Consider the following 72,089-nt stretch of genomic DNA (forward strand, 5'->3'; position numbering starts at 1 on the left):
ACGACCTACTCAGGCTACTTATATATTTTCTCCTCATGGAAAGCAACATCATGGCCATGGATGACCTTTTGAGCCTATGGATCCCATAGGAAATAGCCCATTTCACTTGCATTCCCATAACCAAGAAAGATGCATTTCATGGACATAGGATCTAGCTTATTGCGCTTGTCCTTGGAAACATGGCAAAAAGCCTCACAACCAAAGACACACAAATAAGCATATGATGGAGGTTTTCCAGAACATACCTCCTCTGCAACTTGATAGTCAAGAGCAATAGATGGGGATCAATTAAACAAATGTACGGTGCTAGTAACTACCTCAATCCAAACATGTTTCTGTAAGCCTGCTTGGTTAAGCAAGTGTCCTATTCATATACTTAGCCATACCATTCAAAGATGGGATGTATGGGGTAGTCAATTGATGCTTAATAACCCTCTCATCACATAAAATTTCTCAAGGGCTTTAGATACATACTCGCCCCCATTGTTAGATCATAGGCATTAAGTTGCTTCTCAACAAAAGTAAGCCAACATTGAAATGTAGCCAAGAATTTCGATTTTTGTTTTATGAGGCATGCCCAGACCTTATCTGAGTGATCATCAATGAAATTAATGAAAGAACTTGTGCCACCTAAAGACTTACAGGGCATAGGTCCACAAACATCAAAATGAACAAGAGCTAAAGGCTCACCCATGTGTGTAGTGCCAGACTTCTTATGCAAACTATGAGTCTACCTACCATAAAGACAATGATCATAAGAATTAAAACACTTATAGTCAAGGGACAAAAGATATTGTAAACTGTAAACTGTAAGCATTTTCATTTCCTTTAAGGACATGTGACTAAGTTTATGATACCATAACGATACATATGATACTGCTGAAAATGTTGATAGACCCAAATACAAGTAAGGGATGAAGAGTGCCAGACTTGGTTCCTCATCCCAAGACAAGATTCCCACGTGTAAGCTTCCATGAGGAATCACCAAAATAGATACCATAATGTGCATCATCCAACTATCTAGTTGAAAGTAGGCTTTTAGTCAAAGCCGAAACATGGCATACATCATGCAAAGTAAACATAGTGCCTGAAGGAAACTATAACTGGACATCTCTAATACCAGCAATATCTAATGCCAAGTCATTACCCAATCTAACAAATCATGTCATGCTACAGTAGGAGTGGAACTACTCTCAATGAGGGGGTGACATAAAATGAAGCCACTAAATCAAGCAACCAATGCCAATCATAGGTAGAGGAGACATTAGTCCAACCGCTAAACATCAAGAGAAGAAGTTCCAAGTATGTAGTCATCATTAGAATCAATCTATATGACATTAATCTCTTCAATCTTGGCACTGGACTTACTAGGGATAATATTGTGATCATCATTTTTTTCATGTACTCTATCCTTTCCCTTCTCTTTATACTTGTCATCGTGCATTTTACAACTCTATGACTGAATATGACCCTACTTTCCATAATAGTGACAAGTCATTGCAGACTTACAGTCATAGGACTTGCTACGAGACAGTCCATGTGACTAAGAACAAGACTTCTGAGAGTCTCTCTTACGGCAATCAATACTACTCCTACCATTATTGCCTCTAACTGACAAAGCATGAGGGGTGTGAGAAGCATCAATACTCTTTTTATTAACCTCTTCATTCAAGAGTGCACCCCTCTACATCCTCCAATTTCGGACCATCAGTAGTAGGAATGTTTACACACATAATAGTACAGAATGTGTCCTATGACTTAAGCAATGTAACCAACAAGAAGAAGGGAGGAAGATTGTCCTTAAATTCAATTCCTTGCAAAGACAAGTGGCTACAAATAGAATGAAACTCATTCAAGTGGGTGGACATGGGCGTTCCCTCCAAAGGTTCATGAGTTGCTTCAACCAATACATTTGAGAGACAAGGCTTAGCTTATCATAAATATTGTGAATCTTATCCCATAACTGCCAAGCGGCATACCGTTAGTAGAGACAAAATTATAGTAGACCTACTTAGAGAGTGACAAAATGATTGTATATTTTCATAACTCATCTAGTTCTTCAACCCAATTATCTGCATCAAAGCATTCGGGCTTTGCATGCTCATGTCTCAATGCCTTAATATGCAATTTCTACACTAGAACCTGCAAGACTTTTGCCTTTCAATAGTTGTACTTTTGTGCCATCTAACTTCTCAATGTTAAAGATAGCACTATCATTCGACCCATCAGCCATAATTCAAGATATGAAAGCACAATCCAAGAAAAACAAGTTGTTGTAAATGACAACAATACACCCCTAAAATCATAGCCAAATTAAAGGCTCAGCAAGAGAAACTGCCACAAGGCCAAGCTGTCCCCACTGACTATAATCAAGTAACTATCAAATCCAAGTGACTTCCCTTAGCTAGAATACATAAAACTAAAATGATAGGCTATTGTGATAAATTACAACAATATGCTAACAACCATGTGTGAGCAACCAAGAAAGATAGACCAGGAACAACTGGCACTAAAGGTTGTCACAATTGCAGTATGTCACTAACCATACATGTGGTAGGCATAGACATCATGTACATAGGAGATCTCAAGATAAAGAGAAGAGAGCTACTGAATTCATAATTCACAAAGCTCAATACATAACCTAAAAACGTATAAATATCACTAAAAACACAACTGACAGACATAAGTGCCAAGTCCAAAGTAAGTGGTCAAATCAGCACACTGTAGGGTAACTACATCCAAAACATATCGAGAGTGCATATACATAAATTAAGTGTCCCACAATCTCGGTGAAAAGTAAGCTCAAGCTCAAATGTATAAATCCAAAGCCTTATGGAACGTCCACAATAGCACAGGTAACTTCCACTAGAACAAAATGGAATACCAAATGATCAATACAAGCTCAAAACATCAAGTACATAGCATCTGAGTATCCAAGATACATGAGAGTATAAAACCCAATAGATTCTTCAAGCCTATAACTACCTAAGCCACTAAAATAACCAAGGTATGTAACCAATGTGACAGAGTCCAAATCTCAGCTCAAAAGTATACCATGGTATATTTGGAAGTATACATAACAATCGAAGTAGCAGTACATACATTGAGTATCCCATAAAGCATCAATGAGCATTAGATATAAGCTTTTCTCATTGATAAATCCTTGCTATCTTATTATTACAGCACTGAAATGACAGTGGAACCCTGAGCTATTTCAAGCTCAAATTTGTCCCAAAAGTATAACCATATAGTCCAAGCACCAAAATAGCATTCCCAAGGCATCAAGCATGCATTATGAAATTTACTATTTGTTATCCAAACCAGAACAATTTCTATTCTATGTGAAATAGAGAATAGAAGACTACACCGAATCAACTCTATGAGTGCCCAGATCTATAGTTCTTGACACGCTCTATGTTTCTAGCTATGGGATGCCTAAATCCAATATCGCCAAAATATGACAGTGATTTAAGCTACTTTAGCTGTCGACTTCTACATTATGCTCTGTATATTATGCTCTGTATCCACTCAAAATGGATAAAATGTCTACTCCTCTGTTCAATAAGCACTTAACAAGGCTCAACTAAGCCTTGGGAAGCTCCTCAACAAGTGTGAAGCAAGCTAGGACAAGCTGAAAGAAGGATGGACTCAATGTATGCCTCAAGAGGAAGAAGCAATAGCTACCATAAAACCTTGAGTTGAAGCTTTGAATCTAGAGTAAAGCAAAGAATGAAGAAGCTCCTCGAATAGTTGGCTTTGATACCACTTGAAAGGTAGAGCCCAAGTGAAAGAGCACAAGTGGAAGTAAGAGCAAAGCAAGAGCTATGGTGGATGGAGCAAGAGAGCAAGAGAGAGAGACACCGTATGTGGAAACTCCAATATTCACAATGTGTGACCAGCTTTCCCTTTTCAAAATTCATTGAAAGAATAAAGGATGAAGTCACAATGATTTGCACCTGCCACTTGTAGTATACAGGTGTGTGGGTACTATTAGTATAATGAATACAGAAGCAGCTAGGCACATGCACCTTTCCCAAAAAAAAAGGAGTCATGGATTTTTGAGAAAGAGGGGGACCTTTGGGCTTACGTTCCTCCCCTTGTGTAGAGTCGCCAAAAACCCTCCCGGGCCTCCCCCCAACCCACAAGGAGACCCCTCCACCCATAAGGAGATGATTGCTAAGAGATAAACAAGCAAGAAAATTTACAAATCATCAAGTGGATTTACACAACACCCAAGAGGTGTGTGATATATTGCAAGTTACATTGTGCACAAAAGGGGACTTAGTTTATGAAAAGATAAGGGGGATTGGGATTAATGAAGAGGAGATGTTGTTGCTTTATGAAGAAAGGCTTACCCTACATGTAACACTTATTTTTAGAGCATCCAATAAAATTGCTACCCTGCATATGAATTGTGTGTGTGTGTGTGTGTGTGTGTGTGTGTGTGTGTGTGTGTGTGTGTGTGTGTGTGTGTGTGTGTGTGTGTGTGTGATTATGCTCATGAATAGCTCTTTCTTCTTCTTTTCCTCCCTATCTTTGAATCTTAAAGAGACTAAGTATATTTAATATTTTAAAAAATAAAAGTAAAAGAAAGTAAATTATTTAACAAAAATGATTCATGGATTTTTGAGAGCGGAGAGGAGTGACCTTAGGGCCCCCCCCCCCCCCCCCCCGATAATGGACGTTCATGGGACTTCAAGTCATAATCTATCATGAGATGCAAAAATGGCATAACGGAAAGGTACACAAGATATATCAATAAGGAAACCTTTGTATTCATGATATAGAAAGATACAACATTGAGGCACATCTCAAGACTACACCCTTATGACGCAATACATGTGAGGGTTCACTATTGAGCCTAAGGAACCATATGTAGAAGATCCTAAGTGACTATTGAGCCTAAGGAACCATATGATGCAACACATGTGAGGGTTCACTATTGAGCCTAAGGAACCATATGTAGAAGATCTTAAGTGACTACAACTCCCTATACAAGCATTTCTAGTAGCAATGCCATGGTATACCTTCAAAGCCCTTATACTCACCTACTTAATGGATTGCTATCCTCAACAATCTAAGTGTGGTTTTCTTGACTCATTCTAAGATCTTAACACAACTCATTCTATCAACTGGTCAGTGTTTTCCAAAGTCTAGGACTTGACTCATCAATGGGGTCTTAACATAGTCTTTTCTATCAAGCTAGTCAGTGTTAGCCACATTACGACTTGGGGGTCTTTATACAACTTTTTCTATCAAGCTTTGCACACCTAGACTTGCTTTTCATTCTTTTTCATTCCAGTCCACCCTCGACTCAATTATATTTGAGGAATGGAGGCTTCATGGCTCTAACTTTATCTGGCTTGGTGTTTATGGCTTTGTGTGCCAAGCTTTGTAGGCATGATCCCAAGTTGTCATGCTATTGGGGTTGAGGTGTGGTGGCTCAATTGGTACCATGTTGTGCCACGACTTAAGGGAAGAAATCCATTGGGTTGCTCCTTATGCAATTCCTCCCTTTCTTCTTGCTATTGTCTTGGGCCTTTGGGACTTGAGTCTTTTAGTTCTTTTGCCAAGACACTTTGCCCTCATCTCCAAGTCAAGTACTTAGGTTGTTCACCATGGCCTCTTTGCCGAATCTTTCTTACTTGCCTTGAACTTAGACAAATTGGTTGATTCAACTTACCTTTTTGCATGGAAGGTGCAATCTTAGTGATGGCACCTCTTTGGCTCTTCTTAGCCTCATCTAGAATTGAGGTTCTTTGGGGGGTATGGACTAAGCTGTCACACTTAACCTGGATTTAAGATTGCGGAAGTAGAGGTATCATTGAATTTCTCGGGGTGACACCCATGTTTGGAGTGCTTGGCATATTATAGATCCATAGGATTGAAATGACAACTCTTTCAATGCTTGTGACCCAAATGCCAAGATCTCAATCTTTACTAGCATTGAGTATGGTCCCAAAATAGGTTCATATTCCAAATACATTCACTTAAGAGTGAGTTGGATAGTTCTCCGTGGCTCAACTAGCAAGGTTTCCTTCCATGGCACTAAGTTACCTTGGTCACAAACCATATTACGAGCACTCCCTTATACTTTTCCTTCTTTGAGGCTTCATCCTCTGACTCATTTCGTCCAAGCTCATAAGGGTTTGCCGCTTCGAGCTCAAAGGCATAGCCAATGACTCCATTACTGAAGTACGCTTGGTTCATGCTTTGATCAGATTTGGCTAGGACAGGACATGGGCCTTGGATAGAAAGCTGGGTTTGCTTCATCCTTCGCTAAGAGTTTAGCTTGGGGTTTTTTGGAGGCATCCTCATTCAAATCTCTCAACTTGTCTCTAGTATCCTACCTCTATTTCTTGGCATTTGGTTTCGTCTTCTTCTTCTTCTCATACTCATTCTCTTCTTTCTCTATATTTCCTTCTTCTTTTCGGCCTTCATCACCTAGATCCATCTTTGGTTTCTCTTCTTCCTTATCTTTCTTTTCTAAGTCTAACTCATCTTCTATCTTTTCTTAGTTGGCCTTGATACCTAGGTCTATCTTTTCCTGCTCTTCTTCTAGCCGATTTTCTTCCTTTGGCTTTCTATCTCTCCACACTCTTTCTTCTAGCTTGGCCCCTCCTCCTCTTTTTACTTGCTCATTCTTCTTTCTAACTTTCTTCTTCTAGCTTTCTTCTACTTGCTTCTTCCTATCTACTCTGTCTTTTCTTTCTCTTCTAGCTTCTTCCTAGCTAGCTCTACTTGTTCTTATATCTCTTTACTTATCTTATCTTTCCCTTGATCTTCTCTTTGGCTCCATCTAACAAGTCTTTTTCTTCTTCTTTCCTATCATCTTCTTTTATCTCTTCCCCTATTATCATGATTGTCTCCTTTAACTCTCTTTCTAACCTACACTATTTAACTTTGTGGGATTGGTTAGTTGTTAGGGTTTTCAAGGTTGAGTGTTCCAAGATTTAGGCTAATCTCATCCTTGCCCTTCTCTTCTTCTTCATGTTATTGGGGGTAGAGGTGTTCCAAGATCTAGGTTGAGCTCATCCTCTCTCTTTCCTTCTTCTTTTTCCTCTAACTCTTTCTTTTTCTCTTCTTAACTTCTCTTCTAATATTGAAGTGTTGGCTCCATGGGGTGAATACCTTGCCTAAGAGGTGCTTCCATCCTTCCATTCTCATCTTCTAAGTCTAACTCATTGTCTACTTCCTCATCATCATCATCTTCATCAAAGACATATCATACCTCAAAGGACGGTGCCAACCTGGCCTCACCCTCAATCTAAATGGGTGGAGGTACTCCAAGATCAGGATCAAACTCATCCTCCCCCTTCTCAAACTCTGCTTCTTCTAAGATTGGTTCTTCTTCCAACGGGGCTACAACCTATGGGTGCAAGGGCTCATCCTTTTGATATGTCCACCTATCTTCATCTTATTTCTTATTTCTTGACTCTATCCATACTCCATCCTTCTCCTTTACATAATACTCTATCTTTTCTTCTTCTTCTTATCGACCTCCTTCAGGTTGGTATTCTTTGGGATAGGGATAGTTGACGTAAAGGTAATCTCCTTCTAAGTGGAGCAGTCGATGGGAAAATCTTAGGGGCAACAGCATCCATCTTCTTTAGGAGAGTATTTGTTGTAGAGGTATTGATCTTTGGGGTATCCTTCGTGGTAGTAGTCTTCAAGAGAGTGGTCAAGGTAGTAGCAATTGGCTCCTTCTTATTTGGGATAAGGTGATCCAAGATCGGGGATGATCATCCTCTCCCTTGTCTTTTTCTTTAGCTTCATATGACTAGAACTCTTCTTCTTCTATCACATGTTTCTTCTTTTCTTGGCTCTTTTGTTTTTCTTTGGCTAGCTTCACTCCATTCTTTAGCTCTTGGACTCTTCTGGCTCTCATTTTCTTCAACCTCTAATCTTTGTCTTCTTCAAATCTAGAGGCAATATCCTAGTCCACCTCAACATGATTTCTCCTTGTAGCTCCATGTCAAGGTCTTGGGATATCTTCACTTATCACAACCTGGCTCTCTCTCGTACCATGTTCAACAAGTAATCAACTTCCTCCAGGTCTTTATCTAGCTCTTTAGCCTTCTCTTCGAGATTGCATAGAACATATGTTCCTTTTTGGATCTTCTCCAATGCTTTGATGGTCGTCTTTGTCTACTCAATCAGTTTGAGTTGCAGCTCCTTCTTGTATGTGATTTTGAGCCAATGACATAACTCAACCTCCTCTTCAAAGAAAGTGTCCTTCCATAGCTTCAACTCTCTCCAATGTATTTTTGAATAGTATGTCATGTGTCCTATCACACCACATCCCCCTCTCAACTTTGTTAACACAGTAGGTTTTCTTCTAATTTTCGGTAGGCAACATGCTCGAGGGGGCATTGCCGCAACATGAGACACCATGACGTGTTGTGTCACAGTCATCACCTCACATTGCGTGATGTATTATGGTAGGATCTCCTCTATATCCATGAGGCTATTCCCCTCTCAAGATAGTATACTCCACTTTCTCTAGTATTAAGGGTAACAAACCCTCATGGGACTTTAAGTCATAGTCTATCAAGTCATGAGGCACAAAAATGGCACAACAAAAAGCAACACAAGATACATCAATAAGGAAACCTTTGTATTCAGGACATCGAAAGATGCAAGATTGAGACACGTCTCAGGACTACACCCTCGTGACACCGCACATGTGCTAGAGAATCACATGTAGAAGCACATGCAAGTAGAGCTTGAGTGACTACTACTCCATATATAGGTATTTTTGGTAGCAGCGCCATGGTATACATACAAAGGCCTTACACCACCCCTCTCTCGACTCGAGGAGCTCACTCATGAATATATGCTGCATCACGTGGGTTCAAAATAAGGTATTTTTAAAATACAGTGCATATACATTTTTTTCATACAAAAGGGTGTAATATAAAGGGTTTATTTATAGATTGAATAGAAAAGGGTTTTGTTTTATTCAGGAAAAATTCACAAATAAAGGTATTTATAAATAGGCCTTGAACACATGTGATGTAGAGGATATACATACAATGAAACCCCTGAGTCTCCCGACCACTACAAAATGGGCTACTCATGCCCATAGCAAAATGGGATGCCACATCATCTTGCACTCGATTGAACCCACTACCTAATGCTCATGAACACCGCACAAACACCACCCACTCCTTTAGCCAAATTGTTGCCCCTTTGTCTACCTATGCCACAGTCAACCCTCTACAGCCATCTGTACCAATGTTATTGTGGCACCACCTTTAGCTTGGGCAATGTCATGCACATTGGCAATATGTCAAGTTTTTGGGGAGAGAAAGTGTGCATGTCAAACAAGGATAGCACACAACATCCTCATGCCTATGGGTTAGATTGCTAGAACTTTTGCCATCAAATTTTGCATACCATTATTGTGTGCTTATTGTAACCTACATCACTATTCCAATCCCTATTTTCCATCACCGTTCTTCACAACCAAGTGAGACAAGAACACCTACTATCAATCACCATTAATATTGACTAGACATATCACTTTGAAAGGCTTATTGTAGTAGTATAAATGGCAACTATTTCAAGGCCATGAGTTACATTAAAACTAGAAGGCATATTCTCATCGCATTGCAAGGAATTTTTGTAGGACCAAGCTATGATCTAGGGCTACAAATCTCTCCCTTAGTAGTTCGTCCTATCTCATCTTGTAAAAAGAAACACCTTGTTATGGTCAAAGAAGTCCCTTGATAATGCTTCTCTTTTAAGAGGAGAGAATTGGGCCAAAAGGCTAGAATCTAAAAGGATATGCCTTTCATAACTTCACAAAAGGAACAATTGAGTTATTATAATTAATCAAGGTAGTCATGAACTTAGAGTGCTAATGTGAAATTTCAACTAAGCTTGAAGTATTAGAGATGGTTTGTAAGAGAACCAAGGATCACTAGAAGTGGAAACAGGATCGTGGAACTTAAAGCCAAGGATATTGGTAAAGTAGGAACTTGTGGGTCATAAACTTATATGTATTAACTTGAGGAAGTTATTGTGTGTAACTCTAAGTATTGAGTTTTTATGTTTTTTACCCTTAAGAGGAATTTTATGATCCAAAATAACCCTTGTAGGGATACATAAATGAATTGCTTATCATTGATTGTTTATCATGTTTGAAGGGCTGCTAGATTGCTTGCAAAGGGATGAATTTTTAGATAGGGGTAGGCTTGGTTATCTTGGACTTGTTTTCTATCAAAGACAAGATATATGCTAAAATGCTTGCAAAGGGATGAATTTTTAGATAAGGGTAGGCTTGATTATATTGGACTTGCTTTCTATCAAAGACAAGATCTATCAGAAGGTTGGGGGAGGGGGGGAGATTTTGAGTTTGACTAAGTAGAGAGCATTCTATTGAGACAATGTGCCTCAAAGTAGAGAGCATTCTATTGAGACAATGTGCCTCTCTCTCTCTCTCTCTCTCTCTCTCTCTCTCTCTCTCTCTCTCTCTCTCTCTCTCTCTCTCTCTCTCTCTCTCTCTCTCTCCCTCCCTCCCTCCCTCCCTCCCTCCCTCCCTCCCTCCCTCCCTCCCTCCCTCTCCCTCTCCCTCTCCCTCTCCCTCTCCCCCTCCCTCCCTCCCTCCCTCCCCCTCTCTCTCTCTCTCTCTCTCTCTCTCTCTCTCTCTCTCTCTCTCTCTCTCTCTCTCTCTCTCTCTCTCTCTCTCTCTCTCTCTCTCTCTCTCTCTCTCTCTCTCTCTCTCTCTCTCTCTCTCTCTCTCTCTCTCTCTCTCTCTCTCTCTCTCTCTCTCTCTCTCTCTCTCTCTCTCTCTCTCTCTCTCTCTCTCTCTCTCTCTCATATGGATCAGAGTGCAGATATCAGATGAGAGATGGATCTATATGGCAGTATGCTACTTTTCACCACGAGGGTCCAGATATGCTACTACGCAGGGTGATATTCAGGCCAGAGATTCCCCCTCCCCTTATTCACAGCTCTCAGAGGACATTATTATGTATTCTAGTTTGGGTGATTTTGTGTGCAAAGCATATATTTCTTCTCTCAATCCTAATATTTCAAGAATGTTATTTGTTATTGATCCACTCCTCTCAATGGACCTCTTTCAAAGACAAGACCCCACATTTTTGGACTTTTTAGGTCATATGATAGTGTGACAAACTATTGCATTTTTTCCCCTTATGTTGAAAGGAAACTATAGCCTCAAAGACTATAACAATTTTTTATTTTGTGTTTTTTGAATATTTATGGACCATTGTTTTCCTTTGTAGTAGCAAGCATTAGAACTTGATCTATATTGATATATTTCGAAAAGAAGTTATCTTAAGGAATTTTCTTTCTAGAATACATGGCTAGGCCAAAATGTATAGCATGCTCCTTTTTTGTTATTCCTCTTGTTCTACCTAGTGAAAACATTATTGTTTGTTATATCTACTTATTCATTTTATCCTTGTAGTGCTAGTTTAGACTAGTTGCAAGATTCCTGTAGAGGACTCATGTAGGTATTGCTAATATAGATGCAAAGTTGTTGAATCGGGAAGTGAATGTAAAGCATGTCTTTCTTTTCTTAGATCTTCAAAAATGCTTTCACTTTGCAAGAAACTTGTTTTATGCCTTGCTCCAATGCAAAGAAACCTAAAGTATACATGTGGTGAATGATGCAAAGATGTATAGAGTTGATTCTAGAAATGGCAACAATCACCTATTGGACAGAGACTCTCATTTCCCATCGAAATCAACAAAGGACCAAGTGGAGCCAAAATCTCCTCCAAAGTTAAGTACTAAAAGCAAGGGCAAGTCCAAGACAGTTGCAAAAGTGAAGAGCAAAACCAAATCCAAAAGGAGAGGAGTACTTAAGTACTCTCCACTAAAGTTCAATCCATCCCCTTTGAAGTTTAGTGAAAAAGTAGTCCCCTTAAAGTTTACACTTTTGAAGAAACCAAGGAAATAAAGTTTACAATTATGAAGAAATTTCTCATTATTAAGGGAATGATGGAAGAATCCATTGTCCAAAACAAGGCCTAGAAAGAAGAAGCTAATTTTGAACTTTACTACTATTACACTAGATCATCTATTGTATCATTTTTTATATTTATCCCAATAGTACTCCATCCCAAGTGTAAATTATCATTTTATATATACATATATTGATATTTTTATGACTTATATGATGGAATGAAATCCTTTTGAAAACATACTTTAGATACTTTTTCTTGTAAAATCATATTGAAAAGCGTAGAAGTTTCTGGCCAAATGTTTATTCACAAGAATATCAATCAAAAAGAACAAATTTTCAATTGTTTTTTTTATTTCTAGTTCAAAAATTACAACAATGATGAGAGATATACAACTTCTACAAGGTAAAGAGCATTTAGCTCTTTTGTCAAAGGTCTACACCACTAAGCTAGAGCTTATATCCAAAATGTGTGTGTTCTTATCAAGAACTCTAAAGTATCTCTAACATCTTCTAATGTCCACTTGGGGAAAACAATAACCTTTATTCATTTTTCATATTGGATAACATGCAAGTCAAGTTTAGAAAGCATCCAAAAATGAGCAAGAGCAAGTAAAACTATTTATAAATGTTTATGGTCCAAAACTTACAATGCTAGAAGGTAAAGAACACATACAATGTAAAGAGTATTCAACTCATTTTTCTATTGTAGTACCAAGGACTCTAAACTATATAGTCTAGGAGTTGTGTTGTCAAGAATCTCTAAGGTATCACTTACATCCTTTAATGTTCAATAAGAAGTAATATTGACCTCCTCTACTTCTTCATGTGGGATAGCATGCACCTTAAGTTTAAATGGTATGTAATCTATATCAAAATCTAAAGGAATCCATGTACCCAATCTGAGATTATATCTATTATAATCAAAGCCTATAGTAAGAGATTACTGATATGTATTATAAGATAAAGCCAATGACTACATAAACACATTGCACCTTATAAAGTCATCCTTATACTCACACTCCCTAGATTTCTAAAAGAGTCATATGACATTGTCCAAGTTGTCTTTAGAAAAATTTCTACTTAGCCATGACATATTTGCCTTTTGTAAAATTGTTATTTTGAAGCAAGCCACAAAGAGATGCAAGGGCACAAACCATAATAAGTATATTTTTCTCGAGATCCTTTCAAGAGTCATGGCTTTTTGAATTTCTTGGGAGATTTTGAGTTTAAAGCTTTGAATCGTTTCTTCTTTTGAAATCTCCCAATTAAAATATGAAAGGCTTGGTATGGGAAAAATTCTTATGTGTCCACACACATCTAATCTTGAGAAACAACATATGACACATAATATACAAAAATCTTATCTTCACCAAAAAATTGTATGGACTAATTAGTATAGATAATCTCTATAAATTCTTTGTAAATGGCTTGGAAAGTGCCAACCAGACTCTTCACACGTGATTACTCAAAATTTGTTAATTAAAAGATATCTATAGAAAATAATCCATTTTTATAACTTATATTGATAGAATAGAAAATACATTTATTACTTACATCAAAACTTACAATGTATTTATAGAGAAACATGTTCAGTTGGAGGCAAGTACATATCCCTAGCAATGTAAACATGTTGAACCTGAGCAAACCATCCTTGAGATGTAGGTTTGAAAGCAACAGTACATCTCTTACAACGATATCTTTGTATCCTCTCATTGCATATTTTTCACCTTATGCAAACCCATGCAAGTTAGCAACATGGAAATCCAATCATTCACAATAAACATTTCGGACTTCCAAGTTTCATTTGCACTTTTGTTATAGATGATGCAAGAGTTCAAGGAATGAGAAGGATGCCTTGTGTATGCCATGGAAGAAAAATGAAAGTGTAAATATTATGCAAAGAAAGAAACTCAAAGAGACGTTCAAAAAGGAGAATTGAGAAAGTTAGTTGAATGGGTATGGCACCAACAAAAAAATTTGTGTAGTAAAATCTCTCAATTTTCAAAACATCTAGTATTTAACCTCATCTCATTTTTGTTGTATCTTTTGACAACTTTTTTTAGAGAATAAGACCATTGGAATCAAGAAAACATATCAATCTTTGGAGATTTCGAATAAAATATAGGAGAAAACCTAATGGACTTTACTATCTCCAAAGCAAAGAATATCATATTCTTATACACATATCAAACTATCTTTGGCTCTTTTCTTAATTCACATATGAAGAAATGACATTTTTTTTAATTGTTGTTTCACCCTAATGACTAGTGTCTCTTGTGAAATGCCAGTAGGAAAGCATACAATACCTCTTCTAGGAATGTCAAGAGATCAAACCCTTATGGAGAACATTATTTGAGCTCATGGATAGAGCAGACATCCACCCTCACCTAAACTCCAAACAAGCTATCCTAGGAAAAAGGGAGACTTTGAATGAAGCATCCATGAAAATTTGGGATCTATTGTGTGCAGTCATTCTAAGAGCCATGTGGTCCATGACAGCTAATTTTGAGGAGGCACAAAGCCATGCCAAACTTCCTAGCCAAGTCCATCTTGTGGCTATACAAGATATCAAAGCTCATTTTTGCACTATGCATACCAAATGCCTTGCCTACAAGATTGTTAACAAAGCTCTTTGCTAGTACTAAGCCTCATTTTTGTGGCTATAGTGTTTTGATAGAGACATCATTAAGCTGAAAGAGATGTAATTAATTATATTGTGTTAATGTATTTATCTTTCATGCATTATTTTTAAAAAGGATACACTAATGAAATTCATAATCCGTGAATTGAACCTTCATAATGGGTTCGGACTAATAGGAGAGCCTTGAAATTTAGCTCAAGGAATGCCAATCTAAGAGACATAGGTTAAATGGTCACCGTGAAGTGTTAAATCTATTTATTGCTCTTTGGATCTCACAGGTTTTGGGGTCTAATTTTTCTTCGAAACTCATTAGTTTTGGGATCAAGCTCATCTAGGCCTCCTACATAAAAAGCAACATGAAAAGTTGTGTGCATTTGTATCCATGTCAAGTTATATTATAAGGGTGTTTGAGTAAAAGTTTAATAGGTGGTGAATCTACGTAAAGAGCAACATCAAAAGTTGTTTGTATGTCTATCCATGTTAAGTTATATTACAATGGTGTTTGAGTAACTGTTTAATAAATGTTGAATCTATTTTTGACACGATAAGGATGAGAATAACTAGACTTATACAATGACTTTGAGCATGTTAGACTTTGTGCAAGAAATGGGTGTAAGGATTTATCTAACACTTCAACAATCAATTTCATTGGACCTAGACTAGTGTCTATTGGTTTGAGATCTCTTTGATACTATTATGCCATGAGACCTTGAAAATGAGAGGTTTGTTTGAATCAATGTAGAGAACCAAGGCGAACAACACGTCTTGCTATTTTGAAGAATAGGGTAAAGGGGCCAATAAGGTAACTTCCTCCCAAAAGCAAAATGCACTTCACCCCAATTTAATAATAGTCATACACAAGTGATACATATTTTAAAGCCACTTAAAGCAACAATACAAATTCTTATGTATTGATATAGGCTTAATGTGAGTCAAACAATTGTCATCTAAATTTTTGTATATTTTAAATTTTGTAAAGTTTTAAAAGAATGTATCATTGAGTTTCACTTTATTGACCCCTCATTGTCACTCTTTTGGCAACCCTTCATTGATGACCATTGACCAAGAAAGTGGCATCGCGAGTTATCACAAGGGCAGCGAGCTTTGAGGATTTCATAGTTTTCTTAAGTTTTCGAGAATAGATGCAAAAATTGCTTGATTTTCTTGTGGAAAAACAGCTTTGAGGATTTCATAGTTTTTTTTAAGTTTTCGAGAACAGATGCAAAAATTGCTTTGATTTTCTTGTGGAAGAAGAGTTCAATGAGATGCCTAAAAGTTTCTAATATTTTATCCCGAGCATTGCTTATAAGTTAGCTTTAGTTGTGAGGAAAAAATATCAAAAATGCCACATGATGCAAATAGTTGGGTGATGTTGAAGGGGGGGGGGGCAAGGAGATGACACTCTATTGGCCCCTTTTACCTCGATGCTCCCCAGAACCTAAAACGACTCGACTTGGCTCAACGTCTTAATCGAGATATGTGCTCTCTCTCTCTCTCTCTCTCTCTCTCTCTCTCTCTCTCTCTCTCTCTGAGAGAGAGCCTACAGGCCAGGCTAGTCACCACTAGAGGCGAATCATCATTGCTCCGCTTCCACTGTTGACAAGTACTTGTTGACGAAGGCAAAGGATGATGGGCCCAATCGGCTTTGTGAGCACCGAGGTATTTATTGGAAAAGGAAGGCAGACAAAAATGGAGCATGTGGAACGCCCGACCTTCCAAGGATCTCCGAGTCACGACACTGCAAACGCTTTCCCCCCCCCATTCAATGCCCAAATTCCAATGTCTCCCCCCCATCATCATCTTCATCTAACCCATTCTTCCATCTCCCACCACCCACACACACATCACGCGACACCCCTTTCACATTTGTTTCTACATACACACAACCATCTCAACTAACATGCTAGGGGGTGTTGCCACGTTACCTTGTACCTTCACATGTCCTCTTGTTGCTTCCACTATCCTACTTGTATCTACAAACACTCAAAAATCGAAGGAAATCAAACCTTCATGTGGTTGTCACACTTCAAGAAAGCAAATGCATGGACTTCATTTAATTCTTGCAAGTGCTCAACATATTGTTTCGCATTCAAGGAAAAGATGGTAACACCATTACATCCTTGAAAATTTGCAATGCATATGGTAATGGTATTTTGTGTTTCATAAAGATGGCCACATATTTATGTATAAGAAGCTTCACGAGACGTAGATGTACACAGTATGGCAAGTGCTCAAAAAAGCACGAACCTCAAAAAATCACATTCAACCTGAAAGTTCACAATGCTTAATCTTCATTGTACATATTAGCAAGTGCTCAAAAAATTACATTCAACCTGAAAGTTCACAATGCTTACTCTCCATCGTACATTTAGCAAGCATGGCAACATCTTAGGTATTTGTCACATATTGCATTTTTCCAATTTCAACTATGAGAGCTCAACTACAAATATCACATCACTTGTCCTTTTGTTCTCATGCAAAAAGCATTCTTCACATATGCCAAAATGGGTCAGCTTTTACTCCAAAGCTTGAATAGACCTTTCATTTCCCTTTTTCAATGACAAACTCCCTCATCCTAATCTCCATGTATGGAAATTCCTCCAAATTTTTCCATCCAATAAGCACCCACTCAATGAGGTACGAACTTTTCCGTCCAATAAGCACCCACTCAATGAGTAACTCAAATTTCCCAATATTAAGTTACCATTTTCTAACTTCCTACTCATAAGTAACGATATATATTGTTTTCAAAATCAAATGGAAATCAAGATTACACATATGATCAACTCAAAGATATTGTTTCTATTTAGCAAGCAATCTTGTTAGACTTGAGGGAAGAATCTCTAATCATGCAAAGTGTACCTGCATATAACCATGGGGCAAGTTGAGAGAGAGTTGGACAAATTTGTAATAAGCATCCGATGTATGATTACCTTGAAAGTATTCTAACTCTGTGTGTGTGCGTGCGCGTGCACGCATGCACATGCATGTGCTTAACAACAAAAATCTTAACCTCCAATCTTGTCCCTTTTCCCAAGCTAAACATGCAAAGGGTGTGCTTAGCCAATACTTTTATTATGTATAAAAATTTATCACAAGAGATCTCACTTTTTTTATCAAGCCAGTTAAGACCACAAGCTCATGTCTCCCCTATACAATAAATGATACAATGCTTCCAAGTGTTGCATTGGTGAGACTCTTGTGGTGTGTGCAAGTTTTTTTCTACTTACTGATTTTTTATATACACAAATGCAAGGCATCATTTATTTATGTACATGTGAAGGCATAAGTATGATACATGGTCACTCGAACTTGCTATAACTATTGAAGCCCCCATGGAACACATCAAGAGGATTTGTGGGATGGACCCACAATGCGTTGGCCCTTGTGAGGGTGACTCACAAAGGGATCTAAGGGATGGTGTGTAACACTAGTATAAGGGTGGGTTCAGATTATAACGAATAAATGGGCAAAATAAATGGTGTGATACAAGGGCAAAGCATGACATTTCAAAATACTAGTGCACATCATTGTGTTCATGGAAAGTTGAGTGCCTCTGGCCTAGTGCAAGCAATGTTAAAAGATGAGGGGGTGTGTAACACTTAGCATAAGGGAAAGTTTACATTATAACCGACAAATGGGCAAAATAAATGGTGTGGTCCAAGGGGCAAGGTACAACATGTTGAACTACTATTGCAGGTCATTGGGCAAAATAAATGGCATGGTACAAGGCCAAAGCATGACATGTCAAAATACCATTGCAGGTCATGGTGTCCATGGAAAGTTGAGCACATTTGGCCTACTATAAGCAATACTAGGCGCTCCGCGCCTAGACTCACCCCAGCGCTTCGCGTCGAGTAGGGCGCGATTTTTGCGGGCGGGGGCGGGTGCTGGACGCGTGGCACCCGCCCCCGCGTTCTCTTTTTTTTTCTTGTGGGGGAGGTGGGGGCTACCACGTGGCACCCGCCCCCCACGTCTCGTTAACTAATAGTATAGATGTGTACGTGTATCTAGAGAGAGAGAGAGAGAGGAGGGGCGGGCAGGAGGGCTGTGTGTGTACCACAACATATTCATCTATTAAACACTTAATTTTGTTTTGCAGTGACAGCATTTATACAACTTTTTCTAAAAAACCTCATCAATATGGTCTATGCCGTATTCTTTTTGCCACTGCAGCATGTTTCTCCACATCTCTTTAGTCTTCTCAAGATCGAAATTGTGAGCTCGTAAGAACCTGAATCAAAAACACTTAATAAAAGTCAACTTTACCAAGATTTGCCTATGTATTCTACAAAACCATGGATTACTTGTTTGATACCTACTGGTCAAAAGTGTTCAAGAATTACCTGATAAGGTTATGATAATCATCGTGCCTTTCTGGAAGAAGATTTTCAGCAAGAAGGATCTAGCGAAACTCCTCAACAGCTGTTTGCTCCTCAGCATATCAGATATCCTCTATTGAAAGTAGACCTAAACTACCACTGCTTGTCCTCCTCCTCGAAAATGAGGACCGTAGCCTTGCAATAAACTTACTTCTTCCAATCTTTCCACTCTTTCTCCTGTCTGAAATGCTTGGTCTTGCCATTATCCTGTCATCTGTTTCCAAAGGTTGACGTAGACAGTCTCGTAGAGAAACATACTCCTTGCTTGCATCATACTCCTTGCTTGCATCCGATTGTCCATTTATTTTCCCTGCTGGGTCTCCTCGTTCATTTGGTTTTCCCTCCATCTTTAGGAAGGATACGGTATACCTCTTATTGAACGCACTGCCCTGAGGTAATGTTTTTGTTGAAAAGTACCTTCGACTGATGATGTGCTAGCTTCGTCAAGATGAGTCATTTCCTGAGATGTCGAGTATGAAAGTACTCCTTGTGCACCTATGTAGGCCAAGTGAAGCATCAACCTGCGAGGGAGCAGCCGAGGCAACCTTCCACGTAACGATACGATGCCTTCTCTTCCTTCTCCTCCTGCAAGAGAGGCTCCTCATAGTCTGTTGTTATGTTATACGTCCCCATTGGTGCGGCGACTGAACACACACAGAGATAGAGAGAGAGAGAGAGAGAGAGAGAGAGAGAGAGAGTGTGTGTGTGTGTGTGTGTGTGTGTGGGGGGGGGGGGAGGGCGGGAGCACCGGAAAGTGTGTGTGAGTGTCACTGTGGATGAGAGAGAGAGAGAGAGAGTCAGGCGAGCTATCAGCTTGCTGAATGCTCGAAAGCCAATGAGGAATTGACACGTGTAGGGAGCATAACACCAATCCCTCGATTAATAACTAAATCTGAAAGTAAACAACAGCAGAGAAAAAGAGGGGAAGAACGCCTCTCTTGGTATTGTTACTGTGCAGTCATGTCTCTGGGGCTATGGCTGCCACCAAGCCCCATAGCTCGAAAAAATACACATACTACATCTCGCCCGGCCCCCTCCTTGCTCATCCTCGTCTCTGATTCTTCCTCCTCCTCCTCCTCTAGCGACGATGATGATTCTCCAGAACCTCTTCTCAAGCCCAAGAAAAACCCTTGCCTTGGGCGCTGTGTCATCAACAGTCGCATCTACGACTCGGTGTATGGCATGAGCTGCCACTGGTGTCGCCAAAAGACCATGGAAGACCATGTCCATTGCTGCTACTACACCATAATGTTCTGTGGAGGCTGCCTAAAGAATAGGCACGGTGAGCTTATTCACATGGAGATGCCTGATCGTGTAGACTAAGTATGTCCAAAGTGCCGCGATGGCTGTGGTCGTGACTTGCAGAGAGAAAGCGTGGAAGGGGATGGTGCCAAATAGCTGAACTGAGTGCCCAGGAAAGGCAGAGCATTAAGAACAACCTATTTGTTCGAGGTGGAGGGTCGTCGGCCGAGGAGGACGCAGCTCGAGGAGGCAGGGGCACATGTCGACGCGAGAGCAGCCTGTCAGAGCCCTTTTCACAACGAGGGGGTGCCGGACACGTGGCACCCCCTTGATAAGTCAAGGGGAGGTCGGGGCTGCCACATGGCATCAGCCCCCGACCTCCTCTTAACTAATAGTAGAGATTAAAAGTTGAGGGTGTGTAATGCTTAGTGGCATAGTACAAAGGCAAAGCATGACATGTCGAAATACTATTGCAAGTCATTGTGTCCATGGATAGTTAAGTGCCTATGGCCTAACATAGGCAATGTTAAAAGTCAAGGGTGTGTAACGCTTAGTATAAGGTGGGTTCACATTATAGCAGATGGATGGGAAAAATAAATGGCATGGTTCAACGGGCAATGTATGACATGTTGAAATACTATTGCAAGTCATCAAGCAAAATAAATGGTGTGGTACAAGGGCAAAGCATGACGTGTCGAAATACTATTGCAAGTCATCATTTCTATGGAAAGTTGAGAGCCTCTAGCCTAGTATAAGCAATGTTAAAAGCCAAGGCTGTGTAACGCTTAGTGGCATGGTACAAGGGCAAAGCATGACATGTCAAAATACTATTGTAGGTCATCATGTATGTGGAAAGTTCAGCACCTCTGGCCTAGCATAGGCAATGTTAAAAGCCGAGGGTGTGTAACGCTAAGTATAAGGGCGGGTTCAAATTATAGTAAACTGATAGGCAAAATGAATGACATGATCTAGGGGGCAACGTATGACATGTCGAAATGCTATTGTATGTCACTGGGAAAAAGAAATGGCATGGTACAAGGGCAAAACATGACATGTCAAAATACTATTGCATGCCATTGTGTCCTTGGAAAGTTGAGCACCTCTAGCCTAGTATAGGCAAGGATGGTGTTAAACACCAAGGGCAAAAATACAGCATTTAAACATATGCCACCCTTCTACCAATCCATGCTAACTACATAGACCACCTCGCCCATCACATGGAAATGTTATTTCTAATCACATTTTTACCAAATAAAGTATCCAAAAAGGCAACCCATACCAAAGAAGGAGCTCAAGTGAAGAGAGTGAGCCTAGTCAAGTGAAGATGCCTCCAAGACGGACTGTGAAGTATGAAGAAGCGTTGGTGCAACAAAGGAGACCTACGTTAAGAAAAAAGGATCAAGAGTAGATCTGATCAACAAAACAAGTCAATTTTTAGTGAAGAGGATAAAAGTGAGTCTAAGGACATTGAACAGGATGTCCAAGACATGAAGCATGAAGTGATGATGAGTATGTTGCATATGCAGATGAAGAACAGAGAATCACTTCTAAGCTAAACCAAAATTAACTTTCCTCACCATTTTGCCAAAGCTATTCAAACCCATCTTGCAATGTCATCAAGGAGTCTATCCAACAAACAATCTATTAACTCCCTGAACTTTTGGAAGTACCCATTACATAAAGTAAGATCTACTAGCACTCTAATGACCTTCCTTTTGCATCATTTTCTTAGGGAAAACTACTCTATTTGCAATGATACGAGACCAACCTCATCATGTTGGGTACAAAAATTATACAACCCTTACAATGCATGGTGATTTGCAATTGTGAAAGACTAACCATGTAGTAAAGCTTACCTAATTAATTTGGTTACTACAAAAAAAAATTTAGAAAAATAATCGTCGTGACATCCTACAAATCGTTCATCATAAGTACTGCAAGTAACATCTATATAATAAATGACAAATCTCTTGATATTAAGTTATCAAAGGTCTTGGCTAAATCGCATTAAAAAAATATATGATTTTTCCATGACACTAGTGTTTACTCCACATTAAGCTTAATTTACAAAACATCAATCATACAATTCCTACCATTCATAAAACCATATTTGATTTCCATGCACCTCCAATAATCCTATTAGCTAAGTACTTGGCAATAGCCCTATAGAAGAAAGACCCCATTTTTCAAATGCTAGAAAATAATCTAGCATCCCAATAATCCAAGTCTGAGTTCTTTTTGCTCGAAACATTCAAGCATCATTGCCTTCCTACACAAAAATCCCTTAATCTATCAATATTTCAAATATCTTTGCAAGCATGATAACCACCATTCTATTTTTCTTGTATACTTGCTTCTCTTAATGTGTACCATTTAGTCCAAGTAAACTATTAGGACTAGCTCATTAGTCCACTCAAATGGGAAATATTGTTATGTCAAGCTTGAAACATTCCCTAGTAGGCTCCAAAGTTAAGGATATTGCAACCTCTCGTGACTCATTCCCTAATAGGCTCCAAAGTTAAGGATTTTACAATCCAAGTGCTAAGATTCCTTGTTAATCACCATGCTTGATAGTTTTCATATTAGTGCAATCAGTGAGAACCCATTACTGTATGGAAGAAAATAAGAGCCTACATTTTTAAATTGTTTATGTTTGACTATGTATAAGAAACAAAATGGCCAAAAGTCTATCAAACAATGCCTAATACGCTAGGCACTCTTATACAAATAGAATGAAGGCAAGTTTTATTTTTGCAATTGAACCCATGTGGAGCACTTCACTTTACAAGGTCTAGCAACCAATAGATAAACCAAGTCCATTTGTGATACCAAGAGTTCAACTCCATCTACATCGACCTTTCAAAGGTTGTGAGATCTTAAAGGCCTTGCACTTGCCATGGTTGGAGCTTCATAAGTACTTGCTAGCATTAATAACATAATATCTCAATCTTATTTCTACCCCTTGGCGAAAGGCTTTTCAAGTGTAACTTACATGTGCATTGGAGGAGCAAAGGGGTATTAGGAGGGGAAAGACTTATTTAATATGGCTGTCATGTATGCACTTCTTTAATTGTCATATGTTGTTTGCCACATGGGATAAACTAGGGGTGAAATAAGAGATAAATCTTCTACCTACTTCCCAATCAATTATATCTAATAGATCCTACATTGCATTTGTCACCTTATGAGAGTTTCAAAACAATGACAATTGTAGAGATAAAAATAAGGATTGGCACAACTTGCTATGGAGATAAACAATTGAACTATACATTCAAAACAAAGACATCAAAGCATAGTATTCATGTATGAAGCTTACATGAAGCTTACAGAAAAATAAGATGTCAAATAAAATACAATTCATCATGGTGACCAAATAACTAAATCATCTATGTTACTATTGGATGTAAAAAGTATAAAACCAATACATTGTGCAATAGTAAATAAGGACAATGGAGATAATTGACCGGATAATGACACAATCCAAGATCAATACCATGAAGTGCTAAATGGAGAGCTAGAATTCAAGCACAAGTGTAGGTGAAACATTCTTATAGAGTCCAAACCATATCTTCATATTTATCCCTCATAAAGTAGATTAGCTTGCACTGTCATTGCAACCTACAAAATTCTTGGTAGGTACACCTTGTGTACCCTTGTAATTTGATGAAACGTGCCCAACCCTTTTTTTTGACAGGTCAAAAAGATTATAAGTGTCTTGCACGACTCATTATCATATTATGCTGCTTATAAAAGGGTATTTATTCATTTTCATCAATAGCCAGATTTATGTAATCCAAGTTCTAATCAAACCACAGAAATGAAGTTTAGGTGGATAGGAGAAAATCAGACACACCTAGTCAACCACAAAGGCATGTAATGAAGGTGAGAACAGAACTTCAATTTTGTCAAATTAATAATATGCCAATCGAATTCAGAAAACTGAACAAGTTTAGATTAACTAGCCTTTAGATTAACTAGCCTACTACAATTTTGGCATTGTAATGGTCAACTTCTAATGGCTAAATTTTTGCCCTCTTCCATGGATGAAAACATTTTCATCAGCAAGACCAAAGAAGTACAATTTTCACTATGGTCCATCCCCATCCTCATTGAAAACAGATGGTGATAAGGACCTGGTGGAAGCAACATTTCTTTCCACCCATTGAAGTATTCTCTATGCAAAAATAATCCTTGATAGTAACAGTTCAATGAGAATTCGAACAACATTTGACAACATTTCTCTTCTTCATGCAAATACTAATGTACTTCAGTTAAAACTTGATGAAAATACTGGTCCTTTATGCTACAAAACAGTACTATAGTGGTGCTGCAATGTGCATGTCCTATATGCATAGAGCAAATAATGGTGCATCACCATAGCCAAATAAGTGATTATATGTAGTTACATATAAACATTCATATAAGTGTGATTATGTGAATTTACATGAATCTATCCATATTAACTCAAATGCAAAATTTACTATTTAACTCAATACACAAAAACTCGAATGCAACGTTAATTTCTCCATCATAATAATGAGTTTTATGTTCCCTCACTCTTTTACCCATTGCTCAAGCTGAAATGTTTCTTTGCTGGAGATTCGTGGCTTAATTTTCAACACTGTTCAATGTAGATTAACAAAGAATGAAGAGTTCCGCCTAGTCCCCCGTGTGACAATAAAAATACCTCTCAGAATTTCTTAAGTTTATTTCCAATGTACACTTTTGATATAGCTCCTCATGCAAAACACACACTTGCTAGCTTGAATGCCCCATAAAACCTAATAATGGTATGAAAGGCGAGCACAACCTCTGAATGCAGCCTTTCACTTGATAAGCTAAGCAATAAGCTGGATTCTTCGTTAGTAAGGGCCACGTGTAGGTATCAGAATCTAAGTTACAGTTAGGTGTACTTATCACACTAGACAACCAAAGCATTTGATAGATTGCCAGACTAGACATCATGCAACAATCAGGTATTACCTCTCCTTTACATTGACACTCTTCTGCTTACCTTGAGGTAGAGATGGCTCAGCCAAACTCTCTGACACAGTTGGAAAACCTACCTCTAATATTGAATAATCACTCAGAGTTGAGATCCAGTCCATTGGCTGACACTTGAAAAGCTGAAGAGCCTAATTTCCTTGACGATCCTGTAGTTTCATATCTTCCACTATCATTTGAGGCAGCCCACCTGTCCACCTGTTCAGCAGATATTGCTGCTCTCCTTGGTGCTGGTCTTTCTACAGTGTGATAATTTTGAGAAAGACGATCAATTTCATTCTCCATCTTGCAAGTGGAATTTGCTGGTCTTTCATCATCTGCAGGCTTGTCTTGCATATTTTCCTGATTTATTCTGCTTTCAGAGGTAATGCAGACTGGTGAAGTGCTAGATAGTCCATCTTCTGGCATGCATCTACCTGATTTGATCACATCTTTTGAATCGTCTCTTTCTCCATGGTGGCCTGCTTGCCTGTCCGCATTGTCAAAGAAAATCCTGGTTCTCTTCCTAGCATGCAGACATGTATCTTCACTGCCTGTTGTTTCAGACCACTCATTCGACGGCATATTGGTCAGACAGCTTTCACGGGAGCTTTCTCCTGTATCATGGGGCTGTAATGTCATGTCCCCTTCAGTACCATGTGTGGATGACTTACCAATCAAGGGCATGTTTACCTCTGAGAGATTGTAATTGAGGGATACTCGATTAGCCAACTCTGATAGCTCAGCTCGAGCTGCTTCAACACCGATACTTGACACTGTCTGTCCTGAGAGAACTTGCTGTGCTTTTTCAAGTATGGACTGCAAATATCTACCCTGTGCTACAATCCGCTCTTGAAGCATCCTTTGGGACTGGTTGAAAATTAACACGCCCGGAGAGTATCCAAAAAAAACAAACAAAGTAAGGGGTTGTCCATGGCTTAAGCAGAAAAAGCTTCAGACCAGAACACTGACCTCCAACTGTTCAAGAAGCCGTTTTTGTACCTCCATTTGAGCACGCAAAGCCTCAGCAACTTTCAAGCCACTGAAATAGAAAACGGATGTCATTAAGAGGACTGCATCTCTGTAACACGTAATACCCCCTCTAGGAAAAGAAACATACTCAAAGACATTCTGACTGCTTGTATCTGTTGATGTTGTTGGACTAGGTACTGGAGGTTCCAAATACCCTCCTGCACTAGGCAAACAGACATGTGAGGCAGAGCCTATGATACTACCTAGCAAAACGATGAAGGATCAGATTCATCTCACCGATCTTCTCATTGCCACCACCCTCGTTCACATCTTTTTGTCCCTGCTTTCCTAATCGATACTTCTGCATTAAGAATCCCAATAAAACCTATCAACTCCCATAAAACCGTGAGCAACACTTAATTCCCGAGCTTTAGCTTCACAGGTATGTGCGTATAACAACAGCAGTAAATAAATAGGCTATTACAAACGATTAACCATCAAAATAATAATCAAATAATCCACCTTCAATGGAGATTTTATTTCTGCTCAGTTAAACATCCTTTAAAAGTATGTTTACTAGCATTCAACCTGTTCAAATCCACATAGTACAAGGGCAAAGTTGTTCAAATATATGGTAGCTTTGTTCTAGGACATTTTCACATGTAGCAAGTATACATGAATACATGAATGGGGCAATCTTGTACACAAGAGGGCATAGCCTTTGCCTATTTGGAAGACCTTATATGGAATGAAAAGAACGTGCAGCATTCCCAAAAGACCTATTCAAATTCCTCCATACTCAACCCAAAACACTACCTTGCCAGAGCTGCCACTGTAGTCTGTCACAACTCTGCCATGTCACAGGCTGCATGCAGGGCTGCCCCTGAAGTCTGTCACAACTCTGCCATGTAGCAGGCTGCATGCAGGGCTGGCATGGCAGTGCCACATAGGTAGAGAGAGAGAGAGAGAGAGAGAGAGAGAGAGAGAGGAAAGACTTTGTAGGGAGATCCTGTACAGATGTCTATATCATATCCTCCATACTTCAAAGAGAGATCTCTCCACCGACGAATCCCTTTCTCCTCTCAACTACCTTGTCAGACCGAGAACCAATGCTCGAGCCTAGAAGATCTGCTCCCCCCACTCCCCCAGTAATCACATAACTGAATACCAAGAACCTTGTGTAGATTTTACTAAGAGCTCATGTTTCTATCCATCTGACATCACTCAAGTCCTTAGAAGATCTGCTCCCCCCACTCCCCCAGTAATCACATAACTGAATACCAAGAACCTTGTGTAGATTTTACTAAGAGCTCATGTTTCTATCCATCTGACATCACTCAAGTCCTCTCTTCTTGACAGGTAAACTATTTCCACCACCCCCAAAAAAAAAAGAGACTAGCCATAAAGCCTAAGTAAGCCAATGTAAAGTTACAAATGAAATGGTCAAGTAAAATAGCTTTCAAAGAACATGGTTCTGCCAGTAAGTTTTTGAGGTTCTTTGAAATTGAGCTTTCTTTCTATCAGAGAACCTACACTGAGCATTACAAAGCCAAAAAACACAAATTTTACCAATTTACATATAATGCTGTATGGGCACACTTTCTGAACAGGAGCCACATTTATATTCGCTGACCTGTATTTTTGGCCCTTTCAAATGTTGGCATGCCTGATCTTTATTCGCATTGTTGCTGCTTATTTATAGCTTCCCTCTTGAAACTGGCCTGACCTGTAGATCTGATCTACAGGGCAGTGAACACAAACTTACAGCACACACTATTCAATTCAGCAAATAGATAAATGGCACAAAGAACCTACAAGCTGGAGCACTCTTGCATAGTGTGGACAAAACTAGATTGGCCCTCAAGGTGAGCACCCCTTACAATAATTTGTTAATATTAAAGATGAGCCCTTATGCAAACCACTTGTGACCCACTCATACGATCAACAAGTATGCCTAGCTCTTCACTAGACCAGATTCACTCCAATTGCTATGTCCTCAAATGCTCTCACCAACGTTGACCGATGAGCTTTGAATTTGTCTCAACTACACACTCAAACCAGTATGTTTTCAAGCATATAGAGCTGCAATCACTCCAATGTTGACCAGCACAACATTGAGAATTGCATCCGTAGTCTCTCACTACTGCCACACTGCAATCAATGAGGAATTCACACAAATCTCAATCCCAAACCAATCCAATTCATCGAATGAGACCGCAGCCCTGATTGTCAAACAATCTTAGAGCTCTGCCCTAACCAATGCACCTTCAATTCATCATCAAATTGAGGTGATTCAGACCTGTAAACCTACTGTTCATAAACACCAACCTCTGACATGCATTTGCCCTGAGATTGGATGCCGAAATTAATCCTTTCAGTGGCTGGAAATCAGAGCTGCATGTCTGAATACATTTTCCCTAATGTGTCCCAAACCTTCAATGATTTGGTGACCCAAAACAAGGGGTAAAGTTAGCAATTTTGGTTGCAACAACTTTAGCAAGCAATTCCACACCCAAAATGACTAATTTTTTGCAAATCCTCGCAACTAATCTTTCTATAAGCAATGCACCTTCGATTCCCTATCAAATTGAAGTAATTCAAACCTGTAAATCTACTGTCCATAGACACCAATCTCTAGCATGCATTTGCCCTAAGATCAAATTTAATGCTTTCAATGGCTGGAAATCAGACCTGCATGTCTGAATACATTTTACCTAGTGTGTGGCCCAAACCTCCAATGATTTGGCAGCCCAAACAAGAGGCAAAATTGGCAATTTTGGTTGGAACATCTTCAGCAAACGATTCAACACCCAAAATGACTAGTTTTTTACAATCTCTAGCGACTAATCTATTGTAAACAGCAAATCCTAATTCTCATCTACTAGAAAACAAAGCTAGCACAGCCACAAAAAGAGGGAGGGGGGGAAGAGATTGATTCCCAATTGTCTAGCACCTCAGAATGGCCACAAAACACTCTCCTCTTGCTATTAATCGCAAACCAACAAGCATACATCTCTTGTTGCTACATCTCTTCAAACTTGGGCTACTCCAAAAAGGAGAGAGAAAGAGAGCCCGAAATAGCCAAGGTCAAGTTTCTAAATGGATAACTAGCTACTCCTTAATCAAATCATACTTTTGAACAATGGCTAATTAATGACTTTATACTTAAATCATAAGTGAGCTGCTCAATGGACCAAACTTAAACGTAGGGCTTGTTTTCAATTTAACGAAAGTTTCACATTGCATCTTGTTCCTTTTTTCCTATCCTTGTAGCACATAGTCCGCATACTTGGCCACCGCATGCCCCGGTGTCATATCTTTCAGTACTAGTGCAAGGATCATTGTATCATGAGCTAGGGGTGCCAGAATTGAAGTTCATTTTAATTAAACCATTAAGTCCCTTTGTCATTCTAGTGCTCTTAAAACCTAGCAATTGATATGCAATTAACCCCAATTGCATGTGTGTATAAACCAAAGGTATACCGAAACAAGTACACTAACATGTAACATCAAAAATGACCCAAGCAATATGTGCACCTACTGCTGCCATATACATATCCAAAAGTATAATCCAAATCACAATTGCCCAAAAAGTATATAGTCAACGCCATGATAAGCATCTATACACAACTACATAATAGTGTCTAGAGCACTAATCATAGTAGGTCCCAAAGCAAATGTATTATCAAACTACAATACCTTGGGTGAACATAAAGCACACCAAGCCACCACTAGGTATCTAAGCGTATCTAACCAAAAGGAGTGAAAGTGCTACTCCACTTTTGAGCATCAAGCAATGCTTCAAATCTATGCTCTACACAACGTGATGGAGCTACAAACAAGGTTGGATCCAATTGAAATGCCTCAAGGTAAAGCTACAACAACTAAAATGAAACTACTAGTCACACTCTCCCATCCACTTCACATCCAATGGTGTATAGGTTTTAAACTTCACAAAATAATGACAAGGAACTTTATCCTTCCTTTCGTTATGTGCCAAAATTTGTTCATGAGAGAGTATCCGACCAAATTCCTTGACTTCCACAATCGAACCTCATCAATAGCTTCCGTAGGCATATTTCCACAAAAAGGCCTCAATAGACTCACATAGAATGCATTGTGTATCTTCGAATGCTAGAAAGCCTCAACCTATAAGCCACCTCGCTAATCTTTTGTTATACTTGAACAGGACCATAATAACACATGCTTAACTTAGAAAGCAAACTTTCCTTACCTTTCATTTCCCTAAACCTAGTCTTTTCAAAGCATGAAAATGCCCAATCACCCTCTAGAAACTCTAGGGTCCTACTGTGATAGTCTGATGCTTTCTTTTGCTTTGAGCGAGACTTTAGAAGAGATTGCTTAACACACTTGTAGGCATCATCCGAATTCTCTACATACTTGTCTACTTCAAAGATCCTATCCTTCATATGTAAAATGGACATAGCTTTCTTCTCTCCTTTCACAATCTCAAATGGCACCTTGCCAACGGAAGTATACACTATATCATTGTAGGCAAACTCAACAAGTAGCAAATATTATTTCTATTTTGCCTTGCGCTCTAATACATAGCATTTCAAAAGATCTAAGGACTTTCATTGTCTATACAAAGACGTGAAGAATCTTGAACCATCACTTATCCCTCAACAATGACTCTTCCATCCTCCCTAAACTACAATCCAAGCCAAGTGGCTGCTTAAGTCCACAGAAAAATAAAAAATCCCAAGTCATAGGGAATTGATAGCAAAAATGCATCAAGCTGATCTCTTCTGCGTAGCATCTCTCTCTAACGTAACGGTAATGCACCTCAATATGTTTTGTGCGAGCATGAAACACAGGATTTCATGCCACTGCAAAAGCACTCTAACTATCAGAAAGAATGAATGTAGAACCCTCCAATGGTAAATGTAGATCAGCCAACAATCTACGCAACCATACGCATTCCACTATTGTCGTGAAGGTTACCCTGTACTCAACCTCACAAGACAAGGTAGCCATTGTAGGATGTTTCTTACTTAGCCATGAAATGCACAAGCGGCCCAAAAAGAAACAATGTCTACTAGTAGACTGCCTAGTGTCTACATCACTAGCCCAATCTGAATCATTGTAAGCCTATAATTGCAAGTCTCCCCCCTGGAAAATAATAATAAATGCGACTAAGTACCTTGCAAGTATCTAAAGATCCACTTAACAGCTTGCCAACGTATAATCCATGGGCTATACATATACCTACTTATCTAAGATACTGCATATTGAATGTCAAGGAGTGTGTTGCAAATAAGATAGCCAACAACCTAGCTGTAAATTGCAACATCGGACATCTCTTGACCATCATACATAGACAACTTTAAGCTTGGCTCTATAGAAGAGCACATAGGTTTGCAATCTTACATATTAAAACTATGTAACACCTTATCCAAATACTATGACTGTGACATGATGATACCATGCTGATTTTGGGTGAACTGAATCCCCAAATAATAGTGTAGATAGCCTATATCTGACATAGCAAATGCATGTCTTAATTCAGCCTTGAAGTTTGCAATTTTTGCTTCTAAAGATCCAATGAGCAACATGTCATCTAGATAAAGAATGATAATCAACAAGTCCCTCCCCCCCCCTTTATTCTTAACGTATAGAGTGACAACAGTTGGACTGTTTTTGAACTCTTTGCTGGCCAAATATGCATCAATTTCAGAGTACCATGCACAAGGAGCCTGTTTGAGACCATAAAGACTTTTGTCTAGCTTGCATACCATGTGCTCTTTCCCCTTAACCACAAACCCTAGAGATCGTGATACATAAACATTCTCATGCAAATCCCCATTCAAGAATGTTAATGTCAAATTGATGTACATTCCAACCATGATTTGCAACCATAGCAATTACACATCTCACCGTACTCATACAAGATGTAGGAGCAAAAGTCTCTTCATAATTTATACCCTTCTTTTGTGCATAGCCTTTTGCTACCAACCATGCTTTATACCTATCAATGATACCATCAGCCTTGCGTTTCAATTTAAAGACCCATTCCGTGCCAATGGCCTTCTCGCCAAGTGGTATGTCACGAGGACGTGAAAATTTGATACTTTGCTAATGTTTAATTGACGTTTGATTAAAGGATTAATCAAATGTGCAATTAAAAGATACACATGTGTTGCACATGTGAGGTGCAAGCTACTTTTTTTACAGTTGAAGGCTGAAGGACCCTGTGAAAAAGATGGGTGTTAAAGGCAAAAGTTGTAACAAGTTACACTTGTTAGATTCTAGGTGAATTTTGGTGTCAATTTGCCCCTAGGACCATTAATTGGCCATTAAGTGTCAGTGGTGACACTAGGGACTAGGCATTAATTAATGGATTAATGCTTGTCCAAGAGTCAATTAATGCATGGGACCACTTTGGGTTGCAAATGCCCTAGCCAATTAACTTTTGGAAGGGCAAGGTCAATTTTTTGGGCATGAATTAAGGGCTGAACTAATTTTCAGAATTAATTAATTCTGAAAATCAATTAAATGGCTGGAAATTGCTGAAAATGGATTAAGAAAGCTGCCACTTGGCAAAACTTTCCCGTGCAAGTGGGGGAAAGGCTAAATAGGGCTGAAGGGAGAGGGAAATCTCGTTTTTTCATTTTGGAGCTGTTGGGAAGAGGTGTTGGACTGTTACTGCCAGCTTTTGGGGCCATTTCCCAGCCATTGGAGATCATTTTGGTGATGGAGATTGCATATTCTTGACCTTGGGAAGCTGGCAATTGCTGCTAATGCACTTTCTCCTGAATATCACAGTCTCTGATGCTCCTATTGTTGGTGGTGCATCCGTTTGGGGCTGGTACAGCAGGGCAGCAACTGATTTTGATCAGTTCTTCGCAACAAATCTCAAAATTTTCTCTCTCTACAGCATTCTCTCATCTCCTTTAGCCTATGCTCAGCCATTCTCAGCAATTCTTAGCCATTCGGAGGAGATCTCAACCATTTTTGGTGGGCTGATTTGTAATTTCTGCAGTAAACCCTAATTTACAGCAAAAATTAAGGTTTAGTAGCCACCTTGGGATCCGTGCCAGAGATTGAAGGCTCGAGGGACTGAAATCAGTAGCTGATAATTGAATATTATCAAGGGATTTCAGGAGCCAGCCAAGGGTCAAATTGGAGAAGTAGTCTGGGTGAATCAAGGCGCAAATGACCCAAAAGGCTTGCTGGTCATTTATGACAGTAAGAGCAATTGGTTAGCAAGAGGAGATTGAAGAATCTCAAGTTGTACTCCTTCCAATTGAATCAAAGCTAAAGAAATACTGCAAGGGGCGCCAATTTTGGGGCCAACAGGGTGTCTACTGTCCAAGAATGTTATGGTAAAGTGTGTATTTCATTTTATGTGCATTTATTTATTGCTGTAATTAACTCTTAAATCAGGTTATCACCACCCATTCCAAGAAGGAAGGCTGGTTTCATGGTAAATCCACAAGATCCCATGTAAAGTTAGTGGCAATAGAGTCTAACTCATCCTACATGGCCTATATCCAATGCATATCTTGATGAGCTTCATCCAAGGAAGTAGACTCATCATCATCCAACAATGATCTCATAAATACATGTTCATCACAATCATCTACTTCCGTAAAATCAGCCAAATGGGGTTCCCTTGCATCATGTATTGTATGTCTAGCAACTCTTCTAGAGCGTTGAGCTAAAGGAGCATCCATTCTACTCTCTTGGAGAGTTTGTAGCAGCCATTTGGGAACTGTTTTTGTTGCATTTACAACAGCCCTCTCGTATTGTACTGCATCTTTCACTATATGTGGCAAACCATCGTCGATACCCTACTGTTCAAGCGCATATGGTGCAACAACAGCTTGTTGTATTATGTCTGTCTCACCATTTAAAACAAGTGGACTCCAAAGAAAGTGACAAGAGACCCTCAAAGACATCACCAATATCATGGGTGGCTGGCATTTGAAACTCATCATGTGAAAATGCAACATTCTCAGCAAATATGACATCCCTACTGACAAAAACTTTGTGCATGGATCATACAAGCGATAGCCCTTGCTTTTCAAACTATAGCCAATAAATATGCATTTTGCACCCTTGTCATCAAGCTTCCCACGAAGCTCTTTCGGAACATGTGGATAAGCTATGCAACCAAACACACAAAAGTAGTCAACCTTGGGTTTTGTGCCATGCCAAGCTTCAAATAGGGTGATCATCTTTAGTGCCTTAGTGGGTGCATGATTCAATACATGATTTACACACGGAAGATCTTCTAACCAAAATTTATGACACAACCGCTTTTGAGCATACAACGAGTCATCTCCATAAGAGTATGATTCTTCCTTTCAGAAACATCATTTTACTGAGGAATCATTCTAACAATGGCTTGGTCCGTAATGCCATGCTCAAGCAAATATGTCTCAAAAGCACGAGACGTGTAGTCCTCCCCTCTATCAATGTGAAGTGTCTACACTTTCAAGCCAATTTCAGTCTTAAGCTTTGCAACAAGACATTTAAAATGAATAGACACATCAGATTTTGCTTTCAGTCCATACATCCATATATACCAAGAGTAGTCATCAATAAATCCAACAAAGTAAAGATGATCTCCAAGTGCACATGTCCTCATGGGACCACAAACTCCCAAAGATGCATAGATTTGTTTTCAACGGCCTGAGTACATAATCCATCTCTGTATCTCTAACAATGCATTTGTCATCCTCAAAGATGACTTGAAAGCCATGCTTGTTAAAAGTAGATACAAACAACGAGTTCTTTGTAATGTCACAAGCACAAACAAGACATCTACAAGCATGAAGTCAGAACCATCTACAGCAGTAATAATGACTATCTCAATGCCACAAACATCATAACTACTGCTGTTCGCACATGTAACAGGCCGAATGCAAAGAAGAAAACAAATACTTCCTAAAAGTAATGTTCTTTGAAGCTTCATTGTCAAAATACCATGTTTGTTGCGTTTCAACCACAAACTATAGTGACGAGTTAGGCACAAAGATCGAGACAGCAAGTGTTAAATGTGCGCGGAGAGATAGAGAGAGTGAGATAGAGCACAGTAGAGTGAGCACGTTTGTAGGTACAATGACGAGTGTGTACCTTTAGGTTTTTAGATAGATATATATGTGTAAGTACAAGTGCTAAGGGTGTGTTCACACTCGAGCACATTTAAAGGCACAAGGCCTTTATTCCCAACAACCTCCCACCTAAAGGCAATGTGCCTTAAGAGGAGAAAAGAATCAACTAAGTCTAGGTATGTACAAAGTTGAAATACATATATCTATCCAACTCCCATCATCTGTCGGCAATGAGCAAACCGCTCTACTGGAAGACCCTTCGTGAGAAGGTCTGCAGGATTATCATCTGTATGCACTTTAACAAGCTCAATGCTCTTGCTGTCAAGTACATCTCTAATGAAGTGGTACTTCACTTAAATGTGCTTTGTCTTTGCATTGAAGACAGGATTCCGTGCTAGCATGATAGCACTCTGACTATCATAATGGAGAACAGGTATCTGTGATGCCAAGCTCTCCCACCACACGTGAAAGCCATAAGGCCTCATTGCATACCTCAATGGCAGCCACATACTCTGCCTCTGTAGTAGACAATGCAACACACTTTTGTAGCCTGCAGATCCAAGAGACTGCTCCTCCTGTAAAGGTAAACACATACCCAAAAGTGGACTTTCTGCAGTTTGCATAACCAACATAGTCTACATCTGTAAAGCCAATGACAGATACCTTCTACTTTTCAAAGCAAATGAACAAATCCTTTGTGCCTTTGAGGTATATCATAATACCTTTCACTCCTTCCAAATGCTTTTTACTAGGGTTTGCCATGTATCTACTAACCACTCCCACTTCAAAGGCAATGTCAGGACGTATAGCAACCATAGCATACATCAAATTGCCAACAGCTGAAGCATATGGTATCTTGGCCATTTCAATCTTCTCATCATCAGATGTAGGGCTGTCCTCTGCTCTGAGTTTCACATATGGAAGCAATGGAACCCCAATTGTTTTCCCCATAGAAACAGGGAACGCCTGTCCCGAGCCTTAGGAACGGATTAACGCGTTCCGGCATGTGTCTACCAGCGAAACGCCCATGGAACGTTCCTACCCGTTCCCAGCCCCGTTCTTGCCCATTCCGCACCGTTCCGGGCCGTTCCAACAACCGTTCCCTGTTTGGAACGGCCGTTCCTTGGAACTGCAGCAACCGTGGACAGACGACTGGAGGCGACTGCTGTGAAATATGTAACAGGCAATAGCTGCACGCGACAGGGCGACCACACGGCGAGCACGGCGACCAACGCGTAATGGCGAAAGGCGGGCGTCACAGCGTACGACTGACGGATCCGTTGACCCGTAGATTTTTTCAAAAATTCAATCTTTTTTTTTTAAATCTCCACCCATTGACGGGGTTTCGCACGCCTGAGCACAAGATCTCTTATCTGTTCAAAATCGGCTCAGAGATTTGGGGCTTTTCTCGAATCTGGGGATCTCAACACAGAATTGGACAATTTGACTCAGAAATTGCAAAGTCGGTGCAAATCTACCCGGGAATTTTGGAGCTTTTCACATTTTATTGAAATTCTTTCAATTTCACTAAAATTGGTACACGCAGGACTTGGACAATTTGGGGATTTGTCCAGATTTGGTGCGAGCAAGATACAACAGTGATATCATGCCACCCTTCTCACTTCCACCATGCAATCTTCCAACTAACTTAATCTATGAGCTCTCTCTCTCTCTCTCTCTCTCTCTCTCTCTCTCTCTCTCTCTCTCTCTCTCTCTCTCTCTATCTATCTATCTATCTATCTATCTATCTATCTATCTATCTATCTATCTATCTATATATATATATATATATATATATATATATATATATATATATATATATATATATGTCGTTCCCTCCGTTCCCGTTCCCTAACTTTAGGCATTCCCCCCGTTCCCGTTCCCCGTTCCTGGTAACTATGGTTTTCCCCCCCTCCATATTGAAATATTGCAAAACCTTGGAGATATACTCATGCTAAGATAGATAGAGTAATCCTTTTGACATATCTCTAAGTATTCGCATGCCAAGAATGTGATTTGCATTACCAAGATCCTTCGTGTCAAAGCTGCCACATGAAGACTTTGCTTCAGTGAGTCCAAGGCATGAGTATCCCTGCCAGCAATCAACATGTCATCAACATACACAACCAAGATAATCAGGCTGCCATCTGTTGCCTTCTTGGTACACAAGCAGTGATCCACTTGACTTCTATGAAAGCCTTGAGACTACATGAATGTATCCAACTTACGATACCATTCTCTTGGTGCTTGTTTCAACCCATACAAACTCCTTTTGAGTTTACATAACCATCTTCTCTTTCCCTTTTTCCACAAACCCTTCAGGCTGCTGCATACATATGTCTTCATACAAATCACCATGTAAAAATGCAGTCTTTACATCCATCTGTACGAGTTCCATATCCTCGTATACAACCAAGCCCAAAATGGTTCTCAATATAGTCATCTTGACTACATGAGAGAAAATCTCATCAAAGTAAATTCCATGCTCCTGCTTGTACCCCTTTGCAACCAATCTTGCTTTGTACTTCGGTGAGGAACCAGAAGTGACCATCTTATAAACCCATTTGCATGGAAAGGTTTTCTGCCCTTTAGGCAACTGCACCAAGACCCAAGTGCCATTTTTCTCAAGAGATTCCATCTCTGACAACATGGCTTTATACCATTTCTTGCTGTCCTGTCTGTTCATTGCTTCCTTAAAGCAAAACGGTTCACCATAGTCTATCAACATGACATAATCAGCCATATTGTTTTCACCAGGAACAAATTTGTCACATTGTACCCAATGGTCATTGTTTGCTGGTTGTTCCTGCAAATTTCCATTTTCAACATGTTGTCCTTGCATTTCAGCCTGCAAATCAATATTAACAGCTTGTTGTCCCGGTTGTTCCTACACATGTAGTGGCTCATTATCATGGGCAATAGCTGGCTGATCATTTCCAGTATTTACAGGTTCATTTACAACAGATATTTGCAGCTGTATATCGGGCACATTTTTCTGTCCAAAAGGTATTTCTTCTCGGAATACAACCCTACGGACCTCCTTTGTCTTTTCAGGTTGTTTATGCATGCAATCTTCCCGGAAGAAAACGTCGTTGCTACGTATTACTTTCCTTTTCTTGGGATCCCACAATATATAACCCATTTCACCCTCGTCACCATATCCTAGGAAAATACATTTACAGGACTTTGGCTCAAGTTTGCTACGTTTTTCTTTGCGAATGTGCACAAAAGCCTCGTAGCCAAACACCTTCAGGTGAGCATATGAAGGTGGCTTGCCGGACCACACTTCTTAGGAAACTTCCCCCCCCCCCTCCCCAAAGACCTGTTTAGTGACCGATTAATTAAGTGTACAGCTGTCATAACAACCTCTATCCAAAAACCATGGGGTAATGCAGCATGATGTACGGACCTTATTCTGTATGGTCCGATTCATACGCTCTACAACTCCATTTTGGGGTGGATTATGAGGGGCAGTGAGCTCCCTCTTTATCCCTTTGCTGTCACAAAATGCTTGAAAGGCCTTGGACACATATTCCCCACCATTGTCAGAGCGAAGACACTTAAGTGTCTTATCTGTCTAATTTTCAGCTAATGCCAAGAATATTTTGAACTTGTCAAGCACTTCATCCTTGCTACAAATAGAATAAACCCATACCTTTTGTGTAGCATCGTCGACAAAGGTGACAAAATATTTCTTTCTCCCTAAAGATAATCATGGTATCTCACATACATCTGAATGTACTAACTCTAAAGGAGAAGATTTCAAAGAAAGAGACTTTTTGTGAGATGTCTGTGCATGTTTGCCATAAATACAATGATCACAATGCTTAAAATCAGCATAACGAAGATAAGGCAAGTAACCCAAACGAGAAAGCACTTCCATTCCTGTTTGACTCATGTGTCCCAACCGGCCATGCCACAAAGAAATACTTGTTTACTCGGTCACAGCAACAACATGGTCACGCACACAAGATACATGAAGTGGATACAAAGTATCACTCTTGCACCCTCTGACAATCACTTTAGATCCCTTACAGATCTTTCATTTTCCATCACCAAAGGTGGCATGAAAACCATCATCATCTAGCTGTCCTATGCTAATCAAGCTCTTCTTGCGCTGAGATACATACCATACATGCATAGTTGTCCCCAAGATGAACAGGGCTTGTGCCAATACCTGCAATCTCACATGCATAGTTGTCCCCAAGATGAACAACACCATGTCGACCCCTTGTATAGGCAGAGAACCACTCACGATGAGGGGTAACATGAAAGGAAGCACCTGAATCGAGAATCCAAGTATGCATGTCATCATCTGTATCTGCAAGTAAAGCATGTGCATCAAAGTGTGAAGAGACAAAGAGTACGTCACTCCCACTATCACTGTCATGAGTGACTACATTCACCTCTTTAATTTTTACACTGCTCTTTTGGCTGACTGCCCTTCTTCTCTTCCTTGCTATCATCTGTCTTCTTGCCTTTTCCTTTCTCTTTTTTCCATTTGTAGCAATCACATTTAAAGTGACCCTTCTTGCCACAATGATGGCATTCAACATCTTTGCCACATGATTTACTACGTCCCTTGCTATCATATTTGCCTTTCTGTTGTGATCTGCCCCTAGTATACAAAGCACTTCCTGCTTCTCTTGCAACAGGATATTATAGCACTGTTTTTGCCAAACTGCAAAGTTATGTGCTCCTTCAAGCTTCTTTATGTGCATCAGATTACTGCTGTCATTGCTGCCAACCATGATTTTCAGCCCAAATGTGATCAAAAAACAGCAAATGCAGACCCAAAACTGTCACCCAAGTGACCAAGGTACAAAAAAGTACCAACCAGCAATAAATGACCACGTAGAAGCACAGATTTCAGATCTGTAATTAAATTTTCAGAAGTACCAAACCATGTGCTACAGCATTCCACAACTGATTACAGCTATTCCAAGGACATATACATCACATTACATGAGAAATCCAAGATTTTAGCTGCAATTTCTATTGTACATGTACCACGGGCATAAGATTTGACACGAACGGTCAAAAGCCCCAAAATTTTTGTGCTCAAAGCATCAACCACACATCTACATTTTCTTTGTCATGCATAGAACAGGCCAATTTTGCCAAAATAGAGCAATTTCAACAAAACCCCCAAATTTTACCAAGTATTGATGTCCAAATTGCATGGAATTCAGCCTGCATGTACATAAACTGACCAAATGCTGCACAAATTTTGCCCAAACTGCAAAAGCCCCAAATTGCACGGGTTCAATGTGCATCAATGTCGAGAAATTGGGTAAATTTCAGCCCAATTTGTGCGTGTACATGAATGCTTCACGGAATGACGGGAAAGGGGGGGGGGACTCGCCAGCACGTCGCGTGACTCTGACACTGACGCTGGTCGCTGCTGGACACGGCACCTGTCACAAGTCCCACACCACCTGTTGCCCAGTCGCCCACCTACTGAAGCGTCGTCCCCGCAAACTGCCGCCTAACTGCCTCGTCGTTGCTAACCTGCAGCATAGTCTCTCCACACACCTGCCTATTCACCTCGCAATATTCTGCTCGTTTTCTGCACGGCTGCTCAGCTGTTAGTCTTCTTCATGGGAAGCATGCACAAAAGTAAGCTCTAATACCAGTTTGTAGTGACGGGTTAGACACAATGATCGAGACAGCAGGTGTTAGTTGCACACAGAGAGACAAAGAGGGTGAGATAGAGCAAAGTAGAGAGTGAGCACGTTTGTAGGCACAATGACGAGTATGTACCTTTAGGTTTTTAGATAGATATATATGTGTAAGTACAAGTGCTAAGGGTGTGTTCACACCCGAGCACATTTAAAGGCATGAGGGCCTTTATTCCCAACACAAACATCATAACTACTGTTGTTTGCACATGTAACATGCTTTCCAACAAGGGCCAAATGCAAAGAAGAAAACAAACACTTCCTAGAAGTGATGTTCTTTAAGCTTCACTGTCAAAATGCCATGTTTGTTGTGTTTCAGTAGCATTAAATGCTAAATCGACCATTGAAGAATCATAATTGCAAGTCACAAATGCATAGTCCCCTCCACAAAGTTGATTGAAGTATCACCATCAGCAAATTTGCTAGCTGACGTCTCTTGGACAGCCAAACCGGAGTCCTTTTTCTTCTCTTTGGCTAGTCTCTTACAGCATCCATTAATATAGTGACTTGGCTTCTTGCAATAGGGGCATTTCCCTTTCTTTTTAGACTTTTCTATGTCTTGGACAGCCTTATTTGATGGCTGTCCTGCATCACCCTTTTGCTGATTTTTAGCATTTTGCTGGACTTTTCCGTTGCCTTTGAGCTTGGAAACCATAGTAACATCTCCTGGACGCAATGCAACATTCTTTCTAGTCTGTTCTTCTTGCAACAAGAGGCCTTCCAAACGCCTCTTGTTGCAAGAGGAACAAACTCATGAAAGGCCTCTTATTGCAAGAGGAACAGACTCGTGTTTGGAAGGCCCCTTGTTGCAAGAGAAACAGACTGGGAAGAATGTTGCATTGCGTTCATCAGCAAAAAGGGTGATGCTAGACAGCCATCAAATAAGACTGTCCAAGACATAGAAAAGTCTAAAAAGAAAGGGAAATGTCCTTATTGCAAGAAGCCAAATCACTATATTAATGGATGATGTAAGAGATTAGTCAAAGAGAAGAAAAAGGACTCCGGTTTGGTTGTCCAAGACACATCAGCTAGCAAATTTGCTGATGGTGATACTTCAACCAACTTTGTGGAGGAGGACTACGCATTTCTGACTTGCAATTATGATTTTTCAATGGCTGATTTAGCATTTAATGCTGCTGAAATGCAGCAAACATGGTATTTTGACACTGAAGCTTCAAAGCACATCACTTCTAGGAAGTGTTTGTTTTCTTCTTTGCATTGTCCCTGTTGGGAAGCATGTTACATGTGCGAACAGCAGTAGTTATGATGATGTTTATAGCATTGAGACAGTCATTATTACTGCTACAAATGGTTCTGACTCATGCTTCTAGATGTCTTGTTTGTGCTTGACATTACAAAGAACTTGTTGTCTGCATTTGCTTTTAACATGCATGGCTTTCAAGTCATCTTTGAGGATGACAAATGCATTGTCAGTGACAAGGAGATGGATTATGCGCTCAGGCTGTCTGGGACCCTGTATGAGGGTTTGTTTTTTGTTGGATATCTATGATGCACAAGCTCATGATGCTTTGGTAGTTACTACTCTATTGCCCGTTATGCAGAATGCCGAGCTATGGCATGCCCGCTATGGACGTATAAGTTTTGGGAGTTTGATGACCCTTTTGGGATGCATTGTCAGTGACAGGGAGATGGATTATGCGCTCAGGCTGTCTAGGACCCTGTATGAGGGTTTGTTTTTTGTTGGATATCTATGATGCACAAGCTCATGATGCTTTGGTAGTTACTACTCTATTGCCCGTTATGCAGAATGCCGAGCTATGGCATGCCCGCTATGGACATATAAGTTTTGGGAGTTTGATGACCCTTTTGGGACCCTGTATAAGGGTTTGTTTTTGTTGGATATCTATGATACACAGGCTCACGATGCTTTGGTAGTCACTTCTCTATTGCCCGTTATGCAAAATGCGGAGCTATGGCATGCCCGCTATGGACATATGAGTTTTGGGAGTTTGATGACCCTTCAAACAGCCTGAGCACATAATCCATCTCCTTATCTTTGACAACGCATTTGTCATCCTCAAAGATGACTTGAAAGCCGTACTTGTTAAAAGCAGATACACACAACAAGTTCTTTATAATGTCAAGCACAAACAAGACATCTAGAAGCATGAAGTCAAAACCATTTGCAGGACTAATAATGACTATCTGAATGCCACAAACATCATAACTATTGTTGTTCGCACATGAAACATGCTTTCCAACAAGGACTGCATGCAAAGAAGAAAACAAACACTTCCTAGAAGTGATGTGCTTTGAAGCTTCACTGTCAAAATACCACGTTTGCTGCGTTTCAGCAACATTAAATTGTAAATCCAACCATTGAAGAATCATAATTCCAAGTCAGAAATGTATAGTCCTCTTCCACAAAGTTGGTTCAAGTATCACCATTAACAAATTTGCTGGTTGATGTCCCTTAGACAGCTAAACCGGAGTTCCTTTTCTTCTCTTTGGCTAATCTCTTACGACATCCATTAATATAGTGATTTGGCTTCTTGCAATAAGGACATTTCCCTTTCTTTTTAGACTTTTCTATGTCTTGGACAGCCTTATTTGATGGCTGTCTAGCATCACCCTTTTGCCGATTTTTAGCATTTTGCTTGACTTTTCCTTTGCCTTTGAACTTAGAAAGCGTAGCCACATCCCCTAAATGCAATGTAACATTCTTCCCAATCTATTCCTCTTGCAATAAGAGGCCTTCCAACTCCACAAATACAAGGGGCTGCTAAACTCCCCCCCCCCTCAAAGACAACATCAAAGAGGTGTGAAAAACCAAGATAAGACTCTAGAAGAGAGTTCAAATGTGATGTTTACCAATTCAGTATCCACATTGAGCAACTGCTCGCACAAATCTTGCATGTGAGTAAAGTGATCTGTCATGCTATCACCCTCATCGATGTTCACATTGATCAACTATCTACAGAGATAAGATATTTAGGCCTCGTTACCTGCTACAAACATATGCTCAAGTACATCCCAAGTTGATTTTGAGGTTTTGCAAGGCCAGATGTGTGTAATGATCGATCTTTTCACTAACAAGGCAATCAAAGAAAGTGTCTGCATCTTTTGAGTTCCATCTCCTTCCATCCTCGACAAGAGGGGGAGGAGGGGCAGTAGCACCAACAGCATGTCTTCTAGCGTCGCGCTAAGGTGTTTGAGGTGCACAACCTCCTGGTCACTGCAAATCACCTAAAACATAGTCCCCCAAGTCCTTTGCTACAAGAAGGCTTTGAACCATAAAACTCCACAACAAGTAGTTTGATCCATCAAGTTTATCCTCTTGAGTGAGGACACCAAGGATGTTGCGTTGATCATTAGTCCCCTGACGTGCCATACTGTTGGTAATGGTCAAAAATCTGCAACCAAATACTTCTCTGCTAAAGTATAGATTGTACTCCTCAGTTACCAAAAATCCCCTCTAAATTATCCAACAAGTACCAAACTATCACACAAAAGCCTAAGTGTGCCCAACTTGACCCAAATTAGCACTCAATCAAGAAATAACAACAATGAACTGTTGTACCACACCTGACTTGTAATGTATGCCCTCCAAAGTACAAATTACAGTAGCTTAATGCTGATTCTTACCAAAATTTACTGAATTTTCCCAAAAAAATTTGCTCAATCTAATTGTAACAACAATTAAATGCTGTTGTACCACTTGTTTGCTGCCTCGGAATGTGGATCGAGCAAATGGCCCAAATTTCTTCCTAAAATTTCAAAGAAAGAGAGCGAAATTTAACAAAAGCCCCAAATTTTGGGTGGCACGAGCTAAGATTCAAAAAAAGATGGCCAAAATGGATAGGAAATTACAAAAATTTCAAAAAAAAACCCCAAATCTGAAAATTAGGATTTTTGCACTTTCTAGGGTTTGCACAAAATCACAAACAAGGCTAAGCTAAGAATATGACGAGCAGAGGTGAGAAAATAAGAGGCAAGGCTAAAAACAACAACTCCTCCTCCAAAACAATAGCTCCTCACCCTGCATACGGGACTACACGTAGGATTGCGCGCAAGCTGAAAACAGCAACAGCTCGTCCTTCTCTTCCTCGAGCAGAGAGCTGGCTAACAACAAGACCTTAGGTAGGGTGGCACTGGCTAATGGTGGTTGAGCTAAATCCACACGTAGAACCTGCTTTAATACCAAATGTTGGAAAATAACAGCCAGCTATGGAGGAGAGAAAAGAGAGAGAATGAGAGTGTGCTAGAAAGCAAAAGAGTAGAATTTACTTACTGAACTGAAAGAATGAGAATGAAAGGTACAAGATAGGTCTAAGATGGACTTGCTTGTAACTCAATTAGCATTAATTGACTCTAATTCTAACTCTAAGAATGGTGACACAACTTATAACTTTAGTTGTGTTTACACTAAGGACTGAAAAAGAACTAAATACTAAAACATTGGGCACTGCCCATAGAATTGGCAAATTCTAACACTGGCCTAGGCACCTCATTTGACAGTTGGGTGACCTGTTTTCTTTGTGTTTCAGTGTTGGACCCTGTGTTTTTCCTGCTGCAGTCTGCATTTTATTCAGCCCAGCCATCATTTCTCATTTATAACTAACATTTTTATCATTTTTGCAATCGTTTTTCACTTTTTTCGCAAGCACCTGCTTGTGTTTTCATATCTGTATTTTCAACCTAATTTCCACACTCAAGGGAAAGTTCACACTCATCAATTGTCATGCCTATGTTCACTACACTCCCTTCAGATCCTATTCCTCTCTCTTATCTCTAATCTGAATTGTTCTCTCTTGTTTCAATTGTTGAACCCTTGGTTTTGGGCTTCTTAATCATAAGTGCTTGCGTTCTCTCTAAACCCCCTAATTGTGTTCTCTACATATCATCTATCAATGGCTCCCCTATGTTGTGACACTAATGTCTCTTAAGCTAAAACACGCATTATAGCTGATTGGCATTTTTAATCAGCCCCAAAACACGCTTAATTAATGAAAAACACAAATTTGGTGCACGGTTTGAGAGAATTTCAGTGGTCCCCCAAACCCTAATTTTTTGGGGCACCCTTCCTCATCTACAGATAGACAAGCTGCCCACTATTTAGCCTTATCCTTTTGTGCAAGTTTCTCACTCTACCATGCAAATTTCAATCATCAACCACCTACCATCTGCTATCCAACCATCACTGACTACAGCCCATCACCCTATCACTATCCAATCCTAGGCAACCTATTTTCAGCCAACGCCTTGCTATTTGGCGGTCTCCATCTGCTGCATCATCATAGTGCTTGATCAGCCTGCGTTTTCAGCATCCGGTACCAAGCAACAAGTTATTGCCATCTCTCCCACCAAGCGATGCTATCGTACCTACGTTTTTGTTGTCCAACAGGCCACAAACATCAACAAACACCTCTCTTGTTGTCGTACTGGTCACAACACCTGGGATCCATCTCCAATGGACGTCACTCTCTGACACTGCGTTGCTTTGCCCTTCACATTTTGTACACTCTTACATTCATTTACAACATTCATTCACTTCAGAGTTTCTTCTCTCTATGTTTGAGTTTTGAGTTTTGGCATTTTGTTTTTAGTGTTTAGGGTTTAAGTCTTGCTTGTCTTTGTCCAAATCTTTGTGTTTCAATCTTGGTCGTACATGTTGTGTTTCCTCAATGCAAACCCTAGCATATCTTCACAATGACAAGCTTAAAGGCTCTAACTATCTAGCTCACAATGAGGTGATGAAAGCTTGATTTGGGCAAAAGCAACTCCAATATATTGTTTTAGGATCTACCTTGTGTCCCCAAAAACCCTTTGCTATTCCATCTAATTGGAATGAAGGCAATTCTCAAGAAGCAACACTCAATGGGGCCAACGACAGTGCCAAAGCATATTCACTACTTCCTTAACCCATCTCAAAAGAAATTCTCCCAAGCAATCACCTCTTATATGACATCTCCCAAGGTGAGGGAGAAGCTCGAACTTATGTACAAGGCTTTGTTGACCATGAGTGATATATTCCCCTCTACACTCAACTACATAGCATCCGATTGAAGGCGACTAATACAATTCAATCATTCATTCTCCGAGTGACACAAATCTAGGATCACCTTTGCAACATGCAATTCGCTCTTCCCAAATCACATCTTGAGGGGACTCTTTTCTACAGTTTGACAGTGTTGCTAATGCCTTACAAGCTCAAACATCAAAATCATCCATCAATTTCCAACATATGACATTGATGCTACTTGAGCACAAGTCTATCATCTTATGACTACAACGGAGGTTTCCATCTTATTCTAAGGACCACCCTTTGAGTGCTTTGGCTACTTCAAAGAGAGTGACATCCAAAAGAAGAAGACAAAGAGCCAATGCTACCATTGTGGTAAGAAGGGACACCTCCACAAGGATTGCAAGAAGCTAGCAATGTTGCAGGGAGGGGGGGGGGAGGGGGGGTTTTGCGGGGAGGGGACTCCTCCGACTCTTCATTAGTCTCAAATTTTGACTCAAGTTCTGACCATGTAACGAAGGAGCTACCAAAAACAGAATTGTTTTTCTAGCCCTAGTGATGTTATCATCCCTCGCGACTCTCCGAAGCTAGAAAGGAAGTGTGAGCGCGTAGTGGTGGTGGTAGTGGTGGGGCATATAAGCCTCATCTATATGCAAGTATTGTGAACCCTGAGCATGGCTTTCTACATGTAGCAACAAAGTTTGGCAAATCCTAGACTGACTTTGCCTTTCAAGTTCATGATGGGAGGTTTAATAGGGAGCCTTCTTTGCTCCTAGTCCATTTCCACAAGGCAGCACTTTGATAGTCTTATCAATGGTGGGAATCCATGGTCATGATAGTACTTTCCAAGGAGTTGGTTCACGACAAGCACCAAGATTCAACTATTTTTACTCCCTACGATCAAGGATCAATGCAATCAACATCAACATCATAGTCTTTCCAAGGCATCTTGGTGGTGGCTTGATCACCTATTGCTTGGGTTACCCATGGTCCTATCTAATTGTCATTTTTGTATGTACCACGATACGTCTTTCATCATTGGATATTTTATTGTACTTATTGTCCATGATCTATGAGGATGTTAGCAATGTACATATCATGGCTATACATGCTCATAGTTTGAGTGCCCTTCATTTCTTAGGAGAGCACACATTTAATGCTAGTGAATCTATATCTTTTTGCCCTAATTAATAATAGCCAACTTTATCTTAATTTTATATTATTTATGCTTATTCAACAATTCCACTCCTCTGTCTCTCATTCATCCGATACAACATACTACATCCTCTGATCGCCAATCTTTCAAATTTATCTTCGAAACTTACATTTATCTTCCAAAATAACATCTTGATCTTCTCAACTACTTAAGAGCAGCTAAGCAAGATGTCCAAATACTATCATTATTACTTGTAGATACTGAGTTATGCATCAATACAAAGATAGTTGACATTGAGTGTGACAAAGGTACATGAACTACATCGTTAGTCGCATCTTAAAGCTTTGCAAGTACAAACCTTTTCGGAGATTATGCTAAGTTTCCATATCAAGGATTGGACATGTCTTCGAGAAGCTCAACACTACTAGACACCTTTGCTCTTCAAAAGGACTTTGAACAATCATCAATAAAATTTAGGGTCAATTAGTCTACCATGAAATGAGATCATATACACCATGTTTAGAAACAATAACGTGTATTTCTACATTTTTTAGCCTCAAGAAAAGCCACTGCCTCATGCAGGTAACTTGTCTATGTTATCAAACCAACCGACCAAGATGGGAGAGCTTATATGCAACCTGCATCAAAAAGTGACCTCTAAACCTTGAAAAAGGAAATAAAAGGCATGTTGCTACCAAGGTACGGCTTCATACTTGGAAGCTAAGAAACAATGCAGCTTTGCTTTAAAACATTACTCGTGTAAACATAGAAATTTATAGTCTTTATGCAAATATTTGAAGACGCTCTAATTTTGCAAACCCACATTCCACTGTAGTGTTTTACCTGAAGATGACTCTTCAAGTGGTACAAAGTGAGGCCTTTGACATTCATAGCTTGCATCACAGATTTAGGGGTAGCCTCTGCCACAAAAGGGGAGCATAAAAATGACATACATCCTGTCTACTTACTAATAATACCATGCATACATCACTCCCTGTAATATTAATAACTTAAACCATGTAGATATATGAAAGAACGGGAATTCCTTGAAGAAGTACTCTGAAACCTGGAATTTTACTATCAATAATAGGAAGTTAAGAAATGCATATGGGAACCAGCCACACATACAGTACCACTGTCTTATCAAGGAGAGAATATGCACCCAGTGTCTTGCATGAGAAGTGAGAGCATTTGTAATCTACGATATCTCTGCAAAACAACTACGCAAACACACATTTGCCACAAAAGAGACTTACTATCGGGTCCTCCAAGTTGATTAACTGCATCAACAAACTGCTCATGAAGCTCATCAGTCCAACGTAATCGGGGCTTTGGATCTGTTGAAAGAACAACATTATCCCCTAAAAAGTTGGTGCCCTGCCCAAAATGACGACGCTCTTTTGCCATGAGAGTCCTAGCACAACCTGTGAGAGAGTAGCCAAAATATTAGTGCAGAGATCGTTTGATGGTATATGCATGTAGAAGACGCGCTTTGGCACACGACCTTAAAAGATGTACAATTTCGAACTTTAACACTCTATCGGTATGTTAAAAGTGAAACAGGATAAGATCACTTAGAGGGAAATTAAAGCAAGCTATATCGCAGATGCAAGACACTAGGAAACAGTAATGCAGGAAACCTACTCCACAAACAGGCAGACAAAGAAGAATGCAGTGTACACAAGCATTCCTTCGTGGAAAAGTGGACACGGACCTTTGTACAGAGGACACGTCTCTCTCTCTCTCTCTCTCTCTCTCTCTCTCTCTCTCTCTCTCTCTCTCTCTCTCTCTCTCTCTCTTAAGCGATTCCTCTTTCTCAGGCACCTACATTGATTTTTCTTCCCCTTCAAGCCATCTCCATGAGAATGGGAACACTCCTGCATACCTGTACAAGTCGAGAGTTCACTTGCTGGTTCTCACGGACATCAGCAGAACACGCCAGCATACAGCTGAGAGATAAAGGGAGACGCACAGTCAGAGAGAGAGGGGGGGGGGGGGGGGGGCGGGGGAGGGGGGAGGGAGTCTGGAGAGGGAGAGAAAGGTATAATATTGGGAGCAAGCGACAGCGATGACAGCAGAGGGCATATTCCCCTCCTAATTATGGATGATGCAAAGGGGAAGAAGGCGTCAAGTGTCCCTCAAGGAAAATAGCCGTGGGCCGTAACCCAGTCAGGAAAATTCGTAAGACAGGGCCTCGTTTTTGTCCCACCGTAATCAAAAAGTCTACATTTTGTCCTACCCTTAAATCTTGTACTGTTGTTGTTAGACCCGTCTTCCATGCCTCTCCAACGCTCAAAAAATGCCCATGTTTAGTCTCATCCCACCTTTTCCTTTCAATCCTCCTTTAAAATTAGAATTTAGAGGTGAGAGAACTCAGAGGGGTCTCACACACTAAAATTGCCAAACCATGTCAAACAAGGCTTCTTCCTGTGTATTTTTCTGAAATTCGTTCGCGCACAAAATGCTATCCACCATCATGACTCGTAAACTGGAAATAATAGAATTTTAAAAATCAAAAAGTAGATCAAGCGCAAATAAATTTTTAGTGCACCGCGTCAAATGAGGCCATGAATCGCAAACTGTATCCCTTTCAGGTAACGTTTAGTCAAGTGGCCTCTTTTCCGCATTACATGGAAACTTTGCCTAATCATTGTGCGTGAACATGCAAACGATTCCAAAAACTCAGTAACTGGGCCTCGTGCGAAATCCCTCTAAAGATCTTAGTATAAAAACCTTCAAATATAGGTACTTTACCTCTTCAAATTTTTCATTGAAAGGTTTTTCACCTTTCAGGAACAAAAATTTTGAGCACTGGGCAGATCATCTCATGTGTTTTATTATCCCAAGTTGGTTTCACAATGCCTCCTCTCACATCCACTTCTATGTTCCATCTAAAACCACAAGATTACCACTTTCTTTTGGTCCTTTTGCTTCTAGTGAGAGAGCCATCTCATCCAACTCCCAACTAAATTGTTGATACTAATCAAACAGTTTGTTCAATGCACCTACCATGTATAGTTTCAATGTAGCTTCACTTCACTATTTAGCATGGCAAAAAGGCATTGTGAAAGTCTTCCTTCTTTCATTCAAAAATAGTGTATAAAGCTCTCTTTTATCACCATTCTGATTAGCGTAAAAGGACTCCTTCCCTTTTTCCCTCCTCTCTCATTCAACTTTCAAAAATTTCTAGGAACCACTACAAGCCTTTTGCAAATACTTTACTTTGTTTGCAATAAGCACAAAGCAAAAGATATAAACTCCCTTACATAAGTGGCTAAAAGGGCCAATAAAGTGACATTTAATTTAACAATTCCCCATTGGATCCTTTTTATCAAGGTGAATTACATATACTTTTTCAATATGTAAATTGTATATCTTATTAGTCCTAGTCATCAAACTTTAAACTCGAGCATACCATTTTTGGCAAATCTAGTGTTTTTAATTGTCCTTTTTATTGCATTGACCTTCTTATAAATAGATATTATATCTCATATGTTGTGGGCCAATGCATGAGTGCATTGTAAATTTTGAGTTTTTTAATGTATTTCCAAAAATATTAGGTGAGCATTATCTAAACTTGTTTAAACAAGCTAACACATTACTCAATGGGCTAATACTTAAGTATGATAATAACTCTTGAAACACTTAGATATTGAATGGCCAAACAAAGAGAACGATGATCTATTATATAAATTACAAGGTTTACTTCGAAGACACTTATGCAAAATTTTATCCTCCTATGATGGTGATTAGAATCCTCACAAACCTATCAAGGCTTTATTTCTCCTTGAAGGAACATTAATAAAATGTTAAGGATTTAGTTTTCTTATAAAATAAGGAGGAGATTGTAATTAGGATCATACATTCATTTAGATCCACATTATTTGATAAGTGTGACCGTTTGAGTACATGTATGTTGAGGCTACTCATTAATGGAGTGGGGAGGTAAAAGAAAGGTACATGAGCCCGTTATTGATAGTAGAGAAGCAAGATACAATGAATCACACACTATGCTTGAGTGCAAACAAACCGACTCACATATCAAAAACCAACTCAAATATCAAAAATGAGGCAACAACTAGCATCAAGGTCACTCCTCTAGTAAATCATTATGCATATTGAATGTGACTCTCTTAAGGAGGGTGACACACAAAACAAGATAAAGTCAAGCATGATACCCAACCTAGCATGGAATCACCAACATGTTAATGAGAGTCTACAAAAAGCAAGATAAGAATATAGGAATATATTTTTCACTCTCAAATCCTATGAATTTACATGTTTGTCATTTACTAACTTATCAAATGTATATAACAAAGCCTAAATTGTGTGTAGCATGTGCAATGGATATGCATTCTTCCAAAGTGTATACACACATAATGGATAATGCCTTCTTTCATAGTGTACACACACATATAGAATCCTCTATCACTCAAGCAAGAGTCTACAACTTTGAACGTGCATTCCTAAGAGTGAAGAGCATAAGGAGTAAAGCTTTGTCACAAAGATCGAGGATTTAAGCTCCTCCTGCAACTTTCATGCTTATTATCTGCATCTTGAAAGAGAGACTATTCTCATTGCCAAGCTCTACGTCTAAGACAAAGAGATGTTTTGACAATTTGAGGGCTTTCGTTGCTTGATTTGGATGCATTTGGCTAGCAATTAGTGACTAGAGACGAGCTAGAGACCAAGTCAAATGACTTAGATTTGAATGCTTGAAAGGAGATATTGATACATGGTTTTGATGTATACAAGCATTGGGCCTCCTTAAGCAAGAGGGTAGCTTGTTCCTCATAAGAAAGGGGCTAGCTTATGGTAAGCTTAGGACCTGGCCTACTTATGGATCTAAGCTAGGGTTTTAATGGAACATAGTTTTAACTAAAAATACTTGTAAGGAAATCAAGAAAATCTATGAAAACCATAGCCATTTCTCATTAAAATACAATCAAGAATGAAGCCATAGCCATAAAAACAAGAGAATACAATGGGATATGAGATGATCAATACACCATATGTAAGGTAACCATGAGTGTTCACCCTCAACGATGGGCAAGAATACACACCTCCTTGCAATAGTAGGAGAAGCCATGGAAGGATCTCTAGAAGCTCTAAAAAGGAAAAAGTATTATGAAAATGAACCAAAGATACAGTAATGTCACAACTCTCTCCTTTTATATTAAACCCTAATTTTCATGACTAAGGCTAATTCCTCCTAAAGCTAAAGGCAAGTTTTCATACATTACAAACCATCCTTGTCTCATGTAGTTTTTCCTCAAAACTGAACATATGGGAAAACATAATGGAAACTTCAAAGAAATAGCTTCAGAATATGTAGATTATCATCAAAGAAGCATTCATATGAATAGAACAAATATCTTTAAAGAAGGACACATGAAAGATTTGTAATGAATTTTCTAAAAACTGTATAAATAGGGCTTATCAAAATAAAAGAGCTATAACTTTGTGTAAAGAGCTCCAAATTATGCAAATGAAACATTATTGCGAAGTTGACAAAGAGAGAGGCCTCTCTTTAAAGTAGAAAAAATCCAAGTTTGAGTAAGTTATGGTATTTTGTTTTGGTGCAATAAAATTATATAGCAACCTATTCATTGCATGGAACCTCTAATAGCTTCATTATTTAAGGAATTCACTATGATTTTTAGAGATGACTGAATGCACCTAAATTATGGCATAAACACTACAAGGGAATGGGCAAATAGCAATGCCCGCTTTCAACTTAAAATGGAGGTGTCACTATTTGCGTCGCAATGGGCATCATTACTAATGTCACTAATTTTGATTAGCAATGCAAATAGTGACACCAATAGTGATGCCCATTGGGATGCAAAATAGCAATGACATTTTTTTTTAAAAAGGTACAAAAAATTGAGTGCGACATTTTAATAAACCTTTTGTCTTTGCGAGAGAGAGCGGGGGGGGAGAACTCATCACCATCTCTGCCACCCCGTTGTTGCCATACACGAAGAAGGCGGAGAGAGGTGCAAAGGAGAAGGGAAGGAAGCCATGAAGGTGAGGAAGAATGAGGGAGGTGTGAAGGGTTTCATCTTCGAGCCTTTGAGGTAAGCACATTGTCTCTCCTTTCTTTGTTTTATTGTTTTCTTCTTTTTTAAAAAAAATGTTTGTGGAGAGATGCATTGAGAGAGGGAGGGAGAGAAGTAGAGAGAAGAAGAGAGAGAGAAAAGGGAGAGAGAGGGAAGGAGAAAGAGAAAGAGGAAAAGGGAAACAAAGAGGGAGAGAGAGGGAGGGAAAGAGAGAAATAGAGAGATGAAGGAAGAGAGGAGGGTGAGAGAGAGAGAGAGAAACAATGAGGGAAAGAGAGGAGGGAGAGAGAAACAAAGAGAGGGAAAGAGAGAGAGAGGGGGGAGAGAGGGAGGGAGGGAGGAGAGAGAAAATAAGAGAGAGGAGTGGGGAGAGAGATAGAGGAAGGAGATAAAAATAGAGAGGGAGAGAGAAGGAAGGGAAAGAGAGGAGAGAGGGAGAGAGAGAAATGTGTATGTGTATGCATATATGTATATATAGAGGGAGGGAGAGAGGGAGTAAGTGAGGGAGCGATGAATTGAGAAAGAGAAGTATATTGTATGCCGTAACATAGACGAAATGGACAATGATGATGGCCGCAACATTCAAGATTGGGAGACATATCTCAATCGGCGTGTCCTATGCCCTTGCATTCATTGCAAGCTTTAATTCGACAAAAACATTGCTTGTCTATAGACATGGGGGATTCACTAGTAGTAATAAGGAGACGTCACCTGCGTGCAAGAAATATATGAAAATACCCCTTATCTACCCCCTATTTATGGGACCTTACCTTATAAAATGTGCATTCCTTCCCTTAAATAACCCCCCTCCCTTACACTCACGTGGTACCATACGGTAAACCCTAGTGGACCCCTTGAGTCTATAGACCACGTTTGATGCTTTGATGAGTTTCAATCGAAAATCATTGACAAAGTAATCTTAGACTTTGAGTTAAGGTAAGAAAAGTGTATACTAAGCATACTTTACTTTCAAACTACAATTGAATACCATATATGATAATATTAAACGTGCCTTGGAAATGTCAATGTGAGAGATGACGTTCCATCTCAAGGAATGCACCTATTGTGGCCTATAAGAAGAGTTCGCAAGCGTACAATGGATGGAGTGCCTAAGACAATAAAGCCATTGGAGACCATGTCGCTAATTACGCCCTCAATACCAAAAGACATTGGGGATCTTTTGGACCTTCCTCCAATTCTGGAGCTTGAGATGGAGGGAATGATAAATTTATTATTGCCCATGGATGCTAGGTCATTTGATCCATTGAGAGAGGAGGCAGACATGCCATTATATGATGGGTGTTGGGCACTACTAAATGTACAGGCAAAGTATGGATGAAGGGATGTGAGTGTGACCGAGTTGTTAAGGTATATACTACACTCCTTTGTCTTTAACTCCATTATAAGAACGACTTTTACTTTCTTCAAAGATACTTGGTTTTTTTTTTCCAGGTTGCTAGAATATCACATACTCCTACTTAGAAACATGATACTCAAGTCTCATGATGATGTGTGACTAGTGTTATGGAAGCTTGGCATGGACTACGATAGTATTCATGCATGTGTCAATGATTGTGTGCTATTTCAAGGAGACTGCAAGACTATGGAGACGTGCTCGAAGTGTGGTGCTTATAGGTATTGATAGGACTTGCAAGGACAAACCGTTTCTCAAAAGGTTCTCAGACACTTTTCACTTATACCATATATGCGTTACATGTTTCGCACTTTATGGCAAGCTTGACCATGTGGCATGTAGAAAATGGATCCATATATGGAGTCCACAACGAATACTAATAGACTCACAAGCATGGAGTCGCATTGACTCCACCTTTCTAGGCTTTGTAAGAGAGCCAAGGAATCTTCGGCTTGGTCTTGCTATGGATGGCATGAATCCATTCAGTCTCCACTCAACTTGTTGTAGTGTATGCCCAATAGTCCTTGTGAACTACAATATCCCACCATGGCTTTCTAAGAAGTAAGGATATATAATCCTTAGGTTGCTTGTTCTTGGGTGTTATAAAGTCAAGAACATAGATGTCTATCTCCGTCCATTAGTTGATGAGCTCAAGATTTTGTGAAAGGAGGAAATTGTCGTGAAAGACATGAGCAAGCATGTTGGCAGGCAATCTATTAATATATGAGCCATTCTTATGTGGACCATACATGACTTTTTGGGGTTTGGGAGTGCCTAGGTAGCTGAGCTTCCGTTCTCATTATTGATATCTAACATGTCTCATTTATATTTGTGTTGACTAGATAGGGATATTGTGACAGGTCTGGTTACCTCACGTTATCATGCATGTCCATTGTGTGGATCATAGTTTGACTCTCGAAGATCGCGGGCCATTAAAAAGATGGTATATCAGGGGCACACTACTTTCTTTATGGAGGGCCATGAATCAAGGGTAGGTTTTCTTGGATGACCTCCAACATGAATGAATGCCCAAAGCTGGTATGGGTGAAAAATGGTCCACGAGGAGTCGCTTCCAAGTAAAATGTGATGGTTCTTAGTTTTCTATGAGTTGCCATATTAGACCCACTTACAAATCAACCATTTGTTGGATCCTATGCACATTTTTAAGAATGTGTGGAGCTTATTGTGGGAGCTTTGATGGTTGTATGCAACTACCTCATGTTGCTTAGGTCTTGTCCACTAAAGAGGAGTGCAGGGTGAAGCAAATTATCATGTCTATTCACACCCTGACAAGTATGATATGTTCTCTTAGGTTAACTTTTTTTAAAGATGACCAACTAATAGGGCTAAAATCTCATGATTGGCATCGGTCATATGTTGTGCCATCAACACCTCAAAGTGCTCAAGTATATAATGAAAGCAATGTCCCTAGCATGGACAAGGAGAGTATGCAGGTAGAGGAGTCAATAGATAATCTTCTATCCAAACCCCTGATAACCTCATTCGTGGTATGTTGTGCTATCAACACCTTAGAGTGCTCAAGTGTATAATGAAAGAAATGTCCCCAGCAGCATGAACAAGGGTACAGAAACCTAGTGGATGAGAAAACAGGTATTGTGCTCATCCACTAGGTATGGATACCTAGTAGATGAGAAAACTGGTACTGTGCTCATGAATGATGAGGGAAGGAGAGTGATGGCATGCGTGAGAGAGTTATGCCAACAAGTATTTAGGCACAATGTTCTAGACCACTGGAAAAATATATCAAAGGGGCGCAAGGACTATGTGGTAGCGTCCTTGCACAAGGAGTTCCTGGTACCCATAATGGTGGATCAATTTTCCATACGATGGATGATGGATTGAATGCATGCATACATGTCACATAAACAATCAAATGTGCATAAGGCAATCAAATGTGGTGCTCCAAAGCCTGAGTGGTTGGACATAGAGGATTAACAGAGATAAGGAGGAGACCACATACTCTCCACGATGATGGTGGCAACAACGGGAGGCAGCAAGGGCATGGTTGGAGGCAGGGGTCATGCATCATTGGGGGAGTGATAAACATAGAACTTATTTGGAGGATTTTGTAAGTCTTCTTTTGATTGCGTTCACTTTCTTATTTGGTATACTACTTGCACTAATAACCTTAATTCTAAAAATGCTACTTTGCTTTCCTTGCAATACTCGATCACAAATTGTGATCCTATAGGTTTGGAAACTCGGTATACAGAGAGTCACGGTCTCATTGCACTCGTCGATAGATTATATGCACATAGTGGCCTAGTAACTCATGCCTCTTTCTTGTTTTCAATTATTAGTTTTTTGTGATGTATTATGTATTGTGGATTAATCTTTGGTTGTTTATATTGCAAAGTTCGTTCGATGCTCCATTATGTCGAGACGAGCTCTTGGACGGTGAGGAGCTGTAGCAATCACTTGGATTCATGGAGTGCACATCCTTTTTTTTTTTGGCCCTATGATCCAAAGAGGCTCTTTTTATGTAGCTTTCCTTGGATGTATTTCTCATACTTTGTATATGACTCGCATTTTGTGATATTTATAGATATGTTTTCATGTTTGTTTTGGACTCTCCTCTCTATCGTTCCATGTAGTTCTATGAGATATCATCATTGATATTGTACTTATTTGAATATTGAATCAATGACTCTTTCTTCCCAGCATCTCACGAGGTATATGTTTTGATGATAATTATATACTTAATTCATAAATACTTTATGGAACATTGTTCAACACATGGGGCTAGAAGGGTAGTAGGGTGACATGCCCTACCACCTATTCTTTTTTTCTTTACAATTGTTGTTATTAATGTCACAAATATACCTATACATATTGCTATTTGTGTCAATAAATGTGTTAGAAAGCATCACTATTTGCATCACTTTTGCAATGTAGATAGTGACATATTTGTAGAGACATGTATATCGACGATTTTAGCAACGACAAGGGTAAAAATTTTAATGAATATTTTCATTGCTTTAGACATCGGTATATGGCTTGTATCTTGTAGTGAAAATCCTTTCGGATCAAATGAAATCTGATAAAGAAGTCCTCTTCTTCATAATACTCGTTTATAGAATCATACATTATATCAACTCATCCTAGTTTAAAAGGAAATGAATCAGCCATTTCATGAAACATATTGGCTCCGTACTCAAAATCACATGTTGCCAGGTGGCACCTACGCAAAGGGATGAGCACCTTAAATGGTTCTCCTTTGTGTGTACATTGGTGGGATGAGCACCTTAAATGGTTATCCGTTAGTGCGGGGCACGTTCCTAAGAATTGTCTTAGGCGGAAGGCCGATAGGGATGCCTATCCCTTCCGGCCATCGATGCAAGTGTGAACGTGGGTGACACCATTTTATCCACACGAGTATTAACGTCTTCGTGAATTAATTATTGTATGGAATTCCAAATTAATTGATTTATGTGGCTAGCTGTAATTATTCAGTTGGTTATTATTCTAACATGATTTTGTGAATTTTTGGCAGCTGATGTGTAGAGCAGGGTGAATTGGAAAGGTGCGCCACCACGCGCAAGCATTTTAAAGATTATTTCCTCAAGAATTTATTTGAAAATTATTGGATTATTGTATTAGATGCACCGCTATTTCTTATAAAGTGTGTGCATAGCCTCTATGTAAATATTTATTAGCAAAATAGACTTTTAGAAGATATGTCCAATAAAATATTAATGGTTCTAGAGAGTTGTGGGATGCACAACTGCTAGCATCCATTAATTCAGATTACTCTATCTCTTTTCTAGTACACTCAAACTCTTTATGCAAAGAGTGATTGTAAAGGGCCTAAATCTTGGGCAAAGAAGATTTCATAATATTATTATAAATACGGCATGAAGGGAGTTGCCCACTTCATGTCGGGGGGGGGGGGGGGGGGGGGAGGGGGAGGGGGGGGGGAAGATTGTACCCAATCTTGTGTCGTTTCATCTTACTTTACCCTCTCTTTTAGTCTATTTTTAATTTCTCATGAGTCGTACGCAATTTTATGAGTAAAAAAGAGAAAGAGGGAGCTTCTTCCATTCGCTACGCACAAACCACTCATCTGTTGTTCGCAACAGAAAAAATTTCGCTTTTCCTTATAAGATCCAATACTAATTTCTAAATTATGAACTTCTTTAGTACCATTATATCATTGTCCTAGAAATGCAGCCTTAATTTTATAGGTAGATGGAACAGTTTTAAGTCGTAAGGGGTAGGGGGAGGAACTGGAACAGAAGGGCTTGGGCACTGGGCAACATGCTGAGGGAGAAAGAGGAAGAGAAGGAGGAGAAGAGGAGAAGAAGAAGAAGAGAAGAAGAAGAAGAGGAGAGGAGAGGGAGAGAGAGAGAGAGAGGAGAAGAAGAGGAGGAGAAGAAGAAGGAGAAGAAGAAGAAGAGGGAGAGAGAGAGAGAGGGAGAGAGAGAGAGAAGAAGAAGAGGAGGAGGAGAGAATATGGAGAAGAAGAAGTTATGGAAGAAGAGATCATGGTAGAGAGAGGAAAGGAAGAAGTTGAGGGAGAGAAGAAGATAGAAGAGACATGAAGGGAGAATAATAATACTAATAATTAATAGAAGAGGAGGGTATCATCTCAAAGGCCCTACACTATCACCTCTTGCGGAGTTGAAGTCTCTCTCAACTCTTGCGAAGGCTCTACTATCTCCATCCTAGCTACTCAAAGCTAGATGATGCAACCCTCAATTCCATTGAAGTTCTACTCAAAGAAACATGCATCCATCATGGCCCCTAAGAGGAGAAGTTTGGGAGCTATGAATGTGAAAGTCGCGAAAGCGGCACTTGGAAATGCCAGCAGAGATAACATTCCAACCCCCATCATGCAAACCCAAGTTCATCTGTTGCATGAAAGAGGGTGTCCACACGTGTTCTTTCTCTCCTGTTGGCCGCGAACCCATACCCTATTTTCACATGATTATCCTTCGACTGCAAGCTCATCTTGCTCCCTAACTAGCCCTTGCTAATTGAGTACAAGATGTAGAAATCTTGTGTGGAGCACCTCTAAAAGAAAAGAGATCGTGGATGGCACCTAAGCGAAAAATGACGACGTGGATGGAAACCCCACAACAAGCAACGAAGCCCTGGGCAAGGACATCACTACCCATCCAACCGCGATACCCTGGTTGTAAGTAACATATTTCCAGATCGACAAATGCTTACTTTGATTCATGTATGAGATGCATTAGGCCCATGTTATGCCATATAGAAATAGGACATTAAAAAGGATAAACTACATCGCAACTGTTTGAGGGATTGAATTTCCTAAATGCGCATGTTAAAAGAAGTCAATTGTATTTAGATACCATGCGAGGAATTCATAAACAACATTTAAGGCTTCAAGCATGTCCTCGCAATAGTAGGTGCGTTTTCCCCACTTTGTAGGTATATGTTGCAACTTGCATGCTTGAAGGATTGCATGGCAAACATCCTTGTCTGGAAAAGAATTGTTATCGAAGTTCTAGACGGTTGTCCAAGCTCTTGTTAATAGCTTATGTTTGATAGATTGGGAGTCTTGATGATATGTGTAGTTAACACAAACAATGACCATAAGGATTAGGACTAAGTATGCCTTGAGATCCGTCTGATAAGCGAGCATTTATCAATCCAATTCGGAGATTGGCTAGATCCGAACATAAATCCGGACCTCCCAAAAGCAAGTAGAGAGCTCAAGGGATTGAGAAGACCGAGTCAAAGTAAAGACTACTACTCTTTGGAAAGAAGGTTGAGTTATCAAACAAGGTAAGCAACCTATAGAACTTATATACTGTAGAGTTTGAAACCTTAACATATGTCTTAGTCAAAAGAAGGGTGTGTTAAGTAATTTTTACATAGAATCACTCTTTGATCCCAAGGGGGAGAGCGAATATATGATGGAAGGTTATCGTGACTATTCCTGCAATGTTGGAAAATGATATCATTGTTTTGTTGATTGATCTAACATCGTCTTAAATGATTTTTGCATTAAACTGATTGTTGGGATAAGATTTGGATGATTATTCCAAGTACTAGTGCTTGATGGTAAATTCATGACAGGGGTCTGTGATGAACAATTGCCATGGAAAATAAATGAATGTTTTCTTGGAAGATGATATTAGGCTGATTGCCTTGATTGTGCTTGATTCTTAATTGGATTAATTAAGGAAGGATATTTGCACGGGTGGATCATCTCCAAGATTGCACCGCGGATTACCTCAAGAGGGCACTACTCGATTCACGGGCCGAAGGCCGAGTGGTGAAAAGGCCAACTATGGAAAGTGTGTCTCACTCCTAGGTCACTTGGGGTTAGTGGAGCTCTAGACACCCCTTGCCGAGTCTAGAATGGAGTTGTAGACTAACATCTAGAGGTGTTGGAAGATCCTATTCTAGATAATGGATAGAAATTATGGTGCCATGTGATTTGGACTGGGTACTTCTGTTGGACAGAAGGGATACATTATTTCTCCTGTATGGGCAGGAGACAAAGATTAACTTGAAGATAAGTTAAGGAACTTGTTTATTAAAAGGACTGCTTGTTTTGTTCTCGTGCCAGTGCTGTAAAGTACACAAACGAACCCTGTTTCCTAAAAGGCCTTATTAAGGAAGTTGATTTTGAATGTCACACATAAATATGATAGGACCTAATTAGAAAACTAAAGCTATCAAGGGAAGCGAGTGGGAAAAACCCAGTGGGCAAAACCTCGCCAGGTCTGTCCTACAGCAAGGTGGTCCCAGAGAACTGGGAGGCTTCTCATAAGGTTTTACCATCATTTGACCCTTAAGTATGGCTAGATTAGAATCCAATTCATGCCGTTTTAGGGGATTGGAATGGGACTTTCCCTATGGACAGAGAGGTTGAGTGGCGCATCCCTCTCATTTCCCATTCTCTTTGAACCAAGTGCAGGAGGGGTCTGCTTCGGAATAGATATCTCTGCGTAAAGTAGGATGTCCAAAACCCGATGCTAGAATGCTGTCAAGAGACCTTGACAACTAGAAACCCAGATTTCAGGTCAATCCTAGTGGATTCACGTGCAAACATTCCATTGCGAGGCGGACTTGGGAAACCCTAGGCGACAAACCTCGAAACATTCCATGGGAGTGCTAGGCGGCGATGCTTATATTCATTTCTTGATGGACCGCTAAAACGTGCATGGACAACCAATAGGTGGGCACGTTACAATTTACAAATTGCACAAGAGGAAGCTTGGTGCTCTTTTACAAGGATTTAGGGTGTGCTTTTATATTTAAGATGCGCCTTTCCCTTTTGCAATCACCCTAGACTTTTAAATTTGCTCCTTGCGCTTTTGGCCCTTTTTTCTCCTGTTTTTCCATTGGCCTATCTTTTCCTGCTTTGTCATGCGTCTTTTTGATTTTCTTTTACTTTCTTTTTCACTTTCTTTGCATTGGGATTAACATTACCCCTCCTAGTCGAGTGCCAGTCCCATGGCACTTATTGGTGAGGGCTTAGGTGGTTTGAAGGTTTGCCATCTGAGTCGATGATGGGGCTTTGGGGAGATTGGCTGTGGAGAAGAATCATAACAACATGGATGAGAGGTTGCAAAGGCCATGGATAGATTGAGTGGGTGGTGATGGGGGCCTTCGAGGTCGATGGTTGATCACGAGTTGTCAAATGTACCTCAAAAGGAAAAGGAAGTGCACTAGCTGGGGGTGTGTCTACTCATCGTGTAGTGCATGGTGTTTGTGCCAATGGAAGTGGAAGTTGGGTCAAAAGCTCATGGTGTTGTCCTAGACTTGAGGACCCAATTCGTGTACAAGGGGAGGTGTTGTGGGTGGGACTTAAAGAGATATGTTTATTGTAGACAAGTGTAAACTCCCTAGATGTGTCCTGCCCTTGATGTGCCCTGAGTAGAAGTGGAGGAAGGGGCTAGGGATATAATTGTGCTTGGGTGCAGTGTCTGGGGCCCTTTGATGGTATACGAGAAATCCATTTCGTCCTTTTCTTGTGCTTCATCTTTGTCCTTTCTTTGCCTTCTTTCTTTCTTTTTCTCTTCTCTTTTCTTGTTTGTTTGTTTGTTTGTTTTTTTTAAATATTTAATACATTAGGAGGGAGCACACTAGATGTCATCATGATGATCTTCAAGAGCTACATTGCAAGGGGGCCTAAGAGACTTGGTAAGGAAGGGTCTACTATGCAATTAGCTTTTATGTTAATACATATATTTAGGGGTGTCATTGACAAGAAGGGGTGACTACATTTGGTGAAGCAATTGTCATTCACGTCTTCAAGGACCACCATACAAAAGGAAGGTAGGAGTATGACCCTAATCATAAGATGGACCATCACATAACTATCAATTCTTGCATTTAGATAAAAAAAGAGTGGCCACAATCGAGCCTCTTTTATTGTGGGCTTTTGCTTGAGCAAAATCCTAAGTACTCTAAGATAATTACATGTATTGATGAATGCAAGCTCAAAGAAGGATGAGAACTCGCCGATGAGGAAGTGCGTGCTGGATAGGTAGATGTCCTGCTCAGTGAAAATTAAGTGCTCCTCTAGACTCCCTACATTCACATTATAGATCCTTGGGAAATTGTACATGCCATGCACATCCGGGTTATAATCTACCCCTATTCTCCGCGGATATGGCATGTAGATGGGATCATTGCATTCCCCCAAAATGGTGCTGCAGAAGGCCATCCAGGCATCAAGGTTGGAGTCCTAGACATGTCACTGCCATTTTGGTTGGGCTTTGTATCTGCTGATGGTCTTTGGGATCTCCTAAACCTTGTCTTGCCAATAGTCCATAGGCTCTCTCTGCCACTTATAGGGTACCTTGCTCTTTCCTTTATCCATCTATTTCCCTGGGAAGGTCAGTCATAAATATATGTATTATCACGCGGGTTCAACATAAAGGATTTTTAATACCATTTTTACACATTTTTTACATACAAAAGGGTCCTATATAAAGGGTTACTTACATATTAAATAGAAAAGGATTATGTTTTATTAAGGGAAAATTCACAGATAAGGATATTTATAAATACGCCTTGAATGCATGTGATATAGAGGCTATGCATATAGTGAATTACCCAAGTCTGTTTCATAGTCATTGGGTGCGAGTCTAATCACCTACTCCACCACTCTTAGAGACATGATCCTATCTAAGGAGTGAGGGTAATGGAAAGAGAACTCAAAAGGTTAGTGTTTGTTCTCCCACTACTCCAAGACAACTAGTTCCCGGGCCCAACTTATAGGATATCATTCTTCTCTTTGCGAGATCTAAACCTCCAGAACTTTGCCACGGTTGGGCGCCCTCAGCCTCCTCTACACTTGCTCCACCATCTCTCTTCTCTTCCTTCTTGCTTCTACCACCCTTTTTGGAGCAACACCCCTCAAGATCTTCCATTGGCATCTCCTATCATGTTCTCTAGAAAATTTTACATAAAGAGAAAAAGATTACAAACAAACACTATGGAATGGTGTGATGTTCCAGTATGGAATGGAAAATTATTACTTTTTAAACTTCGAGTAGTCCACACATTCCAAGCATGAATTCCATAAAAATTATTTCTCAAGTACAAGTTCACTTTGTTCACCTTTTTTTCCTTTTGAAGTTCGGTTTGAAGTTCTAAAGTTCAAGTGATGTTTTCTTTTCCACCTTACCCCCTTTCCCTCGAGAATGATGAAGATCCTTCCTCTACGATTGGAGGATGAGGGGCTAAGGGCATGAAGCACATGCTTGTTGTGCTTTATTTCTTTCTGAGCCAAGCATAGAAATGTCGATTATACTCTAAGTGGGCCGTGATGGTCCATGTTTTGAGGCCTAATGCCTACGTGTGTAATGTAGGTTAGGACATCAGTTAGGAAGCCATGAGAGTTAATCTTGCTAGTGACAATGTGCAATTCTTCCTCGGTTAGGAGTTGATCCTAATAGGGATGGGCCATAACATGCTCTTATAAAGGTCAATTGCACATGATGACCAATACTCTGAATGAGGTAGGAGCCATATAGGTTGAATCGTACTCAAAGGTTTTGATTACATGTCTTTGCTTGGTGTTGGTCATAATTTGATAGCCCTCTTATTCCCGTTGGAGATTGAGAGCATATCATTGTTGCAGAAAGGAAGAGTCAGAGTTGGTTAACTGTTTCAGCTCTTCTAATTCTTGGGTCATTATAGAGACTTTGCTCTTGCTATAGGAGGTGAGCAACTACTATTTGAAAGCTTACTCTCGAGAAATCTCGTTGGCAATCAAGTCCTCAAGCATCTTAGGAATCTCAAGGAACATGACTTCATATTCCTCCCAAGTGTATGGCAAGGAGCATACCTCCATTGCTAATGGCTCGTCAAGGAAGCCTAAATCCAACTATTCGTAGCTTTTAGCAAATGTGGTGAAGGTGGAATCCAAGCGTTTGATGTAGGTGACTAGGTCATCCCTTGTATTCGCAGCTGGGTCCGAGACTAAAGTAAGGATAGATCTCCACTCATAGGAGGGTTTAAGGCTTACGGGAGGTCGGGGTTAGTTGGAATAGATAACTTAGCTACCGATGCCTACTTCATGGGATGGTTAGTGGGGTGTCCATCGGCCACTTGTGCGATGGGTTGGCCTTGCGGCTCAATTGATGTGTTGCGTTTTACTTGTGGGGTAGTTGGAATAATAGAAGTGTTTGGTTGAGTCAATTTAGATGTAGCATGTTGTAGTTTTGGTCGATAGACCTGTTGAGGCTCAATGGGTTTAGTTTCTTTTGGATCAGTTTGTTTCTCATACCTAGTTGGCTTACATTCTTGTGGGGATGGTTTGGAAGGTAGTGACTGAGGGACACGTGTGCCACTCATGGACTTGGTGGGCAACCAAATCCAATTGTTGCCTTCATAGTAGCCTTGAGCACACAATAGGGATTTGAGCACCCATCACAGCTTTGTTGGCTTCTGTAGTGCCAACTTTGTCTCCTAGGCCTAGGGTGTGAGATTATAAGATGATGAGTTCGTGTGGGTTGGCTTCTAAGCAACTACGATTATCATTTGGGTATCCATTTGAGCTACTACTCAGTGGCTTTAGATGCGTTTGCTAGGGATGTGAGATTTTGGGATTATGAGTTCGTGTAGGTTAGCTTCTAAGCGACTGCAATTGTCATTTGTGTACCCATTTGAGTTGCTGCTTAGTTGCTTTGGATATGTTTGTTGCCGAGGGTTGCGGCTAGTTTATTGTGGTGGATTGGGATAAGTCACGACCCCTCTTGTTAGGATTAGCACTAAGTTGGTCTATCGATAGCACTGTGGTGGATTGGGATAAGTCACGACCCCTCTCATTAGGATTAGCACTAAGTTGGTCTATCGATAGCACTGTGGCCTTAGATGGAGCCCTGTTGCCCTTGTTGAAAGTCGTCACTATCCAAACATTGCCACTGTATGCTGTGATTCGTAGTTGATATTGCAATGTGCTTGTTTCTTGAATGCACGTCCTAGGCGTGATTCCTTACTAGTAGCCTTGGTGTTAGGCAATATGTAGAAGATCATTGGTAGGCTTTCGCTCTTGATGGAGACTGCTACCTTGCACTTTTCCAATAGTGAATAAGACTACCCCCCAAATGGACTGAGTTTAGTGCTAGTAGGTTGCAATTGGGGCTGACCAATGAGGGTCCAATGATCGTGTGTAAGGATATTAAAGTCAGCTCCCTTGTCAATGAGCACATCAAAGGTATGTGTCCTCTTGGCAATGAGCACATCGAAGGTATGTGTCCTCTTGGCAATGACCAATATGCATAGGTATACGGGTGCCACTGCTTCCTTATCCTCGTCTATCTTGGTGATGGTGGCTATTCTTACATTTATAGGTGGGTCCAACATTGGAGGCTCATGCAATGGGTGCGTTAGAGGGTAGTACTTCTTGAGGTGACTGCCATTAAAGAAGTCTACACTCTCTCCCTCTAGAGTTTGGAGCTCTACATTGTTGGTTTGACTAAACTTGCAGACCTTCAAAGGTCCCAATCCTTTGAACCTCATCTTTTTCTCAGGGCCCTTCATAGAGTATGTAAGCACTAGGTCACTCTACTTGAAGTCACGTTGTTTGACATGTTTATCAAACTAGCTCTTATGTCTCATATTTTTGCAAATCAGTCCATGGGTGGCCAAGAGTCGAGTTTTAGAGAGGTGTTCTAACTCCACAAGGCATTTTGTCCATGCTTCCTTTCCATTCCATCTCTCTTGTACTGCCACTCTCAAGCTTGGAACGAAGAACTCTACTAGCAGGATTGCTTCGGTCCCATAGGTTAGCTTGAATGGTGTTTGTCCATATGACCATCTTATAAGCTGTCCTATAGGCCCATAGCGCTTCCATGAGCTTATTGTCCTAGTTAGTGCGCGATGAGGTGGAGACTACCTTAGTCAAGATATTTACTAGTATCTTATTTGTAGATTTTGCTTGACTATTAGCTTGAGGATAATATGGTGAGGATTTCCTATGGATGACCAAGAGGGTGGATAGTAAATGGGCAATCACTTCATTAATGAAGTGTGTGCCTTGATCGATGGGGCAACTAAATTGCGTGATCACCTGCTCCCAAAGGAACTTAGCCATGGTCCTAGCGTCATTCTTCATAGTGGCATGAGCTTCAACCCACTTCATGAGATAATCCATCACTACAATTATGTACTTTGCATGTAAGTACTACATTGCGGGATTGATTGGGCCGATGAAGTCAAATTTCCACTTTTCAAAGGGTTGTCATGCTATTACATGGGTTAACTCCATCTTGTCCTTATGAATTGAGACTTTGGTTCTCTGGCACTCGTTGCAATGCTTCAAGAACTTAGCTGCATCGTGGAATAGAGTGGGCCATCACAGTTGAGATTGTAGCACCTTGCATGCTACTGTTGTGTCTCCACTAAAATGTCCTCCAACAATTCCAGCATGCACTTTAGCAACAAGTACATCATGCATCTCATGCTCACACATGCATCTTTATAATAACCCAACATGTCCTAGTCTATAGAGCTGATGTGCTATTAATTGATAGGGTTGAACCTTGCGGATAAGATGCTTTAACCTAGCCTTCTCTATAGGTCTCTCACGCAATCCATACTCTAGGATGTGGACTATGTTATCTGCCCAATACAGTATTTGATTGGCCCTGAATAGGTCTCTCTCATTGGACATGCTAAAAAGGTGCACATCTGGTAGTCATCTATGATGCCCTAGTTAGTAGCTTCTCTTATGGATATATGGGACATATGGTCTGCCATGTAGTTTTGCCTACCCTTGGATACAACTATAGAGAAAAACTCTAGAGGCAGAAGTAACCATCTAGCTATGCATCCTATAGCGCAAGGTTTGTTTACTAAATAAATTAAAGCCTAATGATGGTCAACGAAAAGATGAAGGGTGTAGCTAAAAGATAATGATGGAACTACTTCACTGCGAACACCATAGCTAGGCTTCCCTCTCCATCGTGGAGTAATTCATCTCCGTACCTATGAGTTGTTTGTTCCTAGCAAAGCTCACATGATAATCAAGATTATATTCATCGGGTTGGTACAAAACAACTCCCATGGCGAACTTTGATGCATCAATGTGCACGTGAAATGTTATGTTCCAATCTGGGGCTCGTAGGATTGGTGCAGTTGTAAGAGCTTTCTTTAGTTTCTCGTAAGTGAGTTGGCATTGCTTGGTCCAATCAAACACAATCAACAATTTGTAAAGGGGTCTAGCAATTAATGCATAGTTTAGAATGATTCACTGATAGTACCTTGTGCGTACCAAGAAGCACTAAACTCCCCTATAGTTCGTGGGCAGTGGTAAATCAACAATGACCCTAACTTTGGAGAAGTCGTTTGCAATGCCATTCTTAGATACCACGTGTGGTAGGATACATCCATTTTTCACCCAGAACTGGCACTTGGGGGGTTCAAGGAGAGATTATACAGCCTACACATTTCAAGGACTATGCGAAGTTTATCTAGGTGTTCCCTCCAACTGGAGTGGACACATAGATCATCAATGAATACCTCTAATTCTTGCCTAAGTATGTCTTTGAAGTTGGTGCACATGAGGCATAAAAGATAGTTGGTGCATTCATCATCAGCCTAAATGGAATGACTATGTAGGCAAATATACCCAATTTGATCACAAATGTTGTCTCATGTCTATTGTTGGGTGTACGTGCACATGCTTGTAGCATGAGAAGTCATCCACCAGGAAGCTGTAGGCTCCCTTCCTCGCTACTCTTTCGAGCATGTGCTCCATGTAGGGTAGTGGATAGTTGTCCCTCTTAGTTGCAACATTTACATTTTTATAATTTTCACACATCGAGTCTTCATGCTCTTCTTTAGTACAATCACTATAGGTGACACCCAGTCCGTGTGCTCAATTTTGTAGATGAATCTGACCTTCAACAACTTATCTATCTCCTCCTTAACAGTGTGTGCATGCTTCAAATTCATCTAGTATAGTCACTAATTAACTGGCATTACATCAGAAGTCATAGGGATGGTACAAGTCATGATCCTCGGGTCTACTCCTCTTGGTTTGTCTAAGGACCAAGCCAGCACATCTATGTACTCTCGCAAGAGAGCCACGAGATTAGCCTTCTCTTACTCAGTCAGCTCCTTGGCTATGAATATGGGTCAAGACTTTTCACCTTCCCTTGGTAAGTTGACCTCCCTTGACCTTAGCGAGCCCCTCTATCGATTCACTTACCTGTCCTTGCCTCTTAACTCTGAGCAAGATCACCACTGTGTCGCCCTTTTTGAACTTTGTGAAGTGCTTCGGTAGATCATGGGGCTTCTTTTGCTCTTTCCTTCTGATCCCATTTGAGTGTCTCCCCTTTTTTCCTTCAACTGCCTACATCTTAGGTGGATTGGTAGGTCCCCTTTAGTGCATTTGGTCTTAGGTAGTCGGGGTATCTCTAGATTGCTCTCTCTTGGAGCTCACACAACCCTTGCTAGAAGAAAGAGTTTCCCCTGGTGGTCGTAACTCAGAGGCCAATTCGATTCTCAAGAGTGGTGTGGTACTTGGTTGAACTAATTCAGCTTGCTTATAGTCTATTACACCTAGGTGGTCTAACTAAGTATTACATTTCATCATGACCACTTCTCTTTTAATCCTAAAGATATTGGCTTTCCATGGCTTGGAGTCCTCATATCTATTTGATCACTCGGCCATCCGTATCATACTCTATTGTATCACCCTCTTCCTCACTTTCCTCATTCGTACAGTAGTAGTCTTTGTACTTGTCGTCTGAATCATCATATTTTGATTGCTCATCATCTTTTAGGCTTTTGATCTTAGCCTTCTTTTCGTATGTGATTAGTGCCCAATTGTACAATAGATTCAAGTTGCGCACTTTGGTCCATTGCCACTTCGGCTCTCATCCATGAGGTCCTTGAGGGGTTTGAGATCGGCAGCTAAGTTACCAGCTAGCTCTGATAACCTAGCTCTCTCATCAACTATTCAAGAATCCCTTGGAGTTTGAGTTTGTTAGATGGGACATGGAAGGGGATAGGTGTTGTTCGACTGCTAGAGCTCTTGGCCATCATGCAGAGTGGTACTAATGGTGGGATCCTACTCTTCGACACTCGAGATTGTGTGACTTTGTGGGGCTCACTCGCTACCTTTGCAGCTTGCTTATAGTCCTCCTCGTCATTTGAGAATGGTAGATCAATGGTGGCTAGCACATGCATCCAATCCCGCTCGTTCTTGGGGCAAGGGATATACCTTGTGTGGCATGTAGGAATTGTTGACTTGTGAGTCTCCTTTCAAGATAGTGGAGATGGCATCTAGATTGACCGATGTGGTCTTCCAGGTCTCCATGTCGACTCTTACAGGTTCTAATATGTTACCTAAGAATATTAGACCATTGCCCTAGTCTTTTATCACTTGTGTGTTTCGCATCTAGGGTTGGCCTAGCAAGATGTCGTAGTCCACTTCCTTCATGACTATGAAGTTCACTGATAACTAGACTCTAGCTATCTTCAAGGGCTAGACTTTTAGTACTTCAAATGGTCTAACCTTCATTCCGTTAGCCAGTGTGATATTAAACCTAGTGGTCTCCACAAGTGGGTTACCCCATGTCTGCATATGGCTAAGCACACTAACTCCCACTCTTGTATCTACAAATTTCCTTTCTTGTAGAATCTCCTAATGCTTTGACAAGTAATACTGTGTGCATCTCTGTGCCTTCATAAAAAGCATTTATGCACAAGTCTTAGGCCTTGAGTTGAGAGTCAAGCTACGTATGTGCATTATTGCATTGTGGTCCTGCAAGTCAATCACTCCAAGCTCATTAGGTCTTTCTATCCACTACTTCAACACTTGCCATAGTGTTGGGTTTTGCCTAAGCAGGTCTCCCATACATAGAGTTACAGGGGGAGCTAATATAAATTCTATGAGCAGGTTGCCAACCGCTTGCTTTTTGTTAGGCTCTACACTCTTTTTCTAATGATCTTGGTTGGTTTACTTGCATGTGGTGTCTAGGCTTTGTCTACAGTGCTACATGGGGTGCAGATGTGTCTCTCGATCTTAACCACGTAGGTGAGACTGGTGTGCTCACACTAGAGAGCTCATCGATCTCATCGATCTCATCTTCTA

The 72,089-nt window shown here is 40.1% G+C and overlaps 1 protein-coding gene across 3 annotated transcripts; it reads right to left on the minus strand.

Moving 5' to 3' along the window:
• Nucleotides 1-24,875: 24,875 nt before the first annotated feature.
• LOC148034891 (protein PHR1-LIKE 2-like) lies at nt 24,876-50,090 on the minus strand. 3 transcript variants are annotated; one of them, XM_087679831.1, is made up of 8 exons: nt 49,944-50,090; nt 49,315-49,482; nt 48,902-48,978; nt 26,456-26,519; nt 26,307-26,376; nt 26,159-26,228; nt 25,880-26,056; nt 25,633-25,803 (listed from the first exon to the last, which is right to left on the minus strand). In XM_087679831.1, exons 2-8 carry the CDS (start codon nt 49,463-49,465, stop codon nt 25,777-25,779), a joined length of 636 nt encoding a protein of 211 aa, XP_087535957.1. In that variant the 5' UTR covers nt 49,466-49,482; nt 49,944-50,090; the 3' UTR covers nt 25,633-25,776. The 3 variants fall into 3 exon arrangements, with proteins under 3 accessions (XP_087535955.1, XP_087535956.1, XP_087535957.1); XM_087679829.1 differs by having other exon boundaries at nt 24,876-26,056; XM_087679830.1 differs by lacking the exon at nt 49,944-50,090 and adding an exon at nt 49,773-49,841 and having other exon boundaries at nt 24,876-26,056.
• Nucleotides 50,091-72,089: the final 21,999 nt, after the last annotated feature.

Source organism: Lygodium microphyllum, chromosome 6 (assembly GCF_053477565.2).
Source record: "Lygodium microphyllum isolate KBCC chromosome 6, Lygodium_microphyllum_v1.1.10, whole genome shotgun sequence".
NCBI classification, from domain to species: Eukaryota; Viridiplantae; Streptophyta; class Polypodiopsida; order Schizaeales; family Lygodiaceae; genus Lygodium; species Lygodium microphyllum.

Bases quoted from the DNA above. Each gene is read 5' to 3' on its own strand.
- LOC148034891 (XM_087679829.1), bottom strand. From the start codon at position 49,465: ATGGCAAAAGAGCGTCGTCATTTTGGGCAGGGCACCAACTTTTTAGGG. The intron at 26,377-26,455 runs GTGAGATGAATC...TGCCTAGTGCAG, and splicing joins TGGTGGCAATGAGAAGATCG to GAGGGTATTTGGAACCTCCA. The intron at 26,057-26,158 runs GTCAGTGTTCTG...ATTTTCAACCAG, and splicing joins GGCTTCTTGAACAGTTGGAG to TCCCAAAGGATGCTTCAAGA.